This window comes from Dreissena polymorpha, chromosome 15 (assembly GCF_020536995.1).
Source record: "Dreissena polymorpha isolate Duluth1 chromosome 15, UMN_Dpol_1.0, whole genome shotgun sequence".
In the NCBI taxonomy this organism is placed as follows: Eukaryota; Metazoa; Mollusca; class Bivalvia; order Myida; family Dreissenidae; genus Dreissena; species Dreissena polymorpha.
Genome location: NC_068369.1, coordinates 19,806,898 through 19,878,986, shown reverse-complemented (window position 1 = coordinate 19,878,986; position 72,089 = coordinate 19,806,898). Strand labels below are relative to the sequence as shown.

The window sequence follows — 72,089 nt, the reverse complement described above, 5'->3', positions numbered from 1 at the left end:
TGTGCGTTCACCTTTTATTTTCAGAGAATTACCAGCGCAAAAGCGTTTAACTAAAGGCTATGTTGTCATATTTAGTACTTACTTGCATTGCATTTCAACCCGCGAGGTTTCGGGTCAATACGCGGTCATTTTGTGAAAGTCAGAGTTTATATACAGTTCATCACCGGAGTTCGCAAAAGGGGTTGCGATCATTGTGTCTTACTGACAATAACGTAGTGACTGTAATGCATTGCATTCCAATCCGCAAGGTATCAAGGTCAGTTTGCGGTCAGTTGCAGAAATCTTTATATAAACGCCGTCTCGTAAACTTTGTGCACTTGAAGTCTGTTTTGATCAGAAAGATACTAAATAAAGATATTCGGCGATATTATTGTGGTATGTCAATCATCGATTTTTAATATGGTTTCAAAATTTGCATGATAAGGACCAATTTTGATAAAATTAATTAGAAATATTTATTTATTTAGACCAGTTTATTAAGCATGACCACAATAATTCGCTATACTATAATTATGCAATTAAATAAGATTCGAGTATTGCCGGCTGACCTATATGCACTCGTTTATTTTCATGTTTCTTGTGTTTTTCTATTCTGTAAATATAGATATCTGAGTAATAATATCACATAAAGCAAAATAAGCCACGAAATCTGGCGCAACACCCCGTAATTGATTTGCTTATGATGTAGCTAACAACTGAGCAGAAAAAAGGCATCCGCTACTTTTTATCTCATAGAGATAACTTTTGATCGTTCATAAACATCGACCACAATCAACGCCGAATATCTTTTTTAAAGATATTTCTTGTTAAGTTATGCATCTGTAGTAAAAAAATGAAGCGGCCTGGTTGTCATTTGTTTTGCCGATATGCATATAGTGACAAAACTTCTCTGAAAACGCAAGGCCATGATGTTTGGTATTTGGCATGTAATGTTAAAATGGTGTTCCTCTACCAAGTGTTTTTAAGTCATGACCCTGGCGTAAAAAAATGTTCCGCCCTGCTAGATGCTGTTTACCTGATATGTCAATAGTAAATGCTTTAAACAAAATCGTCTACTGTATCGTCGCAGGTAGGTCGTCTACCAAATTTGTTCAAACAAATGCCATGGGTCTTAATTGGCTCCGTTAGGGAGTCGCTTGTATTCTTTATATTTATAGAGTGAACACTTTGAGAATACTGCGAGGCTTAGAGGTTTAAGCATTGCTGAAAAGTGTCGTATTTTGGCAATTTTGTTAAAATTATTCCCCTCAGTTCAAAATTTCACCCCACCTCCGCCTTGTTTTTTTTTTGTTTTCCTTATATGTTGATAGTATAAAAGTTATAAATATGTCTTAAACCACAAGGCACAGAGATCGTTTATTTGGCATGCAATGTCGTTTACCAAGTTTGTCCTAACATACTCTACCAAGTTTTAATGAAAAACAGTACCACTTCGGACCATGCATACATTTCAACATAACGTGAACAATTTTAAAGTCACAATTTGTTTAACATGCTTATACAATTTGATCTGATGGTATCTTAGCAGATTTTTTAAATATTTATAGAAACTACACGGCCGCACATAACGGTTCTATTCCTGTGAGTATCATGTGAGCTGCCTAATGCCTTAGGTCTTCATTGATAATAAAACAGTACCTTTAAATGTATGTCAGCGGTAATGGACACATGTAATTCTATGTGAGTGTGCGTTTTGTACGAAAGCGGGAGTACGCTAAGTAATTGTGCTGTTACGACCTTAATACAAGCTTATGATTGCGACATTGTTACCAGCTTGTGCATATTTTGGTTGTGGAGTGAAGGCATAGGTTAGTAAATGGTTGTTACATAACCTCTTGAAAATTCATATTACGACATCTACAGCATATATACTTTTAAGTCTCACGTTACCCCCTGTGCCTCTTCCGTCTCCGTAATGAGGACACGCTGAGTTTGATTGCGTATTTTTGCAGAAAAATGGTTTTATATTTAAACAGAACAATACATCAAACAACATAACCGTATCGTAAAATTTGGAAAATATGCATCACAAATCCAGAATGTGGTCAGAATACGTTTATTTCGATGCACTCGTAAAATCGAGTTATGTCTCTTTGTTCGCGGTTTTCAGCTGAACATTAAATAAATCTGCAGAAAAAAATAAGTCGTATAAAGCCTATAAAATAGGATCTGCCTTTATGTTTTGACCATTAAGCAATTCACGTGATTTGTATTTGTCATTTAACATTCTGACTTAATTTCACATAATCCGAAATAAACATTTTACACCGAATTTACGTTTACTGCGCTGCACGTGTTTTCTGAATGGACGATGCGGTACAGGTATTGTGGAAATTCTAATTAATAAACACCTTTGGACGGGATTTCCACGACATATCCATGATGTAAAATGAACATTTATAGTGATTTTAAAACGAAAAGTATGTTAAAAACTTTCGATTTCGTCATAAAGTTCTTTTTACCGCTCGACGCATCTGTCGGAAAGTATCTCTTTACGATCTCTAAACAGGAAATTAAACGGAAGAAAAATTTATGTTTTATTCAGTAAGGCGTGAAAAAAGGTGCTCAAATCCTATAAAATTCTTTCAAAATTACAAAAGCCTGTATCCAACTTTTGCCGTCAATATTCACGGTTGATCTACGAAATTCGATGACTAGTGCGCTTGATTTGTCGAACCAAAATCATAAAAGGTTGTTCTGATTGAAGAAGTCAAAGATGTACATCGAGCAAACCGGTTGAATGAGATTTGTTTAATCGAATTTTTTTTGTATCTTCCTTTGGTAAATGTTCTTCTTTGAAGATAAAGGATCTGATGGTGAACCGATGTTTTAACAATAAAATTGCAAATTGAATTTGAAAACGGGGATTTGAGTCAAGGAGCGCGGACTTAAAAATGATATGTTTTGTCGTGCTGTTTTATGCTTCACATGTTTTTGAAGTGTTTTGTGACTATGAATACGCTGAATACAGTTTGTACCTTTAATGCACATGGCTGGGTCTGAATCTGAAGCAAACGTTATGTTTGTGCATTTGAAAACTTCAAGCAGACGATTTTACTTGCCGATGATTCTGAAGCCAAATAAATAATACTGCCTGTCGGCGTTTCAATAACGATCCGTTGAACTTACAACCAAATAAATTCATTTTTTTTAAAATGTAATTCATTTTCAGTGCGTGTGTGTGCTATTCCACGTTTTATCCAAGATATAAAACTGCAGCCATATTCTTCCGAGCCATATTCATATGTATTCCACTATTCGAACACAGAGTCAGTCATATCGCGTATTTCAATTGCTTGAAATTGTGATTTGTGTAATAAATAATATTTCCAACCATCGCTATGACCTAGTTAACTCCTTATTTCGTTTTCGTTTTTCGTCAACACAAAATTTTCAAAGTTTATGTTGACACCATTTAAGCGAGATTTTACGATTTTATAAAGGTTAAATTGCAATATATTGATAGAAGTATGTTACAATAACACAAAATAGGCAAGAAAAAGTATACATTGAAGACGAATTTCATAAAATTCAGCAAAGACAAATTGTGCCGATTGTGACGAAGATATTTCGTACATATTTTCCTACAATAACCGAAGCATTCGTCTTTTTATTAGGATCGGAGTTAGTATTCGTGTGTCGTATCAATATCTATCGTTGCAGAAATTTAAAATAAACCGTTAAACTAAATTTAGATTCACATCGTACATGCATTATATACGAGTTGGCGAATTCGACTGTACAGCCTTTTTCGATTTCAAAATTAAATATCTGGCTTATTTCGCATTTTTCGACGCATGTTCTTCTTAACTTTTATTTTAATTTATATTGAAATATATGTATAATAAGTTTTTTACACATTTTATATAAATTCATATTTTTTTGACAAAATTGTATACTCTCGCTTTAAGGTAGGCAACGTAATAGTCGTAGACAAAAATGATAAGCGCAGCGCGTGTGCAATGGTTCGATAAACATGCAAGCCACGCTGCCGCCATCAGATGGAAAGACCTTGGTGTGAAAACTCACTAACTTAACTCCGTGCAGATATATCATCTGAGCTGACGAACCTAATAGTAAACTGAATATACTGATGTCTTTATGTCCACGAAAACTGGCTTAATAAATTGTTAAAACATATTTAAAAAGACGAACTGTTACATAATATTATGCATAGTTCTGAATGAGTATATCATCGACATATATTCCTTAACACTTTTTTTTCATATTCATATTCGTAATATATTATTCACATGTATCGTTGTATGTGGCGCTATTGTATAGTATTTGAAATATTCTGTTTTGGTGACTTATAGGCCAATAGGGTCGAGTGCAAAACACATTTGTATAATATATATTAATATGATGTTTTGTTATATTGCACATGTCACTTTAATAAACAATTAACTACTACCACTACCACTACTATCGAATCAGGGGTTTATACCTGACACCCCGGGTAGTCTCACAGATGATAGGAGCTTTAAATAGTTTGATAAAACAAATCATATTTAGGAATGAAAAACGCGTATTTCTTATAATGATATTGAGGACCATTATCTGAAGATCGTTCGAGGATTAGTGTTTCTTAAAAGAAATATTTTCCGGATTTATTTGAATTATTGTTTAAAGCGAGATTATACCATTTTTATATGTGTTGAATTGTAATATATTGATACAAATATGTTATAATAACACACAATATGCAAGAAAAATGATACTTTTAAGAATGTCATAAAATGCAGCAAATACAAATAAGCGCCCCGAGCCGATTGTGACGAAGATAATTCGAACATATTTTTCTACAATAACCGATGCATTCGGCTTTTTAGTTAGTGTTCGTGTGTCGTATGAATCGATATCGGTGCAGGAATTTCAAATGAACCGTTAAACTAAATTTAGATTCACATCGTACATGCATGATATACATGCTGGCGAATTCGGCTGTACAGCCTTTTTCGATTTCAGAATTAAATATCCGGCTTATTTATCATTTTTCGACACATGTTCTTCTTAACTTTTATTTGAGTTTATATTGAAATATATGTATAGTAAGTTTTTTACACATTTAATATTGATTAATAAATATTTGACAATATTTTTATCGTATATACACGCCGGGTATGCGAATACTTCGTTTACGGATGGCACTTCACTTACAGAGAACAACAAACGCCACGCGCGAGAGGTGAGTTCTTCAGCTTTTTTGTATTTATGTTCTGTTTATTTGGTTTTTAGACACAGAACATTGTTTGGGTGATTAATAGTATAGCACTTCGTATTGCGAAGAAAGAAATTCGCGGAAAAACGGTGAATTATTAAAAAAAAAACGATAAAATTTCATCGATAATCAGCATGAATTGAATGATCAGTACATATTTAAACAAAATAAACATACTTGGAAATAAATCAAGAACGTGCTTACTATTCGAAATAAAAGATCAATATATCCAGTAATGTTACAACATGTTACATTTTAGTTTACTAATGTATTTGAGAAAATTCAAATGTTTTAAGAGTCGCATGCCCATTTTTCATCTGCACTTCGTTTACCGATCATCTAAAAAACAGTGGCACTTCGTTTCCTGACATCTAGACACTTTTTTCCAGATATAACACACTCGTATTTTTGAATCAAAAATGCAGAATTCGCTGTGGAATACTGTTAAAGTAAGCAGGCAATAAATAAAAATGTATGTACTTAGTACGCAAATAAAAACGAATAACCGAAGCATGTTCTTATCCCTTTGAAATATGATTATGATTTGGTATAAATGTGAAAGATAAATGTTAAACAAATTGGATATGTCTAATGAGTAAAATCTATATGACCATATATTTTAAATTACGTTCTAAGCGGTTGATCTAAAGCATTTATCTTTATGTCCGAATGAAGGTACTAAGGCTATTTTCTTTTATATTAGATAGCATGTCATGAATACTCACTCTGCTTAAACTGCCTCTCAGAGATTAATATCAGCAGCGATGCAGGTTCGAAATTCTATTGGAACTTTTTGGCTCAATGCCAATAAACGAAAATAGCAATAAAAGAACGGGCGGGGTTGATTTAATCACACGATAGTGGTGTAAAAATTATGCATATCCGTCTTTTTTTTAATATAAACACAACACATGCTGCATATGAAGTTCTATCCAATATAGCACCCTTAACTTCGTTTGTGTGGGTATACTAAGTACTGACTCCATAATATGACATTTAAACATTTTATGTACGCATTCCTTTTTTTCCAGAATCAGTTGATTTTACGATTTAATTTTAACCGTGATTCTTAAAACTCAACCAATACAGTGATTTAGGGTGAGGTGAATCGCACTTCGAGCAATCGTTAGCGTTGCGTAAAGGGAAGTGCTCCCTATAAGCAGGGCTCAAAATACAGGGAGTTTTACCATTCTCTTTTTAATTTTGTTGCTACGCATAAGTATCGTCTTGATGATGCGATTCAAATAAGCACAACCGACATAGGATTTTATGAAGAACAAATGTGTATTTGCGTCATAAAGACCCCTTCACTACCGTTATCTAGAGCCCTGCTATAAGTAAAATTAAACACGATTGTGTTGATTCGCATTATCCGTACACATTTATTTAATAATAAATATTATCTTATTTGAAAATTGCAATTATAATAAACATAGTATAAATTAATAGTCATTGATTTTTGAAAAATATATTTAAAAAATGTTTCGTATGAATAGCCATAATATAAATAAATGCATTTGAGGTAGAAGATAAAACTCAGTTATTAGAGTGCCCGCTTTGTTGAAAGTCTCCGTAATCTGAAGTGCCCTTTATCGGTAAACAAAGTGGCTGCAACTTTATGTATGCCACCTATTACAAAATGTACTATCTTTGTTTATATTTCATTGAATGCTATCAAAATTTCAGTATTTGAAGCACAGTGATTACTCTACATGCTGGAATAGCAAACAATTTCTTGCAATAATTCTAAGTAGTTTTATTTTGTTAAAATGTTTACTGTTCATCCAGTTTATGCTGTTTTCCGATCAAATTTTCTATTTTTTGGGCAAAACTGTTCCATTCTTCCGTGAAATTGTGTATTCCCAATACAAAAGGATACACCATTTATCAACTCGACCATGTGTCTTGTCTTAAAAACTAATCTTTAGGATATAACTTTAAATAAAACAGAGGAACTTACCTCTAGCGCGTGGCGTTTGTTGTTCTCTGTTAGTGAAGTGCCATCCGTAAACGAAGTATTCGCATACCCGGCGTGATATACCCGCTTTAAAAATTATCGTAAATTTTACATGAAGAACGATATTGCAGGTGTGTATTGCATGTGCCTTTATTAGTATAACACTCGATACCGATACGCATACAAATTTACGTCCGGGCATTTATTGCATTGAACTTAATTGGAATTTGAAAGCACACTTTCTACCAGTGCTTGTTGTCTATTAAAAGGGGATTTAAGTCAATATCAAATATATGTGAATTAATATTTCTAGTTTATAAATTACTTATTCGTGCATACAGATTACATTTGTTGCATATGTAACTTAAGCATTCTTGCGTATATATTTTACTTGTATTTGCAATAACGAGATTTGTATGTAAACAACTGCTAATGGCACGTTGTGGCAATATCTAACTCTTAAGTTGACAATTAATTTAAGCATTTATTAAAGTTTCATTAATGTACATTGCAAATTACTCTGACCATTTTGGATCATATTACTGGCGACTAACATTTAAATTTTTGCAGCTACTTCGTGAATTAAATAAATTTACCAATCGTTTTTAACATGTAAGTACATGTATTTACGATCATACAAATACATGCTTGGAAATGTTTTTTAACGACTGCATATAACAATCGCAATTATAATCGTTTCAAATCAATTCTTATAAAGCCAAGTGCCAAATTATTGGGCAGATTCGTTTAATCGGCAATATTTATTTTGATTTTCTCCGTTTCACCGTTTTGAGCACAACTCGTAGATAACGGAGTGTTTTCGCCGTTTCGTTTTTTCGTTCAAAATTATCGATCGTATACATGAATTTGCGCGATACTGGCTCCTGCTTTTTAACTTGGTTTATGATAAATACTAATTGAGAAAACGCTTATTGACAATGCAGTTTTAGTTAATACGTATTGAATTAGTTGTGATCAATTGATTGCGTGTGAAAAAATACATTTGAAAAGGAAATAACTACATGTAATTAAATTATAGAATAAAACGTTTATGCAATAGCGACTTGCAATTGGAACTAAACAAATATACATTATACAATGAAATAAGTACATCAAATAGTCATTTACATGCATTGTTAAAAGATGTTCTTATTTAAATTTGTCATTATTAAGTCATGCATGCAGGAAATAAACGCAAAATACAGTCAAATACATGAAATGGACCTGTTAAAAGATGTTCTTATTTAAATTTGTCATTATTAAGTCATGCATGCAGGAAATAAACGCAAAATACAGTCAAATACATGAAATGGACCTGATATTTTGAACAGAGATGTTAGCAAGAATTAGTCATTTACTTGACTGTTATAATTATTCCTTTTCCATAGCCATGAGATGCTTTATTTTGCTGTGAAGCAACAAAAACATTCGTGCCATATGTCGACTCGCCCCTTTGCATTAGGTAACAAAGGACGCTTGGCATCACATCAGATGGTTTACGGACACAGCGCACTAAATGATTGACGCCTTTTACGCCGCAGTCCCTCCGATGCCAGCATCACCGGTATTGCACGCAATTATCGCTGCGATAGCATCAGCGTTACGAGATAGTTTCAATAATTGATTGACATCCGTCACGCTCTAGATACACAATTGTCGCCTGAACTAACCCAATATGATAATTTAAGATTTAAGATAGATATAAGCTTCTGAAAACAGAAAACCGTATCCGAAAAAAAAGTTACAGCATTCGTGCGTGTGTGCTTTAGACAGTGTGTGCTCTGACCCGTGTGTCGGTGGAATGATGTTAAAAACCTTCTTCCTCCGAGTCTGCATTATTTGAGCACATCCAACAAATGATGTTGTCTAATTTTGAATAGTCAAACAAATGTATGTTAGTATAACGTGATTATGTACTATGCGTTAGAGGAATATTGCAGTGCATGTGTGCAATCTATGGTCCCTGTGATTTGTTGCAATTCTAAACGTTTTTTTTTTCTCGATAGCGTGGTAACAAGGTCCATGCAGGATACATGGAACACCCCGATTGCAGTGGCGACCCTGGTTCATTTCAAATGCCCGTTGAATCAACGATAAACGGTGTCTGTGCCTTATGTCTCAGGAGAAGTACAATATTTTGTGTTAAATACATTCACGAAGTCGAATTGCATTCAATTATAAGGCCAACACAAATACATCGCGCATGCCTATTAGTTATATGAAGGAAACCGACTGTACGGTCATGATAAAACAATCAATCTCATGACAATACGGAAGGTATAGATGTGCGTCCACGATGATCTCCCTTGAAATAATATGCAGGTCACAATATACTACCGTAATTCGTATCATTGTGTGATTTAGGTTCAACCATAGCAAAAAACGATGTCAACATTTTTGCGCGTAGGGACCAACATAACCATACCTTTCATAAACAGCATTCTTAGCTAAATTGAATAAGCAATGATAAGGTATGTCATATGATAATAAAGAAATAACTCAACACGAATAAAAGTCTACTTTCTTTTCGACCGTTTTTACCGACTACTGTTTAGTGGACAGTTACTCGCGTCGGCGCTAGTTTCCTCGTATAGTCTTCTTCTTTCTTAAAACGTGTGTGCTTTTATGCTCCCCCCGCCCTCCGTCTGGGGGCCATATTGTTTTTGCCCTGTCTGTTGGATTGTTTGTTTGCGTCAAACTTTAACATAGGGCATATTTTTTGCAATATTGAAGATAGCAACTTGATATTTGGCATGCATGTGTATCTGATGGAGCTGCACTTTTTGAGTGGTGAAAGGTCAAGGTCTTTCTTCAAGGTCAAATGTCAAATATAGCGGTGGGGGACATAGTGTTTAACAAACACAGCTGGTTTTGTAAATATATTTACACGCACATACAAATGTTATTACGAGTGTAACTGAAACCAGGTCTTCAAGTTCATCATTATCATTTTTAGAGTTTTAGAGGCTCTATCATTGCTTGTCTTAACTAATTCGTTGTTGTTGTGTTTTGCAAGCTACACAACCGTTTTACTGTTTTATGTACAATTTCAAATCAATGCAATGTTATTAATGTGTCTTTCACTCTAAATAAATGGGTTTTCGATGTCACATGATGTGTTAAATTGTACACAACATTCAATCTCAGTTTGACATAATAACATTGTCACCGCGCTCTATACTGAATACAACATTCTATTTCGTCAATTAATTTGTGCGACGATTGTAGTTATATATACAAGGTGCAATATCACGTGTCTTTGATGGGTTCACAATATAACGTAAATAGATGGAAACACACCGGTAAGTGCAGCATTTTTGCAAATAAAGTTTTAAAACAATTTTTCTTTTAGAATGTCAACTAGTGCATAAAAGACAGCTTTTTATGCTGCGTATGGCAATCTGAAATAGCGTCTACGTCAGAATAACTTTATTTAATAAGCCTGTGTTCTTAGTAAAAATGTTGGTGTGTGTCGCATTTATATACACGGTTATGCTGCACGCAGCGTGAAATTTTGGCACCGATTTCAGACGTATTCTAGGATTTATTCTTACATCTTAAGATATCGGCACACACGGCAAGAAATACGGTCCTTTATGCACTTAAGATTTTTGCAAATGTATTCCAATAACTTGAGATATTTGCAAAGTGAAGTTCTTGACGGTGTGTTTACATTATATCCAGCCTGTGTTTAAACCACTGTAAACCCCGTTGATCCTGCACCATATATAGACAATTTGTGAAAACTGTGCATTACACGTAAAGGGCAACAATTCCTTGTCCGGTTCCGTCTGCGTTAAGGGCAACAACTCATTTTGCTTGGTTTGTCTTCCCGGATTACAGTTCTTGTGAGGAATTTGACATTACCACAGTTTATTGAACAAGGTCCAGCTGGCCAGTATGTTATACAAGGAATAAGTTGGGGGCAACATAACCTTCTGTTTGTAAGATAGCATGAATATTTGATATTTAATAATGCCGCTTTCAGACAAAATCAACATTTGTTTAAAGGCATAGCATTGTTTAACTGTGCGAATCCTAACACGTTCGTCAAACAAGATACTTGCGGGTTTTATGTTATGCATGCCAAGATCAAAGACGTTAAAACAATCTGATATACGGAGATAGAGAGACGTTTGAAAGAACAATCGTCCAAATATTCGATATGCAATATCTGGCTTTATAATTTTACAATACTAAACGGGTATAGATAATTGATATTGAATAGCTTCCATAACATAAATGTGTTGGAATTTAACGAATAAGTACTGACAACAATGCATGCGCAAACCGATAAGAAAATCAGCGTTCAAGTTATGGAACCCTATACCAATAAGTATGGCCTTCTTGTGCCCTTTTATAAACAGTCTGTTGGCCTGTGAAAAATATTCAAGCATACACAAAATTTGAAACTATCTTGTGGTATGTTTTTCGAGCGCACCTATGGAACTTGAAACGGTATCTCTTTAACACGTTTTTATAAAGGCCGTCTAGCCTGTTTGGTTGCCTGTCAATCAATCTTTTGTCCCTGCGTTATTCAAACCCGCATTTTGTAAGCGGATACGTACAGTCGAGGCACAAACTATAGTATTTGCTTAATAAAGCACAAATATTATCTCTGTGAAGTTTCAGTGAGATTTGCTTTACGAAGTCGGGATACAAATGTCGTGTGTATGCACATAAAGCACACGGCCATTCAACGCCGGCGAATTTTGTATTCAACTGGGGCCATATGTGATAATGCCTGATTTGCTACGCGACTCGAGCTGTAGATTGGGTTTGAACTAAAACAGATCATTAATACGGTTGAGAGCATCGGTCCATTTAGGTTTGGCACGTTCTTTCAATGCGAATTAGTATAAAATGTTGCAGACTTTGAACTTGGGAAGCCTTGCAAAATATCTAGATTTTGATGGTGTCAATAGAATTTTAACACTCAATTAGCGGTCTTTTCGATCCGGCTAATTAAATTATAAAGTAATATGTCAATCACGGTTGGAGGTTTAATTGATAGTTTTATGCAGTCCTTGTGAAGAGTAATAAATTTTAAATGACATCCAGTCGTTGTTACCCGTTATACGTGCTAAGTGTGTGACAAACAGTTTCGTTTGAAAGTCGAAACTCTAAGTGCTGCACCGTAAGGCCTTAGCACTGAACTCCAATAATGATTTTAAGCGCTAATATTGCATATATTAAATGATTTTCAAATATAATTCATATATAACAATATGTAAATGATTCTTTGATTTTAAGCTTCCGCATAAATCAGTGAAAGTATATAATTTGTATCCACTTTGAATGGATTATAACGCGTCGTTTTGACGTCCGAACCTTGTATCTCAATTACACATACATGTAGTTTGCTAAAATACCCGTCAAGGGTAAAGCATCAAATTATTGTATCTGCTTAAAGGGGCCGTCCAACAGATTTTGGCAAGTATTGAAGCTTGTCATTAAATGCTTTAAATGCTTAATATTGATAAATTTGAACATTTGAACTAAAAATCTCCTGTAAAAAAGCAAGAATACAATTTAAAAAAAGGAAAAAAGTAAACCACAACAGGGCTCGAACCACTGACCCCTGGATTCCTGGAGTTAAAAGCCTCCCGCCTAGACAACTCGACCATTCACGCTCATGTTTTTTGAGCGGATGTATTTTATAGCTTTATAAGCAATCCTCGTAGTTTCCCAAAATATCGTTTCGCGTCGATACGACGCTTTATCTGCGGCCCCTTTTAAATAAATATTTTAGATACGATAGTCACGCTTTTATGTTAATACAGCGAACATACTAGGAGGTAAGATCTCTTTAATTTCCTTCCATGAATCTTCATAAGTTACCTGCAGAGTGTGGTCATTTTCTTATGTCGTCCATTTGAAGTGGTAATTTCTTAGCAGAAGGTTAAATTGTCACTAATGCGAATCTAGCCACTGCGATTTATATTCACTGATGTTTTAACTTACATGTATATTTAGGATACAATGTCTAGAGTTGGTGGTGGTGGGGGGGGGGGTGGGTGGGTGGGGGGTCGATCTCTGTAATGTATTTTTGAATGCAACGGTGTATTCGATTGTCGTGTTTGACCCGGTTTCAAACATTGTTCAGCTGATTACAGTGTAATATGCCATCGGTAGCGGAAGGTTGAAATTAAAAGAAAGCTCAAACTTATGTACTATTTAGAGGCAAACAGGGGCAAGAACCCATTTGTGCCTAGTAGGCTCTCCTATCCTTCTAAATTGGATCAATTTATTTCCAAAGTTAGGGATGTCTAGTATATTTATTTCTATATTTAGAGTATTTCTTACAGAAATTCTTTTAAGCAAACAGCGCAGATCCAGATGAGACGCCGCATCATGCGGCGTCTCATCTGGGTCTACGCTGTTTGCCAAGGCCTTTTTTTCTAGACGCTAAGCATAAATGGGTTAAAGTGACCATTCGTGAGTGGTGTTAACAATGGGAATGCGCTGAAACACTAGTGAATATATTGTGGTATATTAGGAATTTCATAGACTCAAGCAAGTTTCAAGTAAATTATTAGAAATGTATGGAGAAAGAACAACCGCAATAATAATTGAACACGTATACGAGGTATGCAGAATTACACATACGTTAAAGTTTAAATGGAAAACACACACACACACACACACACACACACACACACACACACACACACACACACACACACACACACACACACACACACACACACACACACACACACACACACACACACACACACACACACACACACACACACACACACACACACACACACACACACACACACACACACACACACACACACACACACACACACACACACACACACACACACACACACACACACACACACACACACACACACACACACACACACACACACACACACACACACACACACACACTCAAATCACGATCATTTATTTACTATAAAAAGACTGTTAAAGAACATTTTCGCGATACTAATGAGCTAAAGGATATTGACAAGACACCATTAAAAAGTTCATCGTCAACAGTTACAGTGTATACTATCCAAAAACTGCAATTTATACTACAAAGATATAAATAGTGGAATAGCAAGTGAACAAAAGCGCTGAGTATAACACGGTGAATGACAAACTCTTCATAAAGGACTGCTTTAACAAACGACACTGACCTTTAATAATTAATTAAGTATAAATGCCCGTGCTGTAACCCCGTTTGTAACAAGATTTAAGTAACATTGTTTGATAACGTTTCATCCGAAGTGAATATTATGATTAAATATTCATGCTAATCGTAAAATGCATTTTAAAAAAGCTCAGACATTGACGTCACAAAATTAACATTATCAAATGATAGAATAGGAATATACCGGTACGCTTAATGGATAGAATTGGAACATGCGAGTAATATAGATTCATTGTCCGTTTTGAAACGGACGCATTGGATGCATCCCCTCGTGATCAGAACCAAAGGACAATCCACTTCATCTGCTTAATCACTCATTGGATCTTTTGGAATAGTACAGTATAAACCGATTTAAACTGCAATATCAATCTGCTCAAATGTTGCACGATACAAAACGGATCACGCGATGGTTTTCTTTAGTTTTCAACATTTATGCTTTATGTATGAAAGCTTGAGTATGTTTGTGAGCAGCAGAAAGCCTGATTTAGCAATCACTTGGAATCATCAGAGAAGACGGGAATCTGCTTCTGAGATTTCTCGGGCGTCTCTTGTCGAGGGAGAAGTAGATATATATATCACGGCGCGAAACTCGATAAAACGGGGGATTGTAAAAATGTCATGGGCTATGTTCCACATAATTGAGCGATATCTGTTACCGCGCGCCGCGGAAAGACGGTATCAAAGACGCCGGAAGCCGCATGCAAGAACGTGCATGCTGGGAAGTACGGTAATGATGAACTAGGGAAGCCGTAGAGACTTTTTTTCATATGTATTTGTATCAGATATTAGTTTAAAGTAACACTACACGGCAATTCGCAGCGCTGTTATATCGAAGGCTGGCGTAGCATGATCAAGTCAAAAGTGGGTTAAATATAAACTACATGTAAACTTCAATAAATCGCATGCTGAATATCTAACAGACACATACGCTGACCTCAGGGCTCGTTCAATAAATAAATTAAGTGGTTAAAAGTATATTACGTGTATCAGATCTACTTCATTTATGTCAATGGTAAAAAATAGAAAACAATTTGTATACGTCGTTTTAAAAGGACATGTCCATAATTTTTCGAGAAGAACTTTCTCAAAACAAATGTCATTATGTCAAAAAGAATGAATTTGTCATATTCAATCAAGCGAAACAACAATATTGACGAAGATAAACGTTAAAAATACCGTTTCATTAATTTCTGAACGTCAACCGAAGTAGATATAACACTAGTATATAGATCTAGTGGTAACACGTTTGATTTTGCTCCCAGAACTCCCCGCTGCGAATCATTGTAATTTATTATTTTATTTCACTGCTTTTATGGTGTGTTTTATATTATTTTAATTATACTCGTGTATATGAAATACATTAAATTGACTTAAAAACACACACCATAAAATCAGTGACATTGTCCCTTAATTGTATAAAACATAGAGTATTTTCCGGAATATTATTTGCGGAAGTTAAAACCAAGTATGAGTTTACTTGATTTGCTGACAAAAATTCAATTTATGGGATCATAAGCAACGTAACCCGTATGTTTACCTATACATATTTTTGGCAACGAGTTAATAATACTATTATGAGAACGCAAACTGTGCTCCACTTCTATAAATTACGTGTATAATTGAAATAACTGGAACCTATTTAATTCCACACAAATCCATCTTCCGTGTATCAATAGCGCCAGTAAATGTATCCGGTATCGCATTCCCAACGGGAGCTATTTTTATAAGTCTGTTAAATCCATCTGAATACCGCTTGAGAAATGGGGAAAATTTCTAAGCTTATTTACTTTGTTCCATTTCTATCTAGATTTTCATGTCAAAACACACATATCATTTGTTTTCCAGTTTTCCGTCAAAAGGTCTCAAGACAATTTACAAAATAGTGTACATGCAAAAAACTTTAAATACTTATATCCAGTGTTTTGTGATCAAAACATCAGTACACGTTACAATTAAAGGGAAGTAATCCAATAGAAAACACATGGTGAAAAATATAAAGCATCGTATGAGTTATTTCCCTTACATAAGGGGCGTCGAAGGTCGATATGCAGGCGCGTCTTAGTGTGATACCATCTTGTTTCACGTGATTCTAACAACATACATATAAAATGTTATTAACAGAAATAAGTTCAGTTATGTTTGTTTTTTCAAAAATAGATTCAAAACAAGAACTAACAAAGTACATTTCATTTCATAATCAATTTAGAACTGTGCAATCAATTAAGAATGGATTGATATGATTTCAGCATCTTCAATAAGTTATCTGCCGTGGATACATTGACGTATTTAAGAAACGACCCCACTTCCACACTCTTTATGCGCATAAGATCATACCCATATTCGTGGTGCAGTTGTTTAATTTGTGAAATGAAATCGTTTTGGATTAATTTGAAATTTGTATGCATTTTAATTAACTTATTTTAGCGTATATTAGCACCGTATCATGTCCAATAAAGTCCGGATGTAAACCAACGAGGGACCAGTTTCCGCGATTTATGTCCGTCGTAAATCATTTAAGGTCGAGTCTTGACAATTGTGTGGATGGATTCCGAAATAATGTTTGTCTACCGAGACAAGTTTTATTTCACAGATGAACCGCTTCGATTCGAACCGCAAAACTCTGCGGCTACGTCATTGCTTGAGGACATGCGTGTCTTGTTCTGAGAAAATTGGGCTTAATGCATGTGCGTAAAGTGTCGTCCCAGATTAGCCTGTGCAGTCCGCACAGGCTAATCAGGGACGACACTTTCCGCCTAAACTTCATTTTCGGTAAGGACGGACTTCCTTGAAACTAAAAATACCATTAAAGCGGAAAGTGTCGTCACAGATTAGCCTTTGCAGCACATGAATTAAGCCCAGTTTTCTCAGAACACGACACATGCATATCGTGATTTCGTTATCCAGTGTTGAAATGAAATACACATGCAGTTGAAAACTATACACTAACGTACACAAGTTTGAGTGGTAATATTAATATTTATTCGATTCTCTCCAATCCACTTATCTCCTTGTTTAATTCGTTATTCAGTCGCCCATCTACTCCATCCGTTCTTTTGTACTGTATTTATTTATGCATCCATCTATTTCGTCTATTAATGTATTCCTCTTTACAGACGTTCCATCAGACATGCTTCCCAGTCATCTTTCCTGAAGCACTCTAGTCTTTATTCCTTCAATTCCATTCGTTCTTTCTTCCTCCTCCGACCTTCTTCTTAAATATTTCTTCAAACAATCCCCTTCCTTCCGACCTCACTACCCGTCTGTTGTCCCTCAAACATTTAATTTACCCTCCTTCACCCATACTGTATTCTCTTAATATATCATTCCCTTTCTTTCCTTTCCCCTTAAACCACTGATGCCCGACCCTTTCTCCCTCCACACTTCCTTTCACTACCTTCTGTAGTTCTTCCGTCAGTCTTGTTCGTTCTCTTTCCTGAAGTCCATTCCTTACTTTCGTCTATCTGTCATTTCCATTCTTCCTCCTGTCTTTCGTTGCTCCTTCCTTTTCTTTCGTCATTATGTCGTCAATCCACCCCTTATTCCCAATCGCCGCTACAGCATCCATCCCATCTTTCCTTCATTCAGTGTCTTCCCTCCATCCTTCATTTTTTTTCAATCATATTACTCCACTAGTTATTTCATTTGTCCAGACATTTGTCTTTAATACCACTAAGTTGGACTGAAATTGTTAGTTTACTGAGACGAAAACCACACCAAAATGGAAAATACGTAAATGCACGACAGTACAAATATGTTTCCTTTAGTTGTTACAATTTACCATTATTTTGGATTCACAGCACTAGGCATTCGCGACATTGGGTATTCACAGCATTAGATTAACATATCATCGGCTGTTCACGGATCTGTCGCTCACCTGAGACTTCAGTTAACTGGATTGCTCTCAGCAACTTTTGAGATGTTTTTAAAACCATTTTCAAACTTGGCCAACATATCAACTAGAGAGTTAACACGGTTTTACTTTAGCCATACAAGAAAAAATGCCCAGCCTCCTGGCGGCCATGTTTTTTCAACGGACAGGAACTATTTTCGAGCTCATCCCAGAAACCATTAAAACAAATGTTCTGACCAAGTTGCATGACGATTGGACAGAAAATTGTTACTTGAAGTGTGTTAACAAGATTTTACTATTGTCATATAACAGAAGGGGTAATCACGTGATAGTCAAGATGGCGACGGCCATACCGAGACGGTTATTTTTCGCCGCTTTATACCCTTTATTACTTCTGTTTATTTTTTAAATGACGCTCACTTTCCAGCCATATCAGTAACAAGGTGATTAGCGTTTATTTCGTATTTAAATTCGCTTTATATATCGACGTTACTCCACGCACATTTTCTTAGTGGAGCCCTAATTAGGTCATCCCGCTAAGAAAGTTTGCACCGAATATTACTATGAAATAAAAGCCAGTAACCGTCTTCCGAATATGGCTGGAAAGTGAGCGGAGTAAAAAATAATAATACAAGTAATACAGGGTATAAAATGACAAAAAATACCTGCCTCGACATGGACATCGCCATCTTGTTTGTCACGTGATTACCCCCTCTGTATAAGGAAAAATGCCCCGCTCACTTGCGGTCATATTTTCGACGAACCATAACCATTTTCGAACTCAGCTGAGTTATCCTTAGAACAAATGTTCTGACAAAGTTTCATAAAGATTGTCCTACAGACCGGTATTATTTTCGAACACATTCAATATATCAATATTCCAACACGTCTGACCAGGTTTCATGAAAGATTTGGCAATAAATGTGACATTAAGAGTGTTCACACGATTTTACTATATCCATAAAATGAAAAATGCCCCGCCTCCTGTCGGCCATGTTTTTCAATAGACCGGAACCATTTTCGAACTCAACTAAGACATAAATAGACCAAGACTTGTGACTAAGTTTTAAGAAGATTGGACAATAAATGTGGCTTTTAGAGTGCGAACAAGGTTTTACCTAAGCCATATAAGGAAAAATACCCTGGCGGCCATGTTTTAACAGACCCGAACCCATTTTCGAACTTATCGAGGATATTATTAGAACTGGTCAAGTTTAATGAAAATTGGACAATATGTGTGACAATGTTTTATTATAGCCTTATGAGGAATAATGCCCCGTCCGTTTGCGGCCATGTTTTTCAAACACCCGTAAACATGTTCGAACTCATCCAATATGTCATAAGACCAAACCTTCTGACCAAGTTTCATGAATATTGGCCCATAAATGTGGCCTCTAGAGTGTTAACAAGGTTATACTATAGCCATATCACGAAAAGATGCCCAGCCCCATGGCGGCCATGTATTTAAAAAAAAACGGAACAGTTTTCAAACTCATATCATTGGTACAAATCTTATGTCTAAGTTTCATTAAGATCCGAACAAATGTGGCCTCTAAAGTGTTTACAAGCAAAATCTTCACGACGAACGACAGACGACGGACAAAGGGCGATCACAAAAGCTCACCATGAGCACTTAGTGCACAGGTGCTCTAAAAATAATGCATTTTTCCAATTTTTTTCGCGACTCGCGTTGTAAACACCCAGTAACTGTTTATGTGTGTACAAGATAATTCTCATGAAAATACGTTCGATTGAAACCCGTGGAAATCACACAGAGTTGTAAATTGAGTTGTATGTTTTCCCGATGCACACAAACTTAGCATTAGAGATTTGCCAACGCATACGTCTAACTGGCTCGTAATATGAGTCGCGTTCTGAGAAAACTGGGCATAATGCATGTGCGTAAAGTTTCGTCCAAGATTAGCCTGTGCAAACCGCACAGGCTAATCTGGGACGACACTTTCCGCTTTTATGGTATTTTTCTTTTGAATGAAGTCTCTGCTATACGAAAATCCAGTTAAGGCGGAAAGTGTCGTCCCTGATTAGCCTGTGCAGACTGCACAGGCTTACTCGGGACGAAACTTTACGCACATTCATTATGCCCAGTTTTCTCAAAACACGGCTCATATATACACTAATCTACATGTAAATTTAAATCAATAATAATGGACAATATTCTAGAGAAAAATGATAAACATTGTTGCAGTGTATGTCAAATGCTTTTTTAATACTGTAAACTGAAATTATATAATTGTACGTAATGATTGTTAAGCTTTCACAGTATGGTGCATACAACTGTACATATATATAGTATACCGGTTAACCGAAACTCGGTGAACATTTATTGTATGATAATGTAGCCAAAGAAAAGAAGCACAGGCTCATTTTGTCGAGTTATTTATTCAACAATTTTAGTATTCGTGAAAACACAGGGTTGATATCTATACAGAATATAGAAATCCTTTTAATGTTGACATACATAAATAACACAGATTTACCCAATAATTCCAATCTTTTACGCACATAGAAAAAAACACAAATACATAAATAACTGATATTTTACCAATAACAGTGTACAACATGCACAATTAGTCTATCACACTTGTTACGAACATCTGTTTCAAACAAAAAAATCGACCTCAGTGTGTTAATGTTAAAATGCTCAAAATAGATATAGTATTCCTTCTTTGCCAACTTAAATTTATTCAAACAATAAAAACATTAAAAACTGATGCTGATGTTAATATTTTGATATGTTGGTACGATATTTGTCTCATAGTTTGCTCGCATGCAACATTATTACACCGGAATTTAAAGGACTGCATTAAAAACAGATTTCTGATTTCTTTGAGCGAACAAGTTTTAAAATGAGTAAAATCAGGTATTTATTATGCGTAACTCAAAATTGTTAGTGTAGATAATGTTGGGTACAAGTTAAAATTCTGAAATCAGTAGCAATGAAGAAAGCTGTTCATGTTTCTGATAACACGAAACAATCCCCCACGAACTTTCCATTCGCAACCATGCCAAGGGGTAGGGAAAACCGGAAACAGGGGTCTTGTTAGACACGGGGCGATGCACGAGGGACTAGGCCTTATCGGTGGTAAGAGTTTTGACACTTCCACGCAGAAAAGGGGTGCTGGCAGTTTTATATTAAACTTAGGGTATGGTTCCTACATGCAGACCCCGGCGCGAATTTCACGGTTCGACTGTAAAGGCGGACATTGTAGAAGAAGTTGGCTTATCATGTTCGGTTAACTTTCAGTGCTTTAAATCGCATGTTCAATGGGCACGTGTTTTGCTAGAAGCAAAGTAAGAAACTTCTACTAAAGATAAAAATTGAGACAAAATATTTGGACATTGATAACCCCATGATTTGTCATTTACAACAAAAAACTATGCAGGTACAAGCATGTATTTTTCTACTATTAATCGATTAAAGGCATTAATCAGGTGTTTTAACCCATTTATGCCTAACGTCTAGAAAACAGGCCTAAATGGCCATCAGCGTAGACCCAGATGAGACGCCGCATAATGCGGCGTCTCATCAGAGTCTGCGCTGTTTGCTTAAAGAATTTCTGTAAGAAATATTCTAAGTATAAAAATAAATATACTAGACATCCCTAATTTTGGAAATAAATTGATCCAAGGATGGGAGAGTCCACTAGGCTTAAATGGGTTAATAATCACTAAACAATACAAATCTAAGATTTCGTACTTTTCTCGCTTTCATTTTGGATACACGTATCATACCATGCATGTCCATTGTTTTCCAATATCTGAGTAATTAGTGACCACGTGCGTCGCAGGTGCATCAACGCTACGTCTGGCAGACGTCGCGGGGGTGTAGGGCCAGGTGCCCGTGACGTGAAGTCATTCGTGTAAACCCCGTCTGGTTTCCGGATTTTTACACACACAAATCACGTGACCGTAACGTGTTCTTATCTGGTTTTATTTGCGAGGATATTTGTGGTTAAATGTATGTAAATTGTTTCTTGACTCAACAACAAACGAATCAGAAAGCTGTATCAATTATATTTCTCGTTGCTATGGCAATGAAACATTGCTTTAAATATTCATAAATGTGACAAGGAAACACACGATAAATAAGGAATAGTTTTTTATTCGGTTAAAATGGTAGAAAAATGTAAAGATAATAGAACCGTTTTAATTAAATCAGTTTAAATCAGATGCATTTTTAATTCAAATAAATTCACACCATTGTTAAGTTACAACAAAGTAATTGTTGTTTCTTAATTCCCCAACACATATTTGTAAACGTGTTAGTGGTCTTTAAAGCGGGTATATACGATTTTTATATGTGCTAAATTGTAAAATATTGATACAAATATGTTATAATAACACACAATTTGCAAGAAAAATGATACATTTAAGACGAATTTCATAACATACAGCAAATACAAATTAGCGCCCCGAGCCGATTGTGACGAAGATAATTCGTAATTATTTTCCTACAATAACCGATGCATTCGTCTTTTTTGTAAGTGTTCATGTGTCGTATGAATCGATATCGCTGCAGGAATTTCAAATGAACCGTTAAACTAAATTTAGATTCACATCGTACATGCATGATATACATGCTGGCGAATTCGGCTGTACAGCCTTTTTCGATTTGAGAATTAAATATCTGGCTTATTTAGCATTTTTCGACACATGTTCTTCTTAACTTTTATTTTAGTTTATATTGAAATATATGTATAATCAGTTTTTTACACATTTTATATTTATTACTAAATATTTGATAAGATCGTATATACCCGCTTTAAAATAGAAACATAGCACATACATATAAACCGGATAAAAAATTTCTCGTTATACAATATTCAGTCAACAATTTAAATAAAATATGACAAATGACATATTAAGTTGGCTTAACTCATACACTTCTAAGGGGAAACCATTTTATAGATGCGTTAATTTTGGAATATAGTCGTACGGTGCCTGGTGATAGCCGTTCATGCCCCCACCCACTCCGCAGGGTATCCCCGCGAGAGGCAGCACGTGATTTCCGGTCACGTGACCGGTCTCGTAGTCATCGTGACACGTGTTAATATCCTGGTACATTGAATAAGGGTTCATATACTGTTGACCGACACCCCCTCCCCCACCACCGCCGCCACCACCGCCGCCGCCGTTGAAATTGTTAAAGTTGTGTTGAGGCGGCATCTGTAAGTTATAGTGTTGCAACGACTGGTGGTTGGTGTACCTGCCCATGTGATCTATACCGTTCATAGAGGCCGCGTAGTTCATTGAGTTATGAGTCATGTTATTATGCTGTTGGTGCGTCACGGGTGAGCTAGACTGTTTCAGACACGAGGGACTCGACTGAGGCACGCCCACCGCCCCGTGACCCGGGTACATGTCCGGATTGTAAGGGTGGTGCGGCAGGGAGAGGCTGGGGTGAGATCTCTGACCGGGACTTGGGGTCTGGGGGTGTGGCGAGGTCATCGGACCCGAAGGTTGGGGCCGTCGTCCCGAGGGGTCGGGGCTTCCGCACCCTGCTTGAGATTTGCTTCCGCAGTCGCTGAGAGAGTCCTGACCCCCGGAGTACGACTCCTCGCTGTCACTGTCCCCGGACATGTTACCGTCCAGCTTTCCCATCCCCTTGTCCGCGTGTTTCTGACGCTGTTCCTTCTTGTACTTCATTCGACGGTTCTGAAACAACAGCAGAATTAAGGGATCACTATTTCCGAAATATATGTATACATGCCCGTTTATGACAATGTCTACTCGTTATTTGGCTGATTCTGAGCATAGCTGTATTGTATTGATGGGCATGGTACCTCTGCTATGCCTATATATGATACTCTTTCATGTTTTCGCGTTATAGGTACACTTTATTCGTATGAATGTCTTTGCCAACACTGAACATTAACGCGCGTTTTGAATGTGTATATTTACTATACTCATTTACCATTTAACTTAGCAGCAAATATGTTTTATGTTCCGAAAAATATCCATGACTTAAAGTGAATGATTTAGTTTATCGTTTGGGATAAACAAGCATACCAGACAATGTGTTTTTTAGATCTTCGAATTAGAAATGTGTAAGCATTGAAAGAAGAAGATCCAAATAGACATCGTTTCAACATTGGAACGGCGAAGCAGAGGTAGGCTCTAAAATATTATGATGTTTCTATCAAAGTACCGCATTCAAGACATGTTAACATTAACCCTTTCCCCATAAGTAGCAATTTGAAAATGACTTTTGCAAACAGCATAAAACCAGAACAGCCTGCGAGTAACTCACAGTCTGTTCAGGGTTTATGCTGTTTGCTGGTCATCAGTACCTAAATATTGGCATTGAAGCCAAAACAAAATTGAATCTATTAAGAAAGGTCATAATAAAATATAACTTTATTAGGGAATACAAATCCGTCAAAATACGTATCTTTAGTGGTAATGGGTTAAAGGGCCGTAATAAGAATTGTACTAAACGCAATAACGGAAATGAATATACCGGTACACGTAATTATATCTGATGTATCCTAAGTGTGGAATTTCATAATTTTACAAATTTAAACTTATCTTAAAAATCTATTTAAACTTTCATAAACAGCAGAAACATATTTCTCGGACAGGCTGAATAACATTCAAAATGGAAGAGTTGAAAAAGCTGGCCGAGTTTGAAGATTTAAATTTCAATAGCATAAACCCAGTCGGTACTAGAAAGGGCTTTTTGTATAACTGAATGTATTATGCTTTATTATATGAGTTGAAAATGTGTTAGATATAATATGAATCTAAGAAACATGTTATTTTTCGAAAAGCCCATTTTGTAAATTGCTAATTAACCCTTTACCACTTAGATACGTATTTTGACGCATGTGTAGTTCCTCATAAAGCTGAATTGCTAAATTAATTAAAGACATTTCTTACTTAATTCTAGTTTTAAAGGCTCCATTTCCAACCCGTAGATACTGATGAGCGGCAAACAGCATAAAACCTGAACCGACTCCGAGTTACTCACAGGCTGTTCTGGTTTAATGCGGTTTGCACATAGTCATTTTCACTTTGCTTCTTGGAAAGGGTTAAAGCATCATATTTCCGTTTTAGCTGCATATACACTATAGGACATATACATTTGCTTAACTACATCGCTAATTATCAATATTTGATTATGACACTTCGGCCATTTGATGCAACGGATGTGGGCCGACATGATGGATGGTAATTAAATCAATGATACGGAGAAAAGCAATACAACATAAACGATTGTCCGATTCCAAAGGCGGTTCAAACGAGTGTACGGTTTTTTAGAGATGGATCAAACGATTGTCCGATTCCAGATACGGATAAAACGATTGTCCGATTTCAGAGATGGATCAAACGATTGTCCGATTCCAGAGACGGATTAAACGATTGTCCGATTCCAGAGACGGCACAAAAGATTGTCCGATCCAAGAGACGGAACAAACGATTGTCCGAGTCAAGAGACGGAACAAACGATTGTCCTATTCCAGAGACGGATCAAACGATTGTCCGATTCCAGAGACGGATCAAACGATTGTCCGATCCCAGAGACGGATTAAACGATTGTCCGATTCCAGAGTGGGATCGGTAGACGGATATTTTATACGTAGTTTTGAATTATGTATTATTTTATTTATTTTATAAGCGTTGTATACTGCGAACATTTGTCTAAATACTCTGTCTGCTACCGCCATCATTGCCCACCTATCGCCCACGTCATTAAATACGTTCCACTATTTTGGGGAACAATTTGATCAGGTCATGTTTAAGTTTGAACTACAATTGTCTCTACCTGTGTACACGTATTAAAGCGGGTATATACGATTTTTATATGTGCTAAATTGTAAAATATTGATACAAATATGTTATAATAACACACAATTTGCAAGAAAAATGATACATTTAAGACGAATTTCATAACATACAGCAAATACAAATTAGCGCCCCGAGCCGATTGTGACGAAGATAATTCGTAATTATTTTCCTACAATAACCGATGCATTCGTCTTTTTTGTAAGTGTTCATGTGTCGTATGAATCGATATCGCTGCAGGAATTTCAAATGAACCGTTAAACTAAATTTAGATTCACATCGTACATGCATGATATACATGCTGGCGAATTCGGCTGTACAGCCTTTTTCGATTTGAGAATTAAATATCTGGCTTATTTAGCATTTTTCGACACATGTTCTTCTTAACTTTTATTTTAGTTTATATTGAAATATATGTATAATCAGTTTTTTACACATTTTATATTTATTACTAAATATTTGATAAGATCGTATATACCCGCTTTAAGTCAGTGGGCAAATGTTTTGAGGGTTGTATAACCTAGAAAACAAACACAACAACAACAGTATTCATATATGTTGAAATTAAAGTACCAACATGAAGTCAATAAAAGCATATTTAACCTTAGAGTGACGTTGAAGAAGAAAGACGTATGAAAGCTGCGACAAAATGTCTGAAACTGGAACTTAACTGCACAACAACGTGTAAAATGATTTGTATTTGTATGTTTTTCTTTTGTTTTAATGTAATAGACTCTCCTTCTATGAATATAGTGCGGATTTACGCTTCACTTTTTTAAATGTAAATACGTATTTAACCCTTTCAGTGCGGGAACCGAATTTTAAAGGCCTTTGCAAACAGTTTGGATCCAGATGAGACGCCACAGAACGTGGCGTCTCATCAGGATCCAAACTGTTTGCTATTCTGATAGTATTCTTTGAAAAAAAATCGAAGAAAATGCTAATTTTAGAAATTCAGCAGACGACATTTTTGCAGACGACAAATTTCCCAGCATGCAAAGGGTTAAACATGCATATGTACATCAATTATCTTTCTACATGTGTTAAAATGTATACCTTTTGACTTGTTAGTTGTTACAAAAAACGAATTTCGGTTAACGACTGAACCAGTTGTAAAAACTGCAAGAAAGTCATCAATTTGAACCAACGTGAAAGGAATCTGCTTTCATCGAAATGATTCAATGAATTATAACAATTAAAACATTCCTTTTTTATTTTTCTGTCGTCATACAATTATAAATGCGAATAAATTTACTGAGTTTATTTAATATTATGTTAATTGCTGTCACAGTTTTAACAAGTCACCTTTAAGGTTATGTTAATTTTTTGTTTAATTTGTTTTATTTTTTTACTTTAATATGATGTTATGCTACACAAATGGATTCCAATATATATTCGTACATGTCAATAATTGGTAATTTGGTATATATATGTCGAAAAAGTTTTTGGGTAAAAAAGAAAATATCATTTTAATTAATGAGCTAAAGTAAACAGATTTTAGGGTAACAGAATACAAGATTGGTCTTTATACCTCATTGGGAAAATTGGCATTTAAGTTGAGTTTAAGTTTTACTTACTGTAAATTAACGTATAAATAGTGAAGATTCAGGCCTGAACGAACAATGTGTTTCAAATCATAATAACAAAACTAAATTAATACAGAAAAAATAGTATATCTTCTTGAAAAGTTTTAATATTCAGTTACCCAATAATGTGACCAACAGCCACTTTTTTAACACAACACGAACCCTTTATTAATATAAGTAACTAATTATAAAAGGTTTGAATATTTCAGAATTAACGATTAGAGAGTGATAATTACAATAATAATTATTATAATAAAAAAAATAATACCAATAATTTTACTACTACTTCTACTTCAACTACTACTACTACTACTACTACTACTACTACTACTACTACTACTACTACTACTACTACTACTACTACTTCTACTACTACTACTACTACTACTACTACTGCTACTACTACTACTACTACTACTACTACTACTACTACCACTTCTACTACTACTACTACTACTACTACTACTACTACTACTACTACTACTACTACTACTACTACTACTATTATTATTACTACTACTACTACTACTACTACTACTACTACTACTACTACTACTACTACTACTACTACTACTACTACTACTACTACTACTACTACTACTTCTACTACTACTACTACTACTAATAATACTAGTACTACTACTATTACTACTACTACTACTACTACTACTACTACTACTACTACTACTACTACTAATAATAATATTAATATTAATATTAATATTAATATTAATATTAATATTAATATTAATAAAAGTAATAATAATAATAATAATAATAATAATAATAATAATAATAATAATAATAATAATAATAATAATAATAATAATATTATTATTATTATTATTATTATTATTATTATTATTATTATTATTTATTTTACTTATTTTATGTTTTATTCTTTTTTGTTACGTTTCACTCATTAAATTTAATGTAATTAAAACTCATATGAATTTTAAAAATAAGCAAAACTTCAAAATTTATAATTTTTACTGTTTTGTCCTTTATTTATATTTTATTTACAATATGTGTTATTGCTAGAAAGTAATGAACGATGATTGACATGGCTATAAGCATGAATATCACAATTGAAAACATATCGAGTCAAGTTAAAGCGAAACACTGTTTTAAATTTAAAGTTGTCTTAGTTATTTAAAACTGATACGTGACCATATAAATTATTACTAGATAGTCGATACATTAGTCTATACGTGTGGGCAGATAAATAAAGTCATCGCGATTGACCTATCAGTCAAGAGTTTCTAACGAAAGGTGTAATTAAACTCGACCTATAATGATTCAAACCGTCAGTATTTTATGATATGTTTCTCGTCGACATCTTCACATACTATCATAGCTAATAAATAAACAGTTATTTAGTTTTTTAGAGTAAATATAATAATGATACCGACAGCTAAATAATGGTAATTAGGGTTAAATTAATGTACTAAAACTAAACATAAGATCACAAGAGTTTTCTAACCTGGAACCATATTTTGATCTGCCTCTCTGTAAGATTGAGCAATGCCGCCATCTCGATCCGTCGGGGTCGGCACAGGTAGCGGTTAAAATGGAACTCCTTCTCAAGCTCTACCAACTGAGCACTCGTGTAGGCCGTCCGAGCGCGCTTCGTCGGCTCTGAAAATAGAACGACGGCCTTTGGTTAAATATTGAAATCAATTGCTCATAAATACTAGTATGCAGCTAGTTACACGCAATTGGTCATTGTCGGCTTAGGTACTACTTAAAAGTATCCCGGGTACACTTAAGTATACTTTAATATTCTCCGGGTACGGACAGTACGCTTGAAGGCACACGAATGGCCATGTGTATATTGTATTATATTTTCCGTACACCGGATTATTTTTTATATATTTTTCTTACCCCGAGTACTTGTAAGTATACTTAAGAGTACACGGGGTACCGGAGCCGACAATGACCAGTCGAGTCTAAGTTACCTACTCGTATAATGAAAGAAACCAACGTCCATGCGTGCGTTGTGCATGCGTTTCATCGGTTGTGAAAAAAGAAACGCCGACAGCATTTAGAGAATGGATCAAACTAATAAATTATAAATATATCAGTGACTTTGTGTTCGTATTTTTTGTAATACCTCAGTCAGTGAGCTACTTCAGCTCTGTTCCTAGAAACGTGCTAGGTTCTGGAAACTTTCCAATTATGAGAGTAAATATGCACTGCTTGTGAGATAGAATTATGTAAATGGGCCGAAGTAGGGGTTTAATGCATGTGCGTTAAGTGTAGTCCGAGATTAGCCTGTGCGAACTGCACAGGCTAATCAGGGACGACACTTTCCGCTTTATGATATTTTTCGTTTCAAGAAAGTCTCTTCCAAGCAAAAATCCAGTTTAGGCAGAAAGTGTCGTCCCTGATTAGCCTGTGCGGATTGCACATGATATTCTGAGCGAAACTTTACGCTCGTGAATGAAACCCTTTTCACAGATTGCGGCCCATCAGGCCTGTATTGCTCAGGTTATTGTTTCCACACAACAATATTAATGTATTTCATGTAGTAAATAAAGAATATTAGCCGGGAATGTAGGTGTTTTACTAACCATTCAATTGCCTAATTAGGCTGTTAATAGAACAGTTATTGTTTATTAGGAAATTTATGGTTTAATGTTCGTATAATAGTTATGTTTTGTATGGGTGTAAAGTTGTGCAAATTAAAACTATATATTTATATACTACAGATTATCAGTAAAAGTTGTATGGAATGAAAGTACAAAGCGAATAATCACCGTGACTGTTGCAAGATTAAGGTTTAGACCGGTTGATATGGCTATATTCTATATTTTAATTGGTTTGCCATTATGAATATTAATTAATTTATGTACATTTTTTGCTGAACGTTCTCTTAGAAATCGCCCAAAGCAGCATTTTTGAAAAGGCTCTGAAACAAGTGGCTCGTATTGTTTGACTGTTGTACGTTTTAGGGGAACTTGGCATTGTTCAGTAAGTTTTATCTGTATTTTTGTGTCTGTTTTGTTTTCAGTATTTAATAGAGCTTATTTTACAAATTACTCACACTGTATTTTTTTGTGGATTATTGGTCAATTTTTTAATCTTCTAGAAGTGTATTCATATTTATAATTAAACCTTATTTTTTATGAATGGAAGTTTATTTTCAGAATGCGTAATTGATTTTAATTGTTAATGTACATCTGTCAAGATCAAGCACGATATGTGTTTTTTTTTCCTTTTGTTATTTCTCTATAATATTGTTTATTTCAGATAACCGCAATCGCAATCGTAATCACAATCGCTAACGCAAACGTTGTATGAACTTGCATGTGGGAACTTTTTGAAAGCAAGTCGAGGCCGTGACTTTTCACAGTAAGTGTGACACCGTGACGTTGCGCCAATTAGTTGCAATTAAACAGAAGTAACATTCCACTATGACGTACCATATGGGAATCAAAACGCATTACAAGCTGTCATCGATCAATGCGAAGAATCAACGCGGGCATATGCTATGATGCAACAAATGCTCTCTGGAACCGTGGATACAGGTCGATGCCACTGACCAACACTAATTCCAGAACCGTATACAGCTGGTATTTACACCTCGATTATGATTGAAGTGATGCAAAGATGCAAGAATAAAGGCTTTCAAACGATATCGCCCCAGTGTCTATGATCGTTCCGCGCCACTGTTTGAAGATATCGTTCAGCGAATAATAAATATCGAAGAAATCTAACAAAATTAATTTTAGCTATCAACGAATATCTTCTACCTTTTCAACATTAGATTGGTGTTGTGTAACTATTAACGCGTGTACAATATATTAGTCCTTACTCTTCCTAGAAATTGTTGAATGTTTCGCGTACTCGCGCTGACGGATGCAACACATGATACGGGTAATGGTTTAAACCACGGGAGTTCGGTATATTCCAAGACGGGTTAGTTTACAAAGTATATTTTAGATATATCGTATTGAAAGTCGTGTGCGTGTTTATTTGCTGGGAAGAATCATTCCATGTTTAACGAGATATAACTCGGCGTGGATCGAATCCAAAACCTCCGAGTCGTAAGACGGACACCACATGCACCTCACCATTGTGACCACGAGTTGTGGTAAATATGAGTCTATGTGTTAACTTGAGTAATACATGATTGGTAAATTGGTTGACAATCTTGACCGAAAACATTCCATTGAGCAATGATAACAAAATAGCATTTAGACTTAACATTATGACCACATTGAAATGTATAATCGTGATTCAATTACTGACGCTTTTTTGTTATTTTCAATGTCAGAAATTGACGAATTTAAGTGCTGAAGATGAAGTCATTTTTTAAATGACGAAATTTCGTGCTGGCGAAAATAAATGGTTTCACAACTTATACAATCATGACTATATACGTTTAGATACCAGAAAGTTGACACACACACAAAGACCACATACATTGCATCATGGTAGACTGGCTGCATACAATGAGGCATAAAATGACCACCTACGTAAATTCGTGCGTTGGTGCAAATGTTAAGGACACGGGCAATTCAGGCACACACGAGTGATTCAGAACACTTCTAAGAAATGCCTGTAGACATGAATGATAGATTCGCTTTTTTGTAATGTTTAACAGTTACTATCTATAAACGTTGTTTAAATCAACATTAAGTCTAATCAATAACGGTTCTGAACTTCATATGTTCTTATAAACTGGCTGTTTCATATATGACTTGACTAATAATGTATTAGGTGTTCAATGTTTCTTTGAACCAACCGCAATGTTTCACGTGTCTATGTAAAGATTTTAAACCATAATCGAGCTGGTTTTGTTTCATCAATCCATTAAAATTCATTACGCCAACATAAATGTCACTGGTTTTGTTTTTGCCACTTTGTAATTATGCTAATTTATTATTCGTAAACTTTTGAGGTCTTAATTTGGACATCAAACGCATCCATCTTTTAAATCACTGCGCGACTCCACATCCGCATTAAAAGCTCTAGGTCACACAAGGTGGATCGAGCTTCAAGCGAATATCGACGGTTAATACAGGTAAATTAAATTCGATACCTATGGACAAAACAAATGATTTTCATAAACAGTCTGTTATAAGCTTCAAAGTTGATTATTTTATAATTGTAAATAGTTGTGACATGACACAGGTTTCAATTTTATTGAATGGCATATCAGTGTATGGTTCTCAAAATATTTGTTTATCCTTAATTTTTCTTATTTTTCTTTTTCCTCAATATGACACAAATTAACGTTTCAAATATGCTAACATCAGATGTGTACCGTTTTCTTCGAAGATTCGTACACAATTTAATAACAACGACAATCAAGTCAGGGTTTATGGCCTGTAGTGTAACGAATCCCTGTGGAATTTCACTGTATAAAGCGCTCGGATGCTACAGTTGCATCTGGTATAACGTTCTTCTGGAAAAGATTTCATTTGATTGTTCTTGACAGGGAAAACAGATTTTAGAAAAACAACGACCCTTTCATCTGCCGCCACTCCGCGATACGCCCCATAGATTTTGCGTTTAATAATATACGCAAAATGGAATACACATAATCGGCGGGCTCCCTTAATTATATTTGTGAAACTCTCGAATAAATAACTTAACTATTATGTTTATGTTAGCAACCAATGCCGTATTTTGAATGCGTTTTTGTGCATGCAGCGAAAATGAAGTGCTTGCTTTAGGTGTCTACTTTATTTCACATAATGGACAGAGTCGTTAGCATAAGAGAAAAAGCAGCAATGATATAAATTTGAGGCAATTAGTTCTCCTCCAAATATATATAACAGTTGATAATATCGTATTTATTATTAACCCATTTACACAGCGGAAGCGCGTTTAGAGTTTAGAAAATAAGTTAAACTGTCCCCAAGACAGGACTGAAAGCTGTTTATAATATATACACGCGGTATTCGCTAGTTTATATTCTAAATTATACAGTTTTAGCTCGAATCCCTTAGGCTGTAAAGAAGACATCGATGTATTCTTATATATAAATAAATATTCAACATGTTAAAATGAGCATACGCGGCATTTGTTGTTTATACTATAAAACAACAAGACCAGGTTCGAATTACAAAGAGGTGGGACACAGGACATCACGATATTCATAGACTTATAAAAGGGTTGAAATTTTATCACAATTTCAGCTGGTTTGTGTTAAAAGAGGGGTTAACACGTGGTAGTCAAGATGACGATGTCCATGCCGAGAAAGTTATTTTGTCGCCGTTTTTACCCTATATTACATGTATTTAATTTTTAAATGAAGCTCATTTTCAATCCATATCAGTTTAAAGGTGATTTCGTAATAAATCGTTTTATATCTCGACTTTACTCCCCGCAACTTTTCATAGTTGAGCTGTGATTAGGTCATCCCGCTTAGACATTTAGCCTCTAGTGTGTTATCAAGGTACATGTTGACGCCGCACGACGGACAAAAGGCGATCGCAAAAGCTCACCAAAAGTACATTGTACATTGTCATCTAAAAAATCAACTGAACAACTAATCGAATTCGTGAAAAATTACCCGGTAGTATACAACCAGCGCAGTTCTGCATATCGGGACTCTGATTTCACTTCAAATGTTTGGAAAAGCATAGCCAAGACACTAAAAGAAGATGTTTTAGGTATTTACCATTTGTATTCTTTTACAGGCAGAATAATGATTTGTACCTTATATCTACTTAAATTCACGCTTGTCCTTCATAATAAGTATCTCAATTATAATTTACAGTTTCTGCATACATGTTTTCAGTTCAGATTTTTTGCCCCCAAAAAAGACACGTTCGACGTATGCGGTAAAATGGAATATAGCGTCCGTATTATGATTTTGCGGATACGGATGCGGATAGATGGAATACTAGCCTACGGCAAAAATTACCTGCGAGACATGGATGTCGCCATCACGTGATTACCCTCGCCAAGAACATTTCTTACGTTATCAGTCATTGTTTGCAGAAGTTTCAAATCAACAACGTGTTTAATCCTCTTTCATAAAATAATAAACCTGGTTATTTTTTGTCAAATACCATAATGAAACAATCCTTTTAAATATATTTTTTATGATACCATTAAAGGGATCTTTTCACGGTTTGGTAAATTGACAAAATTGAAAAAAGTTGTTTCAGATTCGCAAATTTTCGATTTAGTTATGATATTTGTGAGGAAACACTATTACTGAACATTTACCATAGTCCAATATAGCCATTATATGTATCTTTTGACGATTTGAAAACCTAAAAAAAATATAAAGCGTTGCAACGCGAAACGATTGAATAATTTGAAGAGTTCTGTTGTTGTCGCTTAAATTTACGAAACTACGAAGATTGCTTATATAAGGTATAAAATACTTATATTGTGAATACCCGGCGGAATAGCCGCAAGGGCTAATGTGTTTTTACTTCAGACTAATTCCAGAACTCCGGGGGTCACTGGTTCGAGCCCTGGTACCGGCTACTTTTTTTTCCTTTTTTTAATTTTATTCTTGATTGTTTATACTGGAGCTTTTAAGATCCAATGTTTACATTTATCAATATAAAGCATTTAATGACAAACTTCAAAATATGCCAAAATCTGTGAAAAGGCCCCTTTAAGCAAATGTATGGAACGCACTATAAATGTATTTCTTCTTGCGCGGCTTTTTTTTCCCAAACATTTTTACCATTCTTTCAAATATATTTTCAATAAATATCATAACAAATTGAATCAAGAAGTACTTGCGCGTCATATAAATAAATAAATATAAATATATATATACAAGTATGTATTTATTATGTATCTAGCTTTATAAAATGTTATTGCATAACGTACTTTATGTAAAAAAAAACTACCCATATGCGTATCTATTATTAGGGGAATAATTACTGCTATGAATATCAGTCACCTCGTTATTCTTTATAAATAATTTCTACCAGTTATTTATCATGTCTGACTTTTCCAATTAAATACCTGATACACGCCAGTGGTTACCATCCTTTAACTTATGAGTGTTTCGGTGTAGAAATGGTGGAGGAGATCGCATGCTTTTGTTTTAAATGTAAGCTGCTTGAATGTTGTATTTTATTAAACATTTGATAAATCTGGCTGTTTGTTTTCAGTTAGGTTTTTTTCAAGGATCGTAATGTCGAACAATGTGCAAAAATTATTAAAGTAACATTAATACTCAATATCAATCAATATTTCGTACAATATTAGATTTAACGAGATACAAAATGCCCGTTTTTAATTTTTTTGTGGCACACTATATTCCATTTTAATTTCCTGCAACAATATCTATTAATACGACACACGAACACTAACTTAGTACATGAACATGTGTTGAATATATTGTCCCGGAAAAAAACAAAAACAAAAAAAGATCATTTTGTATCTTGTTACTCCTATGTTACCAGACCACATCTAGCGTTGAAATTTTTGCTATTGCTATAAGGAACATTCATTTTGTTATGTGGTAACTTTATATTTTCGAAATATTGTACGAAATTGTTGTTGATTTTGAGGTTTATGTGCTTTTAAGTTGATATATAATTTGATCAAATTCATTGCTTTAAAGGGATCTTTTCACGCTTTGGTAAATTGACAAAATTGAAAAAATTTGTTTCAGATTCGCAAATTTTCTTTTTAGTTATGATATTTGTGAGGAAACAGTAATACTGAACATTTACCATGGTCTAATATAGCCATTTTATGCATCTTTTGACGATTTTAAAACCTAAAAATTATAAAGCGTTGCAACGCGAAACGATTGAATAATTTGGAGAGTTCTGTTTTTGTCGTTAAATTTTGTGAAACTACGAAGATTGCTTATATTAGGTATAAAATACTTAACGTATGTGTACTCGGCGGAATAGCTCAGTAGGCTAAAGCGTTTTTACTTCAGGACTCTGGCAGGACTCCAGGGGTCACTGGTTCGAAACCTGGTCCGGGCAATGTTCTTTTCCTTTTTTTAATTTTATTCTTGATTTTTTACTGGAGCTTTTACGATCCAATGTTTACATTTATCGATATAAAGCATTTAATGAATAAGTTAAAAAATGCCAAAATCTGTGAAAAGGCCCCTTTAATTACAATTATCATTTATTCAATACCACTTTATTGTTAAACCGTTTCTTATAATGCTTGTAAAAAGTATTTTCTCCGTTTTTGTGAAAACGTACCCGGAGAAAAAGCATTGAAACTGTCATTTCTGAATCACTAATTGAGGTCGAAATCTGAATAAATATTCTTGCTTTTGGCTTAGGGATAAAAATAGAAATTTCACTACACCTATTCTAAGTATCATTTATTTGCCTAAACTAAAGGACATGCGAATGCAACATGTAAATAATGTTTTCAGTTCTAATAACGTCTCAGATTTTTCATTATACTCATTTTACATAGTACATGCACAAATTCATTGAAATTTCGTTTGTCTAGAACACAAGTCAAGGTGTAAAACCACATCCGCTTATCGCCCCCTGAGATCACATTTTGATAGCGATTTTGTATGTGTTTTTTCTTCGTCCCTCTCTCGCAACTTCTTAACTCATCAAAGTCGTTCGTCTTTCATGTATTTTTACTATGTTTTCAGATTTATAAAACCTTTTGATACGGAAAGGCAAACATGCGAGAGATATACGATTATAAATGATAATTTCTCTTCTAAACGCAGCGGGTAGACCCGTATTCAAAGGACTCAAAGTGGGTTCCGTTTTGTGCAGTTTAGTTCAAATGAAAACCTAATATTAAACAGTTTAACACGCGTTTCTGAATCGTAGCGTAAGTTAAACTTTTTCGTTGCACTTTAACAAATACTAGTACGCAAAAAGAATGTGGTTCCGTAAAGAAGAAATAAGATTCTTATAGGAATAATGTTTAAAAATATACGTTATTTAAGTGTATGTTGTTATAAATTTGTGTTATAAAGGTGCTTGATGCTTTTGATTACATGTTAAAATACATGATTTAAAAATGTGGCTTCAACTTGGCGTAAATCTTTTCTTACATATGTGTTACTTAAATGAACTTAAAGTACATAATTTTGCAAACTGAAGATCGCGTGATATTATGATATACAAAATGTGTATATGTTAATTCAAATATATGTGTTTTTACAATATCAAAAACTGTATGTCGGCGCCTTAGATGGTTAAGAAATCTAAAAATGTGGGAACAGTATACATACATAACAATTACAAAATTAGTTAAAGTATATAATTTACATGACAATTGAAGACCAAAGTAGCAGGCGTACATGTTTACAAGTGAAGAACTCCTTAATGCGTATTTGTTATTAAATTAATACTAACTCATTATGTTTTTGTATTGTTTTTCTTGCATTTTTTTTCAGAATGATTAAACATGTGAACAAAAAACGTGCATTTAATAACAAATAAGTGTTAAATTTAATCACGGATAAAATGTGAAAATATTAAAATGCACATAAATATATACATCATTTTAAATGCGCTCTGCTTTTGTTCGAATAATTTATAACGTTGCGCTGCTGAAATTCCAAACCATAACATTCAATACCATTGAAAACAAATGCTTTTATGCATGTATTAAAACAATATTTGCTTGTAGCTACAAAAGCTTTTGACAATGTGACAAATCCCAAAACGGTTTCCCACTCTCAAACCGTCGCTACCTATAAATCTATACATCTTAAATTATCGTTGTATACTTTATCTGACTTTTATTGTTGGCAGCCGTGTGAAGGTGATTTATAACGTTGACTCGAATTACTCTTGAATTGATAGATCAATTTACGAGAGGACCGTAGATTCCTGTCGCCAACGAGGTATACATCTTTCGTAGCCATTTCTGATAACTGAATATCTTTTTTTATCTTCAACGAGACAGTTTTGACAGACGTCAGAATCAGTTTCAACGTGTCACCCCGGCATCAGTTTGATACCTTTTATTTAACTGGCTTGTGGCTACATGACACTGACTTTTGGTCTCATTTAACTCTTTAACATCTTTACGCACAGTGCCCTAGCGAAATCCGGTTATATATTTCAATCACTTAACAAAACATTTGCGTAATTCATTCAAGCCATTGTTGATTCACCTCTGAAATATTTTTGATTTCGGAAGTAACGCCTTGCGTCCGTTTAAATGAATATCGCCTACATGTTATGAAATACGAATATGCGGTTAACATCTGAAATATTTTCCCATTTATTGAGTGAAATCATTTTCGCCGTTTGCTGTCGAGCTGGAGATATCTGAATAATTTTCACATAAATTGTCCCGCCTGGGTTCGATATTTGTTAGAAGAGACGAAAGATTTATACATACTTTGTTAGATGCCAGACACTGATTCTAATAAGCGTTTTAGCGATCGCGTCATGGCTGAAAAGGCGCTTTATTCAAACGGAGCCAGTCGAATTTTTCCGATGTAGAAAATATCAAATTGACAAGCTGAAATTTACGATTTGCAGCCTGAATGAGATCGCCTTTTTATGTGTTTTGAGTCGGGTATTTTTTCCTAACAAAGGTGTATTGATAACTCCGAATTGATTATCAACAAATCCAGGGGTATACTAGGTGCACGATCTGTTGTAAATAAAAATACATTTTTTTAACCCTTTGCATGCTGGGAAATTTGTCGCCTGCTACAATGTCGTCTGCTGAATTTCTAAAATTAGCATTTTCTTCGATTTTTTACAAAGAATACTATCAGAATAGCAAACAGTTTGGATCCAGATGAGACGCCACGTTCTGTGGCGTCTCATCTGGATCCAAACTGTTTGCAAAGGCCTTCAAAATTCGGTTCCCGCACTGAAAGAGTTAAATTCCTTACATTAACTAAGATGCATACTTATTAGAACTCTAAACTAATAAACAAAGAAACGCCTTACATTATATATTCAATTAAATGTACAAAGATATTATTTTAAACAACGCATTAATTGCACGGTTTACTGTTTATCTTTGTATACACAGTAAACATACTTACAAGCATAATATAAATAATAGCTATGGTAAATCTATGGCAATATCATTTCATAAACATGCAAATTAAAGTGAGTGTTACAATAACTCTAAAGCTATCGATACGATGCAGCTAGCCTCTATAGGCTACTTCCCCGACGATAGATAGTCAATGGCTATCGGTATTAGCAAATCACGTCTTTTGTTCACATTATTGCAAATCAACACACCATTTGAACTACTTACAGACAACGATATCTCGAGGCTAATTGGGGTGTTGATGAAGTATATGATTATAATGCGTTGTCCTGAATAATTAAGAGAGTGTGGCCATAAACAGAGAAGACAGACACAGGTCATATCATTTTTATTGAAAATATCAATTTTAGCTTAATATCAAGCGAAATTCAGTGCGCCTTTCGTCTCCAAAAGACAAGGTACATGTCAACACGCAAATGTCGGTGGCATACGTGATAAACATAGCAGAGAGTGCATGGCATTACATACCATTAATAGGGAAGTTACATATTATTTTAGAGTTCATAATACATGTCTATATAAACACAGTGACTTCAACTATCGAAATTATTATATACCGCAGTCTGATAACTTTCGACTCAACCCGTTTTCACATTAGTAACTTAATTATATCATGCTACTTTTTGTTCCCAAATATCATGGTAATAAAGGTACATTTACCCTAGTTTAAGCAATTTAATAATAATGTGTTGTATGGATTATCCGGTGTTGTATTGGTAATCAATCACGAGCTATAAATAAATGACTAACACGTGATTTCTGACAATGTTTCTGGGTTTAAATTATTCATAAATTATGTTTGTAATGTTTGTGTCATGTGATGTGTTGTGCTGTATTGTGTCGATGAATTTCTTGCCATGAGTAAAGAACTGTTTCCTTCTCCACCCCGCGCAAGTGGGGTTTCACATTGCTATGATGCGTATAAAGTATCAAACAATGATTTTCGTAGGTTACCTAAGCAAATAAGTACATTCAGACCAAACGTTGACGTCCGTTTTGCGCCTTTAAATATTTGTTTGGTATGTTTTTGCTTTTTTAATGTTTTTTTTGTCTTTTTTCCTGGTGTTTCGTAGAATTTAAATTAAATGTACATATATGATTTCTTAAAACACGAAGTGAACAAAGAGCTTGCATACGCAATACTCTAACGGTGGCACGGTGTAAATTCCCGTGGTACAAAGCAACAGCTTGTCATAAATTTTAAATAGCATATTAAAACGTCAGTTAATCGCGGAGGTTATCGTGCTTAATATTCAAGTTCTTTTATGCCTGTCAATTTTAAACCATTATTTGAGATATTTCATGGAAGAAAACTTGTATGCACACATGAAGGAAATATGTTTATATCTTTTTCGGAACAAAAAATAGTGCAGTAGCGTTAGAGAACAAAATACTGTTATCAGATAATACTTATTTATGAGAAATCGTGTATATTTATGGTCCAAACGTTACCATTCTGATCACAAGAATTCGCGGCAAAGCGAATGTAAATGTAAACATGAGATATGTATTTGCTTAAATTTTAGTTAAAACAATCCTTATTTCGTAAGTTGCTCTGAAAACACTGGGCATATATATTAAAAGCTACATTTAATTTAATTTCACCATTTCATTTTGTGAACACCCTGGTAATAAATATTTCATGGCAATACGTTTTGGACAGAATTTATTGTAACTATTGTAATCACTTTCTTTTTTCATTGAAAAACAAAAATTTACATTATTTCACAATTCCAGATTTTCTCAAATATTTTTAAAGCATTGAACTTAAAGCTTAGTAATTTCCCTTTCAATGTCTGGGTTTTATGCCAACAATGATAAATAAAACATGTGAATATTGGTGGAAAAAGTTTGACAAATTTTGATGAAAGAAAATGTTAACGCTTCCAACATTATCAAAACAGAAAAATGCAAATACATGGATAAATAAAGTTTGAAAAATAAACAACAATGTGTGTATGTATGTGTTAGATTTAACCCCAAAACTTTTCCATTTAGAAGACGGTGATAAGTGTACACGTCTAGAAAAGCTATTTTACTTATAAGCACAATTTTTAATGTATCTTGATTTCAAATAATGACATGCGTACCCGTTGTTGATGCTCATATAACAAATTTCAAGTATGATGCGTTCAAAAAGACCCTTGGTGGTTCATTGTTGAATGAAGATGCATTGTAACTTACTTTGATCCTTGCTTTATGCGAGCTTTATAGATTGTAACATCAGCTTTTGTTTCAAGCGCAAAATAGTATTTTTTAAAGTACTGCTTACACAGTAATATAGTCTACGATTAAATACTTCTTTGAATAATTAAACTCCTTATATGCTGTGTAATGATATGAACTGATCTTCTTCATTAATAATCTCTTTTAAAGTAATGGTTTGTTTATTGTGTGACTATAAAACATAACATGACGTATATATTTATCTTCAAAAACAACATAATTGATTTTATATCTCTGTACATAAGAATGTGAGTTAATGTATCTGAATTGCCTATTATAATAAATCCATTGTTAATATCATGTTTAGATTGTTGCATATGTGAAATAACAGTTTATCAATTTCGATAAAAAATTTCCATCTTTAATTTTATACATGTATGTCTTTGTATACGAAGTGTGTGGAAACGCCTTTTTTACAACTAGCGGATAAATCCCCAATCCAAAAGTAATAACATTAAAAATATTTACACAAATAACCCTTATTCAAATGCTAAAACAAACTGTACTTATCTTTTCAATAACCATTTTAACAACCAATAAAATATTGGGAGGTTTAACAGCAAAACGACACAAAAACAGCCTCCTGATATGTGAAAACATCAAGCAACTGTTTAACGAAATATAAAACAAGCCGCATGTATTGTATACATGCATGTTTTATGCTTCTATATTTCTGTATACGTTGAATATTTTTTATTTTAATTAATTTGAGAGTGTTTTTAAACGCGGTGTCGATCTGATTAAATTTAATAGCATATGTTTACGCTTCATAAACATTGTCTTTCTACATTATATCATGGATTGGTAAAAAAAGACATAACAAGTAGTGAACTGTATTACGCAAACATGGATTAACATATATTTCTAGTTTAGTTGATACAGTTAACGGTAATAAAACTTGACGTAGGCGATGAATACTCATTCTTATGTTTATTTATGGCATAATTCGAAACTTTTAACACTTAACTTCACAAAAGTATGAGTAAAACTACTTTCACAAACTAAAATAAAATAAAAAACACATTCTGGAAAAATAAAGTTGAATTTTGTTTTCATTTTAAAACAAATAATTAAGCAGTTAAATACACAGTTCGAATTCGCCGAAATGAAAAGAAATAATAATACTAATACTAATAATAATAATACTACTACTAATAATAATAATAATAATGAAAATAATGTCATTGTTAAAACTATTATCAATTGTATTTTTGTTCCTATTATTGTAACTGTTATTATTATTGCTATTTTTATATTATTATAATAATAATAATAATAATAATAATAATAATAATAATAATAATAATAATAATTATTATTATTATTATTATTATTATTATTATTATTATTATTATTATTATTATTATTATTATTTTATTTTATTTTTAATTATATAATAATTTTATAAGCATTGTTATAATTACATTATTATTTTTAATTATAAATTGATCTGATATTGTTTAATAAATACATGCATGATAAATGAACGTATTTGTAAATTCTAGTACATGGATATGTTTGCGGTTTATAACAAGTATTGCGTTCGTACTTTTTTTCAATGAAAGTACAAAAATGCCATAAAGTTCGAATGTAGCAACACGAGCTGAGTCCGTTCTTGACAAGAACAGTTACAATATTGCTGTAAATTTTATTTACTCAATTATAGTATCAATTTTACACAGTATCAATTTCCCGCGTACCATGTGAAACCGACACTGTTTTCAAACGTATACAAATAATCGCTCCGAGTGAAAATCGCGTCTACAACCAAAAACACCAAATAAGTGACTTTAAACTATAAATTTTCCGCATGCGCCTCGACAGACAGTAATGGCCGTAAAGCAGCGTAAAAAGGTGATATATCTGTGTTGGTAATAAAGCCACAAGCGAGACTTCAAGACGACGATTTATGGCCAAAACAATACGAATTACGAAATTTGATACATACCACCAAGATTCTGGGTTGCGCTTGATGGCTGATTTGATAATGCTGAAGACACCTGTTGTTGCTGTTGTTGCTGCTGTTGTTGAGAGTTCGTTTGATTTTGAGGCGGCGGTGGTTGCTGTTGTTGCTGCTGTTGTTGTTGCTGCTGAGGATTCTGACGCTTGTTGTTCTGTCTCGTTTCTTTCATCCAAGGGTATATTTCCTTTTTCATGCCTCCCGTTCCCCCGGGGCTCGGCGCCCCTAACCCGGGCCCGCCGAGCGCCATACCCTGTAAACACGGCGATGAAAACTGATCATCGTAATGGTTCGGACTCAAATCTCCGTTCACCAACGTCGGATTCGGACCCGCTATCCCCGCTATCATTCCACACTGTTGACCCTGGGGATAAAAATCCGCACCCGGGGGCGATGGGCTCGGATCACCGTAACTCCCGCCGTTATTGTGCACACCATCGTAACAATATCCGCTCTCTCCAGGATAGTAAGAATTAAACGGTTGTTGATTATAGTAATATGTTTTCTGCATCTCGAAACGACTAAAATTTATTTCATTCTGTTCCACTACTGACATATTATCCTTCAATTCATTGCTCCAGCTCTTTTCGTTTTCCTATCAATCACGTGCTTAATAACTATCCAATCAGCGACGAGGAGAGCCACTCGCTATTTGCCGATCGCTGTAAAATGGAAAACACGGCGTTTTATACACTGAACAAAACGAGTAGCGATGAAATTCGCATCAGCACTCGAGCCGCTCGTCTTTTTCTCATAAATATAGAGAGAGACTTTGACAATTTAACAAATCTCTTAAGTAGTAACGCATAACCCGAATTTTCGTTTACTTTTGAACGAAAACACGCTGACGCAAAGTGCTCTAATAGATCGCTGAAGAGCAAGATTTCTAAAGACAGTCTTCAAGAGGCAAGGAGAATGCGTCTAGATTCGCCAGGTTTCAGATATAATTTACCATTTCCTCGCTAAATTAGTTTACAGATTAACATCTTGAAAAGGGAACCCGCGTAAAGCTATGTAATAGTTTTGCCGGGGTTTCATGCGGAACACTTCGGGAGTTTTTGTTTTATTCATTTCCGACCACTGGGTACCTATTGTGGTCGAATCGTCCGGTAAGTGTGTCTAATTGGAAACATATGCGACTCTGGGAAAATTACTCGGCCGTTACGGTTGCAATGAGCGTAGCTGATAATTGGTAGACAAGTTTTTTCATAGTTTGTGGTTTTTCATTAGGAAACGCAGTCTTACGAAATATTTCGAATAGACGAAGTTTTTTGACTTCAGCTTCAGTTTATGAACGGCGAAATGTGTTCTTGGTATGCGGGTTTTGTAGAACCTTACACTGTCACATATATAATCGCTTTTCATATGGGCACATTTTCTAATTTCATGTGGAGATAGTGTGTTTAGTTAGAGTGAAAATATGAGTTACATCGTAATACATTTTTGTAATCTTATGCTTATTATAGGAGCTACATGTTTTAATTTATTTTATACTAAATCAACTGCTTAACATATTTTGTTTGAAAACTATTTGAAATAAAGCATATGTAAATTATATCGACAAAAGATAAACATGAATTAAACAGCAAAATAATATATTAAGCCTTAAAATCGTTTTCTATCTATAGTTAAACTTGCAAATTTCTTAAGGAATTGCGTGACACTACCTGCCATATAGGCAAATATGATTCTCCTATTAAGGTGTCGATATAATTATACATAACAAGGTTCACTCGTTCACTCTTTCACTTATATTTCACCTAAATAGGCTTTTTCAAAGTTTGTTTTTACAAATTGGCTACATTATATTTTCGTTACTCAGTTAAAAAATTGACGTCAATATAATAATTATAACTTAAAGTGTTATGTCCTTAAAATTTAAATGTGTTATTGTAATGCTTTATTGCCTTATTTATATTATACATTTACCCCAAAAAAGTCTTATTTAATTTATTATTACATATATAATTACATTATAGCGTAAACTACTATTTTAAGTATTATAAACTGTTATTTCCCTGTAAATAATCACAAGATGTATTAATATTGCTGTTTTATTATTTTATACCGGTACTTAATCCATTTATACCTAGCGTCTAGAAAAAAAGGCCTAGGCAAACAGCGTAGACCCAGATGAGACGCCGAATGATGCGGCGTCTCATCAGGGTCTGCGCTGTTTGCTTAAAGGAATTTCTGTACGAAATATTCTTAATATAGAAATAAATATATTAGACATCCCTCATTTTGGAAATAAATTGATCCAACATAGAAGGATGGGAGAGTCCACAAGGCATAAATGTGTTTATTAAATTGAATCTGAATGCTCTAAAAAACGTGAAGGACGTAACTATTGTATGACTTTAAATTTATATTATAAGTACCCTCAAATAACGCTTATTACGGTAATATATACATGTATATAAAAACAAACTAGCGTGAACTACTATCTTTAGCAATGTAAGCTATTATTTCAGTGTGAACTACTATATTTAGCAATGTAAGCTATTATTTCAGTGTCAATAATCATAAGATGTATCACTTTTGTTTTTTTATTATTTTGTACTTGTACAAAAATCAACGCTGCATTTTCCAAAAACGTTAAAGACGTTACTATTGAATGACTCTAAATTGACACCAAACATGTTGTCGTATTTAAATAAATGAAATGAAAATTATACACATTAATACATTAACGTGTTATAAAGTCCGATTTAAATATGAAAAGTTCCATTCAGTAGTTAACATATATACGACGTGTTATAAACATCTTTTTATTGAAAGCGGATACGACTTGATGCTCGAGCCATGGCACGTCATTTCAGAGTCGCCATCGCCATTGTAAATGCAAGCCTCGATGATCCTTTTCAACAAGCTTAAACTCAACATATTCGCACGTGTGTTTCAGGACTGTGGCACTTACTTGCCAAATTCTAGTAAAGATAAGTCATGAGCTATGCTATGTGAAAAGAAGTTTAATGGATGTGCGTAAAGTGTCGTCCCAGATTAGCCTGTGCAGTCCGCACAGGTTAATCAGGGACGAAACTTTCCGCTTTAATGATATATTCTGTAAAAAGAAAGTTTCTCCTTGCAAAAATCTAGTTTAGGTGGACAGTGTCGTCCCTGGTAAGCCTGTGCGGACTGCACAGGCTAATCTTGGACGACACTTTACGCACATGCATTTAACCTCTTTATCAAAGAACACGGCTCAAATATTATTACTACTTAAAATTATGAATGTTGAAATGAAACTTCATTCCTCAATCAAATCAAAAACTATACATACATCAAAGTGGTTTTAAATGTAAAGCTTAATATAAAACTATGTTTTTTTAAATTTATGGAGTTAGTTTTCTTCTGAGTTATATTATGGATAGATCAAATGGTGCAAGCGTTTTTTGGTACGCTTCTAAAAAAGTCAATTGTATTCAACAAAACATCCTTGCTATATATCCCTTTAGTGCGTATTTTACTATAAACCACAAAGTATCCATGACTTTTACCTCTCGTTTAACACTCTCCTACATCATATGGTATTCATGTATGATCCCAACATCCATGTTAATACACATAACTAACTATCATTAAAACTTCATTCCTCAATCAAACTTTTTTCTGACAGTTTGCATTAACAATTTACTGAAGTTTTTTCACCAATTTCATCAACAGAACAGTCGTTCGCTTATCTCACAAAATCAACATTTTCAAATATCTCCTGTTTCATTTAAGGCAACAGTTTCTTTCATACATTCACTAACAATTCGCGGCGTAAATTGCAAGCGCTGATTTTCAATTTATGCTTTCAAGCTAGCGTTTATCAACCAGAAAGATTATGTCTCTGATAAAATGTCACCTTGTAAGAATCGCGATTTGTTGTATTTATTCATAAACACACTTATTTTTGTTGTATGTTAGTTTTGTAATGTACTCGTAAATCGAGAAAAAGTATATGTTAACCTATATTCCAGTTTTAAACCCTAGCAATTACAACAACAACAAAGAAACGTCATCAACAGCAAAACAACATCAAAAATCGCAACAACAACAAAAAGAGCAGCTTGCATCTATTAGTGTACGGTTTAGCTTAAGGGTATATATACTATATACTTTATGATGGTTTAAGCAACTTCTCTCGGACAATATTAATGCTATGTGTTTATGTAAGTCCTTAGAATGCAAACGAAATGCATGATATAACACACACCACTTGATTAACACTCATCATAAAAAGAAATATACACACATTGCGCTTTCCAAGGTGAAAAAAATAGTATTTGTTATCTTATAATTTTATTTCTTAAATACACTTAATCCGTTGAAATACCGCAAAGTATAAAGTGTCATGTAATCATTTATTCTACAAAGTGTTGACAAATAAATCAATACATTTATATTGTTGTACACGCCCTATGACATTAATGTTTCAAAGGTAAGTGCTCGCTAATTTGGACGATAATTTTTATGCGTTTTACAGTCTACCGATTTCGTTGTTTATGACTTAAAGGGTATTGCCCTGTTTTGCTTAGAACTGCATACCACCGGGAAAGAAAAAGATTGATTGCGTTTGTTAAAAATGTTTAAATTCGTTATGGCCAAAGCGTTTATAGAATAAAACTGTCAAACACCGTCAGGTTTATTGGTGTAGTTCTAGGGCAATCACACCGGTTGGTCTTCACCCATTTATGCCTAGCGTCTAGAAAAAAAGGCCTAGGAAAACAGCGTAGACCCAGATGAGACGCCGCATGATACGGCGTTTCATCAGGGTCTGCGCTGTTTGCTTAAAGGAATTTCTGTAAGAAATATTCTTAATATAGAAATGTATATAATAGACATCTCTTATTTTGGAAATAAATGTATCCAATTTAGAAGAATGGGAGAGTCCACTAGGCATAAATGGGTTAATAAACAATCTCTTGGGACAACGTTCTAACACGAGTATTACCGAATTATTAATAAAGGACAAGAATCCATTTTAATATGCAACGTTGAACAATGGTTTCAGGCATATAGGAAACATCCTATAAAACTACGAACTTATACGTAAAGTGGCGACTATTGTCGGTCTAGGGAACGCTCAAGATGTGAATTGTACGTATAGAAAAGCGAATCGAAGCTCTGATATTACGTATTCCAATCTAAATCCCAACTCAGTTTTATATCCAGTAGGGATAAAGATATACATATTTCATAGTAAAAACACTCTTTTATTAATATTTCGCCCAAACGGGCTTTATCAAAGTTTACAAACACAAATTCACTACATAGTTATAACTGTCGTATACATTTCCTGTCATATTTGACGTTATAAAACATTTACTTTATTGGTGTATACGACAGTTATAACTATGTAGTGAATTTGTGTTTGTAAACTTTGATAAAGCCCGTTTGGGCGAAATATTAATAAAAGAGTGTTTTTACTATGAAATATGTAAATCCCAACTGTCACTTAAATCTAATTCAATATCGGAAATGTATGGCTGTGGCTTTCAACTACATCTGACTATGGTGTGACAACTATAAGAACTTTTACCTGTTTCGAGGCAACCAAATAACCACTGCATAAATTATTCACTTACCAATACCCATGGGCAAACCATGCATCAGGAAACCCCTTTGAAATATTCATTGTTTATCGCTGCTTAACACCGTTTGTGCCCATTCATAACATGTTCTCGATTTGTGCTCATTGAATTTATTTGCATACCTCTAAACGAGTGAATATATTCTACCATTGAATGTTCACACACAAAAGATTTGAGCTATACATTAACTTTAAGTATTGTAATTATTTGATACACATGCTACTTTCCACGTTGTTTCGGGAAAAAAACATTTTGAACACATTAAACTTACTGAGCATCACTGGAACTTAAAGCGAGATAATACGATGTTGTCAAATATTTATGAATTTATATAAAATGTGTAAAAAAAATTAGAATACACATATTTTAATATAAATTAAAATAAAAGTTAAGAAGAACATGTGACGAAAAATGCGAATTAAGCCAGAAAATTAATTCTGAAATCGAAAATGTCTGTACAGTCGAATTCGCCAGCATGTATATCATGCATGTACGATGTGAATCTAAATTTAGTTGTACGGTTAATTTAAAATTCCTGCAACGATATCTATTCATACGACACACGAACACTAATTAAAAAGACGAATGCTTCCGTTATTGTAGGAAAATATGTACGAAATATCTTCGTCACAATCGGCTCGGGCCCTTGCCTATTTTGTGTTATTGTAACATATTTTTATCAATATATTACAATTTAACACACAAAAAAGTCGTATAGTCTCGCTTTAAAGTAAACTTGGTATCTAAATAAGCAATTTATAATCTTACATACATGACAAGGAGGAAAAACCAAGCCCTTTAAATACTAACATTTTTTATAACTCATTTCATCACAAAAATGAAATCTGATATTTTCTTCTTAAATTGCAAACTGTAAATTAAGTCAATTACGCAACTCGATGGTATCATGCTAAACAGCTAAATATATCGCGTTTCGCGTTAAAAATCCAACATGTCAGTTTCCTATCACCTCTGTCACCTTTATCCGTCAGAGTTTTGCTAGATGAGTGACATATCTGTCAAACCTTTTTGAAATAGGGCAATTTGCTGTTGTGATCTTCATAGCGGAACGAAAATTTGAAAGCCCGTTCTTTATCGCTCTTTTCCTGATGGATCAACTGTTAGTTAGTTAATTGTATTTTGAAAAAAATGCAACTATTTTTGGTGAATTCTACTTATAAATATTCACCACTGCCCCCACCCACCATCGAAATAGTAGGCGTATATTTCTATGTTTGTAGACCATTCGTCTCCGAGCGATATCTAGAGATCGCTTTAACTTACAATTGTGCACATTGGGATGAAAGTTACCTGGAAAGAAATGAATACGCCAATTGAGTTTTACGTCAACAGGTCAAACTATACGATCATTGGGCTTTGAGCAGTATTTTGTTTTCGAAAGATATGTTGAGTTTGCGTTTAACTTCTTATGAAAATGTATGAAGTGGTTTCTTCTGAGAAAGGGAAAACGCCTTTGACTTTGAGGTTACTAAGTTAGAAGGTCCTGGTCACATGATTTTTCAAAAAAGAAATTTGTATCGTCACCACTTTTTGAGATCGCTCTGACCTGCTATAGCAAAAATTGGTATATTGGTTACAGAAAAAAGAAAAGAAGACGCGTTTTGATTTGACATTGGGGTTAAAGGTCGAGGTCACATGAGCTTGTAAAACGAAATTTGTTTTCACGATAACTCGCGAACGCTTCGACCTACGATATATCAAATTTGTGTTTTTGTTACTTACGTTAAAAGTAAGACGCTTATACATATTCCGGTAATCAGATGAACATATTCCGGTAATCAGACGAACCTATTCCGGTAATCAGATGAACATATTCCGGTAATCAGATGAAATGCCAAGGTGTCAGGGTCTTGTATAATTGTTTTTCCGGACAATATGTTTACTACTCTGGAGAATTATTAGGATACTATAAAATAGTATGCTTGTAAATCGTGACGAAGGATGACCAATACAGATGTTTAGATCAAAACATTTCTTGCAAGTCAGGGGAAGGCATACCTGTTTTACAAAATATGTTGCTGTAGTTAAATTCGAATATCAAGTGTATTAAAATAATACGAATACAAACTAGGTCAATAATGTTTAGCCCCATTGTAGTTCTTTTTATGATGTGTCAAGTAAAGCTTGAGGGATCCTGTGATAATGATTGTAAAAAGAAAACGGAGAAAAGGGACAAGAAAAAAGAACCTTCAATACAAACAAAAAGTTTGCACGTTTGGCGCAGATACGACAAAGCTGGAATGTCATGCGAATTTTACAAATGCGTCGAAATCACCACTGTACGATAGCGCGAAAGAGGTGCACGTTCCTAAAGATTGCGCATGCGCTTCGAGCATCCCAGAAATGCAGCTACAAGTTCTAGATTTACTTAGCTATTTGGTAGTTAATCATCTGTCACTAGCGAAATTCCCTGTTTTCAGATGTCTGTAAGAACATCAGAGCGAAATGTTAAGTGTTTTTCTTCGTTGAATGCCGCATCAAGACAGGCACCGTGTATATTGAGATTATGAGAGTGTTTGTGTTTTTTTTGAAAATTATTATTGCTTCATTTTCATTGATAAATAACCCTATTTTTGTATAAAGATTATTAAATATATGGGTTAAAAATATAGTAAAAATATAGTAAAAGCATAGCACAATAAAGATAATATAAATCGGACAGTAAAACATAATAAAGATGCATTGCGTATTTTGCACAATCCGGAAATACTATTGAGGTTCAAATGTTTTATCAGATAATACCAACATTACAGGTAGCTCTTTTTTTACAGGTAGCTCTTTTTTAAAACCAAGGAAAACACATACAAATTATATATTCATTTAAATAACGGAACAGAACAGAATATAATTTTATTACACATACACTTTACAGTTTCTAGTGTTAAACAAAAAATAACAATACAAAATAAGCAAAAATAACGAAAATAACTTTATAATAACATTTATAAATTTAAGTGTGCACACTTACATTAAATGTTCTTGTATGTTGTTCTCTCACAAGACATATTATCGATGTGCAACCGTTATATAGAAAATAAAAACATAAAGCATGACCTTCGTATTTCTTTTACTCGTCAGTTGTTGTCAAGTCGATGCCGACAAAAATATGACCTTTGCATTTGTGTATTCATATATAGCAGCGTTATGACGGTCAAATAGGCATCGATACTGAAGTCCTTAGGTACGTTCATTTGTAACATTCGTCAAAGGCTTCACAGTAAAATTAACTGACGATAACATCTTAGAATACGTACACGATCACCCCTCTTTAACTCGTCATCAACATTCATGGGCCATGATAAACACAATCTTACCACTGTGGCTTCGATTTGCCCCAATTGCTTTAATAGCAAAAAGTCATTACCGAGTACTTACTGCACTCGCAACCGACTGGGTCGATCGTCAATTATGTCAGACCATGATTAATGAGCAATGGACGGTGCCACTTTTGTTGATGTTCTTATCATCCGAACATTGCGCCTTTCCGCTAGTTTTGAAACCAGTCCTGCCGGATTAAGACGGTATTGTTTCCTTACACGTCTACTTGTATTGTTAAAAGTGTTTCTGACAAAGCTTCTATCAGCTCAGCACGTGGTATTAGCGGGTTTAATGTTTGTTCTGGCACTATTGACACGGCATGCCAGGTTGAACTAACGCTCAGTTTTGATTGGTTAATGGAGTGTGACGTAATGTAATACGATAACCCTACTTACTCCGAGTAAGATAGCGGTTTGCCGTTTTCTCTTCTGGTTTTCATAACATTTGTCAATAAAATATTTTTAAAATATGAAAACAATATATTTTGCTTGTATAATCAATTTATTAATTTGAAATGTGTTTGGTAGTTAAAGCACTAACACTTGCAACAACATTTGTTTGCAATAGTTGTGCGTTTTACAGAAATTCACACAATGTGAAGATGGACAAAACACAATGGTCGTAAAAACATAATATTTACATGTTGCTTCATATAGTTTTGTGAGGAAAGTGCAGTCTTGGATAACAAGGTCACGTTATATTCTTTGAAGCAAAAAGTGTACTATTTTAAGACGATGCCAAGTTAATTTTTCTGAATTAATTGATATGCATATACATGTGCATGATTTGAGATAATGTGGTGAGGATTGGATAAGAATGAAGAAATCATGCATGTCACCGTACAGCGCGAAGCATTTCAGCGCTAACACGAGCATTGCCGAGTATTGTAAACCTGCCGTGCGCCCAATGTTTATTGCTGAGCATGATAAACCTTACTTTTATCCAAAGTTCACTTTATTTTTATGTATTATATAATTCTAACAGCATGACTCGTGTCAAAGACGAATGGGTATGTACAAAAATAGAAAATAGAAAAATAACTTTCATAGTTAAATGCAGTATTTTTGCTTATTATATTTGGCATTTTGTATTGAAATTGAATTGAATGATTGAATTAACGAATGCTTACAGCAGATATAGTTTAAAGAATCAGTTGTTGTTCGATGGATTTGACTGAAGTACTATAAAAATTCAATGCATGAAAAAACAAATCAACGGACAGTGTTTCAGCGCATGACATTTATTGCTTTACAACGGTAATCGTATAACTTTTATATGAGATGTTTTAAATAATGCAATCTTTTAATACGGATCGAACAGGTTTCAAGACGGTTACGATGGAATAACGGCAAGTATGACCCGAACTGCCACAAGCGCAACTTCCCGTCAATGGAATGATACTTACAGCTTATAAGGCAAATGTATTTGTCTTAAAGGGACTGTCAACCACGACGACGAAGAAAAGAAAAGTTGTAAAATACCGTATTTTTTTTACAATAATTAGTTTATATTGATTAAAATATCACAACTGGTATATAACATTACTTGAAAAAAGTTGTTAAGTTTTCATATTTTCTGCATATTTGGTAATACACTTTACTGGGTATGTCTACCAGGTAACTACCAGTTAACTATAAATAACGCCAGTAGATTGATCATCATCGACACGCGGTAAACCCAGAAATGCAAATTGTGCATGCGTAGTGAATTGTATATATTTTATAAATAAAATGATTAATCTACTTGCGTTATTTTTACTGTGTAAATCGTTATGTCACCTGTTTTCGCGATGTACTTTCGATTTCACATCGCAAAATTTTATTACCGAATATACTGAAAATATTAACTGTTTTCAAGTAATGTAATAAACCAGTCGTGATTTTTTTAATCAATATAAACTAATAGTTGTAAAAAAAAATGCAGTATTTAAGAACTTTTATTTTTTCGTCATTCGTGGTTGAAAATATTCTTTGAAAATGCGAAAGAAATCAAAATAACCCATTCATACCTGCATTATGGGAACTGTTTCGCGATGAGAACTTTTCCAGAAAGAGACGCCGCCAAGCGTTCCGGATGCCAATGCACGGTGCCACCTGGCGGGTCTGTTTGGCGCAGCTTCTGACGCTACATGGGGCTGGCGAAACTCCCTTTGCAGTGACCTCGAAACTCCAGGCTTGAATCTGTCCGCATGAGGTGCGGTTATTACTAACTTCAGTGTAGACTCAGTGCGCATGTGCAATTGATACTACAAAGGCTAAATAAATCAGTTTTACATAAATGGTTTACCATTGTTGAAAGCGTAAATAAGCACTTTAAACTGTATATTTCACATATTAAAACAAATCCATCGTCATATGTTAGGTTGTATTATATTGATATAATATAATATTACAAAATATGATAACATATAATATAATATGATTGCATTTAATAAAAAATAATATTATATACTAAAATATAATATAATGATAATACACCATTAACTCATATACGTTATTCTTATGGTATGAATGCCACAATAGTTGAAATAAGCCCCATGACATAAACTAAGCTTTATTTTAGCATTGCCGGGATATGGTGTCACGCGTAGGTAAATGACGTCATATTTTTTATTTCACTATGTGTTTTGATGTTACACAGTCATTTTCTTGTTCCACATTTTCTTAGCGAAGGTTTATTTAGTTTAACCGTGTTCAACACTAACCGTGCGATCTCAATAAATGTATACATGTCGTAGGCTCCGTATGGCGTGTCAAACGTTGCAAAATTCAATGTTTCCATATATATGTGGTATATTTGTATATATATGTTGTATATTTCCATTTGTGTGTGGTATAATTGCATATATATGTTGTATAAATTGATATATATATATATATATATATATATGGTAAAATATATATGTTGTATAAATTGATATATATATATATTCCGCACCATACTTTATAAATAATATGCACTAAATTGGAACATTTTATTTACGACCTGTCACTTCAGTGTATTGTATTTATCAGTGAAATGAACAGCTAATATAAACACCAATGCATGGTATTTTTGTCATTCCTTAAATACGTTTTCTCGTTTTTTCGTTTATATTTTACCTCCGCAAAAAGCTCTTTGGTAGCAGCGACAAAACAAGAGCGTATTGGAGATTCGATCAAGCAAATTCTATTAATAAAAAGCGAAACTGAAAACGCAAACAGGCAATTAAGGCCACTACCGAACCCAAGTTGACGGAAATTTCAGTTTCTTGATAGAATATCGCCGAACGCGACCTGTTATGTAAACGATCACGGGGTCAGCGCATATGAGACCATCAGAACATGGTCACGAAAGAATATCCACGTACAGGCATGCACATAACGCAAAAACGCTCAAAACGACGCGCGCACTCGGAACCGATGTCATGGCGCCTGTCAGACGAAGCTCTTCAAGCACGCGTTATTGGAGGCTGAAAATGCTGCTGTCAGAAAGAGTTGCGCAAATGTGATTTATTGCTTATTGTCATTCCACAGCAATAGCGCGCCTTGAGATCAAAGCTCTATGGCTACATGACTAGTGTACTCCAGTGCGCCATGTGTCCATTAGAACTGGCGACAAACTAATCGAGTTTTCCCCGCACCGTCACGACATGTGTCGGCCCTAAATTGAATCCCATGTTACTTCTGAGAACCCAACGTTGGAATGGAAATTGTCCATTTTTTACACAACATGGCCGTAATAGGTGATACTTGTTATTTCCGCAACTACGTGTCAATTCGTTTTTGATGTTCCTTTTCGTTCTTATGAGAGTCCGCTGATGTCATTTTGTGATTTCAAATTTTACCGCTCACGCCATCAGCGACTGTGCTTTATATTGTGGATTTTAAAAGCAATCATGTTTTATTCGAAGTTGGATAATATATTTGGATTTGTATCTCATGACACTAGCCTTAAGAATCGTCCGAATTTTCGACAAACTTAACAAAATATATCTGAAATTATTCAAATACGTATGGTCATTGTCTTACACAGTTAAAACGGAAAATCGAGTGGCACGGGTAAGCTCTATTTTAGTGCGGATTTAGTCGTAGGTACACCCGTCTGACAATCAAGTCAACGCCATGCCCCGAACGTCTATGCCCTCAACAATTTCAGTTCACCACTTTTTTCTTTTCTTTTCGTTTCGTTTATTTTAAACTGCCTATTTTCACAATATGTGAATATAATGAGCAAATACAGTTTATATAACATAATAACAGAGTCACATCATTTATAGGAAACAACGGTTAATTACAACGTTCAGGAGGACAAGGTGAAAACATTAACAATGCATTAGTATAAAGTGACAAAACTTTGTTATTTGTAATAGTTCTTTTGGTCCAAATTTACGATTAATAAGGCGTTTACTTGCAAGAGCTCAAAATTTATTTCAACGATGGTTACTGAGTTCTTTGACAACCTAGTATAACGTAACCCGTTTTTCATCGATTCACCACTGTAGTGTATTTATGTCAAACCCATTCTGGTAAAGATGTAAATAAACACATCGTCAGTACACTGTGACTTAATTAAACAGAATCAGCTGTTGTCAAAGCCGTTATCCGAACAATATGAACATATTCTTAGCAATATGAACCCTTTTGCTATGTTCGCCGCAAGTAAAATGAGCACAAACATCTCTGAAATTACCTTTAGCATTTAAAGTACAGTTTCACAGATTACAAAATGTTTGCAACTAATTTGATCGCTGAAATATTTCTTTCTACACAAACTGTCCAAGTTAATTCAGAACTTTAGGTGAATTTTAACAACAAAGTTTAAGGCCGTCATCCATCATGCGCTTGACAGAATTATCACCCGGCGTGTCGCATTGATGGCACTGCTATGAATTATTCATTCGAATTAAATGAAACAACAAGAGGGTGCGTGGTGGGCCGGGCGCTGTGATTGCCAGGTCAATTTAAAAGAACCTTTTTCGATAATAAGGCTCGTTAATTCCTTGTCCTTGTTGATGGCACTTCTAATATGTAAGTATTTTGTGGTTGTTCGCATGCGAAAACAGGCGAAAGTAAGAACTGGTGGCGTACATGTATGACGGTATTTTTACGTCTCCAGCAACTATAGTGGGGGACATATTGTTTTTGCCCTGTCTGTTGGTTTGTTGCTTTGGTTGTTTGCTTAAACTTTAAAAATTGCCATACCCTTTGCAATATTTAAGATAGCAACTTCATATTTTGCATGCATGTGTATTTCATGGAGCTGCAGATTTTTAGTGGTGAAAAGTCAATGTCAAGGTCATCCTTCAAGGGCAAAGGTCAAATATATGGGTCAAAATCGCTCATTTAATGTACACTTTTGCAATATTTAAGATAGCAACTAGATATTTGGCATTTTGAGTGGTCAAGGTCATCCTTCAAGGTCAAAGGTCAAATATAAAGGATAGTGTTTCACAAATACATCTTGTTTCTAAGACTTTTAATGTAATCTCGAAAAACTTAAATATGTTTATTTGTGAATGTTTAGTTTTTACACATTTTTAAAACTGTATTGTATGTAACGGACTTTTTATAAATTAATAAATACTTTTTTACCAACCATATCTTCAATGCTACATATTAACAATAAAACATGCTAGTATCTATTTAACACTAACTAGACGTGTATATTTACTTGAAATACAACTATATTGTTATTTGTACTTAAAAACATTTGTCAAAAACCTTGTCGTTAATCATCTTCGAATAGAATATAATTTAAGCGCTTCATTAAAAATTTGGATTAACATGGCTTTGCAAGTATTGCAATCAAATCAGGGTTCTATTCCCGTTAAAACCCAGGTTAAGAAAAGAGTGCATATGCTACATACCGCACTTTATCTGATCCACTTGTCATATTCCATAATCAAAGCCTTCGTATATTTGGAACAGCAGTATTTTAGACATGCGCTTGACCTTTAGGGAACACGGTTGCCCGTAAATGCTCCATTGCTATACATATGTGTACGAAGTTTTATGATTACATTGTGTATAATTTTCGAGTTAATACAGCCTTTATTTTATTTTGAGTAAAAGGTTTTGTAATTCTGTATTTAGCAACAGTCGCCGGACACTAAGCATCCAGAAAAATAACGATAGGGAGATAATAAATACATCAAATATAATGGCGATATGCATAACAACATGCATCTCTGGCATGGCGCTTTTATTTATTTCAATGACCAACTGTTCGTTTCCATTACTCATTCTGCACCTTGACAACACAATGACGCCGTCTCAAATTGGCTTACAAGCATTGCAAAACGCTTGGCATCATTTTACCTATTCCGAACATGCGTTCCATTGACTCGGATCAATTGATCGCGTAATCGGAGACGCTAGTGGTGTCAGGAAAGGTCGTAAATCATATTTGAAATAAAATCAATGCTGCAAACCGAATTCAACGAACATGGTGCGACTTTCGACGCCAAACACTATGCAAGTCCACCTCTTTCAATGTTTGCTTGGTGAATTGGTTTTCTCATATTTCAAGCACAATCTTGGACCAGAGTACTTCCATACATTGAATACAAAAAGAAACGCAAAAGTAAACATCTAAAAACACGTTCTTGTTCAAACTTGCCAGGTCAAAATGTATTGTCATCATTCAGTACATTATATCTTTAAATTCATCGTACAGGTTTAGGTGTGTAATAGAAATAGAAACCCCAATGAGGACCCTTTGCCATACTCGTTACAAGCCATGCATTCCAAAATTGTTTATAAACCGCAACCAAAAGTAGGTTTTTTATGAATTATTAGACCGCCCATTTTCATTCTGTGAATCAAGCAGTATTTAATCACAGCCAAAACAAAAAAGACATTGACAATAAGTAGTTAACTCAACAAGAAAGACCCAATTCAACACATATTCACAATTTGAAATATGTTTTATGTCAAATTAAAGTTGTTAAATATAGGTTCAAAACGGATTATTAACAAACATGGTTTTAATTATATGCAATAACAAATATCAACGGCGAAAGACATAAAAACAGTGTTATAGCAGACGTGTATAGGAAGCTCCCGATGGAAAGTTCTAAACAGGTCGAACGAACACTGCATGTACCTCTTTAACTACCCGCGTCGAGCAGACCCCCGTCTCTTTTAACAAGATCCTAGAGCAGAAGCGGATGAAAAAAAGGCAACGGTGGACGAGGCAGTGTGCATACTGAAGGAAGAGAAATCTCCGGGACAGGACAACATCCCCTCTGAGCTGATCAAGCACAGAAGAAAGGAAACGACTACAGAAACGACGGCCTTATGCCATCAGATCTGGGATGAGAAGTGACCCAAGGGGTGGACCCAATATCTGGCATCCCCATACCGAAAAAGGAAGTCATCAAGCTGTGCCAGAACTTCCGCACTATCAGCCTCATCAACCATCCCAGCAAAGTCATGTAACGCATTATCCATAACCAACTTAATATTAGGCCAAGGGACTGCTGACGGAGTAGCAGGTTTGATTCAAAGCTGGTGGTCGGAGCACATTGGAGCATATCTGCAGAATCATAATTGAGAAACATCTGCATCAGGAACGAAAGCTGTCCCACACATCGATATTAAGAAATATAACGACCGCATGTGGCATGTTGGCCAATTGTGACGTAGTCTTTGATACACTATAAACGTTAACAAAGTCCATTTAAGATTTCTTTGCATTTTATTTCTGCTTATTAAACTCAACACAACGTTTTCAAATGTTTGTTAAATTCAAGATAAAAGCGAAAACCCCAACGGGCCCCACCCGCGACAGCAAGAAATTATGACCTCCTCTATCCGGCTGTTTGCGTGAAACTCTGTCTTTACTAAAGTCAACATACAATTAATCAAAGCGCTGAAGGCACTGAAGTTGTTCGCTATTGCATAATCTTAGACGCAACTCAGTTTTCAAAATTATGTTATAGCTTTTTATATCGCAAGTTTGAAATGAACACAAACCATTGAAATTTATAAAGAGTGTGTCTTGAAGCACAGGTCGAGATGTGTGTGCACTGTTTATCCTCATATTTATGTTATAGAAATAACTTAGACAAAATAACAACAATGTCTCTTTTTTCACAATCGGTTGCTGCACTGGCAACCTTCTTAAGAATTTTGGTTGCCTTGCTTAAGAATAACAAGCCTATAATCATGTCCATGTTGTGTTATGTGTATCTAATACTTTATTAATTTTCTTTAAATTATTGAGCTACAATTTTGCCAACATGACAGACTTTTAATGCAACATTAAGCCCCGTTTTCCATGAAAGCAGCCCATATGTAATATTTCAATGATAAACAGGCCAATTTCGTCGCACAAGCTAAACACTAGACTGGCCAATATCGTCGCACTAGCTCTTAAACCTATTGTTTACATACGTCTGCTGCAGTGTACCAGTGGTGAATTATAAACAGGCAGTGAATATCGTTCCTAGCGTCGATAACAGCAGACTGACTTGCAGCTATCGTTCCTGGCATAGCTTACAGCAGACTGACTTGCAAAACTGCCTCTACATTAGTTGTGAGCGTAAACATGAAACCATCGATAGTAACGTGTGCAATTTCTGACGGGCCGTGTGCAAAGTCACATGCCTAACAACTGCAACGCAAATATGACGTATGCAACGGAACATAACGAATACATACGGAATTGACCGATATTTTTACAAACAAGGTAAACAAATACTCATGTACTAATTGACATTTGAAAACTCCGAGGCAATGAAATGTTGATCTATGCGTGACTACCTATTGAAGATTGCATGAAATTTGGTTTATTGCGTTGATACAAATTTCGATTATTATATAAATTCAATAATGCCCAAATGTTTGGTACGTTACACAATGATAGTTCTCAGAGGACTCAACAATGAAGAAGGACTGGCTAAAGTCATTTAAGAACTCTACGGTAACGCATGCAGCGCTGTACTTTTCAATGAAAGATATATGACTTCATCAGGACAGCAGCTCTCGCTTGTTTACCATTTTCTTTGAGAAGATCAGGATACCTTCCAAGACAACCGCATCTTCATCTCTATCGGTGACAGACCTATTTCTAACCCTCGATTCGCTGATCACATTGCGCTTATGGGTGGCACTCTACTACGCCACCTGAAAGAGCAGGGAGGGGCATACGGCATTGAGGTAAGATCGGAGAAGTGGAAGACTTGTGAACGGTACGAACAAACCGAGCGCTTACATCACCATGATCAGCAAGACGCTGAACGAAGTAACCAGCTTACCATGGCTCACTGTTCTTACTCTCGTCGAGGATCTCGCTGTAGTCGTCCCTTCTCCACATGGGCAAGACCGGTCATGGAAATGATGATGATAATCATGACGATGACGTTATCGAACTCGATGTTCCATGCACCTATGTATGTTGTCATGCTTTATTTATTATGTTTTAGTAACGATTTTAAATGTGCTGGTATGATACACATATTTAAGAAAAATATGAATCTATGTACTCTTTAAAAAAACAAGTTTTGCTCGTATTTTTTATTTTATTTTATTTCAGTATCATCCATTTACATGTACAACATAGTATATAAGATATAAAAACACATGTATAAAAACATATGTAAATGGCCATTCAAATTTGAATTATAAGAGACTATACAAAATAGTCTATATAACACAGAGAACACATTTATGGTAAAATGTATTACATGTATTCCGTGAGTGAGTGAGTGTGATTGTGTGGATAAGAGTTGTATGAATGGGGTTTAGGTAGGTGATATGAATACCAGTGAATGAGTGAGTGAGCGAGCGAGATAGATAGTGTTGTGAGTGTAGGTCGATGTGTGGCTGTTGAGTATAAGTTAGTAATGGCAGTAGAGGGATTATTGAGCTATAATGAATCACTGTTCAAAGCCGGTGGTTGACCACTTAAGTTGAGAATGAGTGTGTTGATTCACTTGTCTTGTTGGTAACCTAGTGTATTGGTAGATCAACTACCATTTAACCTATGTATGCAATATCAATGTTTTCATATTGATATATGTAAATGTATCTGACATTTAAACATGATTACTGAACTACTGAAGAGAGTATATACACAATGCATTCAAAATGCAACAACTGCACAGTTAACTAAAAACCATATCAGAAGTGGTAATCTTAATTTTCATTTATAAGATTAAAAACTGTCTTAAAAACAAGAATTTTAAGATACTGAAAAGAGATATTGTGACTTTTGCCAAAATTGTAAAATGTAGATAAAATACAAATCACATCAGGCCATGCCTGCAGTAAACTAATTAGCACCACTGATATGTACTTTATCATATTCTTAGGAAAATCATAAGGTTTCCTTGTACGCTATGTAAAACCGTAAAATCAAGTAGGACTAAAAGAATGAATAATCTAAACATCTGATAGTATAATCAAGAAGTACGGTAATCCATGGCATGTACACTGGTGGTCATCATAGGGGTTGCAATACAGACCAAGACCAAGACATTGCCAGTGTACAAACAACAGACCACCCCTACTGTCCAACTACACTATCTATACAAATAGTTATTTCTAGATTGAAGTATTTTGTAACAGGTTTTGGCAGTCTCATACATAACACTTTCATTGGAAAAAAGAAATAAAAATTTATCCTGGTCTGACATATTAATAAAGTTGTTGTCTATTTCTGTGGCCTTACGTAATAAGACATTTCTATCGTCAACATACGCAGAACATTTAAGTATTACATGAATCTCATTTTTGAACGATAAATTGCTAATTGGACATAACCGTAAATGTTCAGGCAAATTCTCATATCTTCCTGTTTCTAGTCGAATAGGTGCCACCCCACACCGGAATTTAGCAAAAGCAGATCTATATTTTATGGGCATTTTAGATTTCACATAACTTTCTGTATCAAAATCATGCTTAAAAATACGATATGTTCTAAGTTTGTTTCTACCAGTACGGGATGGTACTTGTTCGCTCTGTATTGAATCTTTCCACTGTTCTATGTATTTATTCATGGTTACATATTCTACAAATTACATAATTGCTTTGAGGTAATTGTTGCACATTCATCAAGATAATTCAACATATTAATACTTCTGAAATAATATTTAACATAAAATTGCCAATTTCTGCAGTTATTATTACTTCTATGACAGCATATTGAGAACACTTTACTATTACTTCTATTGTCATCCATACGTTTCAATCTATACCATTGCTGTACAACATATCTCCATTTTTCACATGTGGTGGTTGCCATGATAATTCACCATAGAGAGCACTGTTAGTTGTATATTTGCCCAAACCCAAGAAAAAGCGCATAGTTCGACTCTGGACTGCATTTATTCAAAAGAATGATCTTACACCCCACACTGAGGCCCCATAGGATATGACTGGCCAAACAGTGCTATCATATAGTTTCTTAAAAACAATATATGGCACGCCGCCTAAAGATTTACATTTGACAATGAGTAACCCAAGGGCTATGCATTCACTGAGAGACACTTTTAGCAGTAAGATCAAAATCAAGGAACTCATTTAATAACAGCCCCAAGTAAGTATACCTGTCGACCACTCTCAACTCATGGGGTCCACATGTGAAATAATATGAAGTTCGGTTGACATATTGTGATCTGAAGTGGATAATATTACTCTTTTCAGGATTAACATTCATATGATTCTCAGTACACCATTGATATAAATTATCAAGCATAAATTGCAAATCTTCTTCCTTTTCTGCTAATATAACAATATCATCTGCATATTATAAAATACATATTTTACTACTATCAAGAGTAACACATTTTTCTAGGTCTTTAATACGTACAGCTAAATCATTTATGTGCAGATTGAATAAAAGGGGATATAACGAGCACCCCTGCTTCAAGCCACATTCAACATTAAACCAATCTGTACACAAACCATTTATTCTAACACATGATGTAACATTACTATATAGAGAATTTAAAGCATCTAAAATCTTTCCTCCTATACCAATATCTGGCTGAGATAGTTTAGTCCATAAAATATTTATATCCATAAAATCGTACGCCTTTTGGAAATCAATAAAAGCACAAAGCGCTGATAACTTTAACTTCTTTCGTGTCTAAATAATATAAGTAAGGGTTAAAACCTGATCAATTGTGCTTTTCTTTTTACGAAAACCATTTTGTTCATCATATATAATATTTTTATTTTTATGTCAACGATTTGTATGAATACACCCATGCATATACAATTGCCAGAACCATTTGATGCATCAAGTAAGTCTTAAAATGCATGTCATAAACATTTTAATACTACGTCATGTAAGCAATATGTGTAGTCTACATTTGTTTTACTTATATTTGAAGTAAATGTGTTTATAAAGTACATTTTCATTGAATAAATGATTATTATGCATTTACCCTTTTTCAATTTATGTGAAGATGATTACAACGATTCATTATATGCTTTGTAGTTAAGATATAACGAAGAAAGAATGTTTGGATGTGAGTTAAAACCTTTGTATGAATACATTTATCAAATGAATTATTTCCAAGTTTTTTTTCGAAGCCGTACCAAGCAATTCTCTGCAAAACACAACTGAAGATACATTGCATACTAAACATGGTAAAATAATATATTTGAGGTGTCTGTACATGAAAAAATAGACTCATGCAGTCCTTAAGATACAAAAATGAATAAATTCATCATAATTATATTACTATGCATTACTTTTCTTTGTCATTTATCACCCCATGTACAGTCTTGCCATTATGAGCTTCCTCACGACAGTAACTGACAATAACCTAAAATGAAAATTGTAAATTCAGTATAACTTGTCGAACTTTATAGTGTCTCCAGGCAGTACATGGTGCAAGATCAGGTGACTTTGTTGGGTTCACAATAAAACGTTAATTGATGAACACACCGGAAGGTGGTGCTTTTTTCCAAAAAAAACAACAACAACAGTTTAAACCCAATTTTATTGAGAATTTCTACTAGTGCATACAAGGCAGATTGTTATGCTGCTTATGGGAATGTGAAATACATAAGAATTACTTTATTTAATAAGCGTGTGTTCTTGTTAAATGATTGGATTAATACTACACGGTTATGCTTCACGCAACGTGGAATTTTGTCACCGATTTCAGACGTATTTAAGGATTTATTCTTCTACATTAAGATATCAACACAAACTGCAAGAAAAACTGTATTTTATGCACTAAAAGTTTATGCAAATGTATTTCAATAACTATAGATATTTGCAAAAATAAAGTTCTTAACGGTGTGTTACATTCTGACAAGCCCGTGTGTAAACCCCTGAAAACCCCGTTGATACTGCAGCACCCAGGTATCTCCACAACTGTAGAATTGCATTTTCAGGGACTAAAATTTGTTCATCGAAAACGGTTAAACGGTCATGTTTGTCGGCAAAACAGAAAAAAAATCATAGCAAGAAACAACATCAATAAAATAATGGGACATTCTACGCTACGGCAAAATAACGGCATAAATCAGATCGCGCTAATATACGGAGACGTATTAGAGCAATAATCTGTCCGGGAAGCAGTAAACTGATCCGAAGGCAAGTGAGCGTAAATTTGCGGGACATAAAACTTTCGATAGCGTTTGATTTATCGAAGATGCCGAAAAATACAATACATGATTTATTGACTGGCAAACGAACTGGCAAAGATGCCTACCATAAAGTATTCCAATATGCATTGTTGTGTCTTGCTCATATTTTGCGGGAAAAAAATTGGTACTTTTTTTCCATTTGCGAGGATGTCGTATATAAACCAATTAGAACTTTTTAATTTTAATATCATGTGGACAAAAATGCAGGACATGTTTGGTAGATTAGTTTCATTATTATTTCCGTTTTGGTTTGAATATATTGTCTATACATAAAATGATACTAATAGTTGTTTATTTGAGTTGAACATTCCATTTGATGATTCAGCTGATTCGTCATCGTCAACAAATTTGTACAAAATGCACATTGTTTTTTAATTAATTTAATTAAAAACAAAAAACTAACATCAGTTTTCAACTTCGTCACCTCTTTATGTTTTTTTTTTCTATTGAATGGCGGTGTGTTATTTTCATATTTACGTATAAGTGGATGATCTTTATGATGTCCGTGGTATACCAACACAAATACTGTATTGATGTCAACACAACAAAATTAATTTTATAAAAAACAAACATTTTCATGTTTTATAGCAGCGGCAAAAAATAGTTCAAAAGCAGTAGCGGTAGAAGTAGTAGTAGTAGTAGTAGTAGTAGTAGTAGTAGTAGTAGTAGTAGTAGTAGTAGTAGCAGTAGCAGTAGCAGTAGCAGTAGCAGCAGCAGCAGTAGCAGTAGTAGTAGTAGTGGTAGCAGCAGTAGCAGCGGCAGCAGCAGCAGCAGTAGCAGTAATTTTTTCGTTAAGTATTTCGTAAAATAACGTTAACACCTAAACTATCAGTGTTCCTTATAGCAATATCTACAATTTCAACGCTAGATGTGGTATGATTACATAGATTTTATGTAGATACAAAATGCTCGTTTTCATTTGTTTGTGACACAATTAATTCCATTTTAATTTCCCGCGAATATATTTATTCATACGACACACGAACACTAAAATAGTACCATGTTAATATTCATGTATCGTATGAATAGATATCGTTGCGGGAAATTAAAATGGAATAAAATATGCAAAACAATAATAAAAAGCGAGCATTTTTTATCTACAAACATATATTTTACCAGACCACATCTGGCGTTGAAATTTCGGCAATTGCCATAAGGTACACTGATGTTTAATTCTTTAACTTTATTTTATGAAATTGTGTACGATATTTTCGATGATTTTGAGTAGTAATGGGGCTCTAGCATATGATTTACATAAAAACGAAGACGCACATAAAAAGCATACATTTGGCGCTGCATGTATTTGCGAATTTTCAGCACATGTATTGTCAGCATCACAGAAAACAGTTCTTTCGATGATTAATGGCACTGATTTTCCTGAAAACTATTTGCATAAGGTAAACAATATCCGTGCCGAGATCCATACACAAAATGCTAATGGCCACAGCTTTGCTTGTTAGCGAAATTAGAAATTAATGACCGCGTCTTTAGTTTGCTAATAATTTTCTTTAAATGCGCAGGTCGTTAGCTGCGGTGGCAATGGGTTTTATAGTAGAATTCTACTGGGTTGATTTCTCTCCATTTTCCGAAATCTCCGCGGCTCGCCATCTTTCAGATGAGGAAACAATCTATGATAAATTGCTGTATTGTTGGTTAGGGGGATAAAGGCTATTAATAAAAATAACCGACGCCTATTAAATGTACGTTTTGCAGTCAAAGAAACTTAGTTTAAGTTGTGGGTTTGTCCGGAAAGGTTGTTACTGTGTTGCACACAATCAAAGTGATTTTGGAAATACCAGCATATAGTTTCCGTTAGTGTCTCCTGCCTATATTTATTTCGATGTGTTTTGTACTGTATGTTAATGGCAATCGATGGATTTTGCTTCAATAATGGTGCACTGTAAATTTGAGTAAAGTTTGTGTGTGTTAAAACTAGGTTTTGACTTTGAACATTCTGGACTTCGACGGTGGATATTTACTTAGCCTTCGACATTTAATGGTTTATGCGTTTTTATTATGTGTATTGCCACATATTAAATTACTGATCCTGTACAAAAGAACGTCGTTTAACATGATCTATTGTTTTCTCTATAGTACCAGTATAGAAAAGCGTCGTCAATATTTTTTTTAAAAATGCCAGAAATTAACAATAACAAACAGCGGTCATTTATTAGAATATACCGATTCGATCGGGTTTTATAGACGGAATTGTGTGGATATATTTTTAAGAACGCAAATACGATAGGATAATAATAAAATATAAATAATTTTAATACAATTTTGCAAAAATATATGTTTGAAACATAGTGGTGAGTTTCCAATAGAAATAGTTATCAATCGCGCATTTGACATTAGGGCAGCAAACTTGTATTTTCGAATTGATCACAGCTTTCTAGCTTCATATTTATAATTTAGGGCGCACAAATTCAAGAAGGATGAAAATGCACCGATTGGGCTGCGTTCTTCAAAATTTCAATTTTCATTGGTCATTAAAGTTTGGCGCATCACAAAGGTTTTATTAAGACGTGTACTACAGACACACAGAAAACGTAAAAAAAAACAATTATTAGTAATTTCATTTATTTCAAAAATGACTATTAAGTATTGTACTAACATGTCTAAGTGTAAGATACTCCGTAAAACAGTTATAAAAAAAACCTCACAAAATCTTCTCTATACAGTATTATACATGACTGTGTTGAGTGTATTCAGTATCATTATATGCAATAAAATAATCAACCGAAAAGTCTAGAAAATTGTCGTTGATCTTAAAATATTAATCAAAATAATGTTTCAAAACTTTACCATAACTTGTAGTTATAACATGTACATGTACGTGTCTTTTCATCGGATCAAAACGTTAAAATTATACGTGGTAATAACGGATATTGACATAATAATTTAACATTCAATATTACAAAAAATATTGATGGTGACTTGCTTTATTCATGTAATATCGAATGTTTAATTAGAAAACTTAGTAATGGTGTGATATTTTATAAATAAATAAAATCGTCAGACTATTTAAAGGGGCCTTTTCACGTTTTGGTAAATTGACAAAATTCAAAAATGTTGTTTCAGATTCGCAAAATTTCGTTTTAGTTATGATATTTGTGAGAATAGTAATACTTAACATTTACCATGCTGTAAAATATCCATTATATGCATCTTTGACGATTTGAAAACCTGAAAATTATAAAGCGTTGCAACGCGAAATGATTGGATAATTAGGAAAGTTCTGTTGTTGTCGTTATATTTTGTGAAACTAAGAGGATTGCTTATATAAAGTATAAAATACTTCCGTCATTGTATCCGGAAGGATGGCCGAGTGGTCTAAGAAGAAGACTTTTTACTCCTGGGTTCCAGGGGTCAGTGGTTTGAGCCCTGCTGAGGGTTGCCGTTTTTCTTTTTTAATTGTATTATTGTTTGTTGTTGTTTTTTTGCTGGAGATGTTAGGTCCCATGTTTAAATTTATCAATATAAAGCATTTAATGACAAGCTTCAATACATTCACAAATCTGTGAAAAGGCCCCTTTAAAGATGGCCGCAACGTTATACAAAAGACTTTCATACGATATTTTGCTGAAACCAAACAATATAAAGAACAGCTTTAACAAAAGCATCGTATTTATATCGAAATATAAATTTGAAATTGAAATTATAAACATGTAAACGTGATAAAGCTTCTTTGCCGGGTTCAAACGGGAAAAGCAGGGGGATTTATACTTAAAATATAATATAAATAACACATACATGTTAAATGAAGCCTATTGAAAACCAATAATTATTTTAAAACATGATAAATGAATAACTTCCATAATAATAATAATAATAATAATAATAATAATAATAATATTAATAATAATAATAATAATAATGATAATAATAGTAATAATAATAATAATAATAATAATAACTTGCATAATAATAATAACTTGCATCGTCATAATAATAACAATACTTATACTAATAATAATAATAATACAATGATAATTATAATGATGATGATAACGATCATGATAATGATCATTGGTGGAAAATAATTTTATTTAATTACATATGAATATAAATATAAATTGATAATTCATTATCATTCAATTGCTGTTTAACGAACATACATGTATTTAAAAGGCACATTTCTTAGCATAAATGAATTGTATTGAAATTAAACATAACTAAAGCCATGTAAAGCAAAATGTGATAAAAATATGAAATAACGTCAGTATTTTACCAATGTCAATGGTGTTGCTTTGTTGATTTTAATCGGTGATGTGTCCATTAGAAACATAGTATGCAAACATAAATGTTGAACATATATTGAACTGATTTAATCTTTATATTATATCATTATATAGTATATGAAACTATGCCATTAATACTAGTTCTGCAAAAGCCCGAATCGTGTCGATATACCGAAAGAATCATCCGATATAACAAAAGGGTGAATTAAAACACAAAAGGACATCATCTCAATGTATTGGTTATTTTAATTAAAGTTTAATGTTTGGTGGGTTTTTAGGTCCATATTGAAAAAGAACATGCTCTCTAAAGGTTTAATATGACTATACCATTTTATGTTACCCAGTCGTGAATTTCAAATTACATACACTGTGTACGCTCGTGTAAGTAATACAACCGAAGCCTTTATTAATTCAATAACACACGCTTGTTTTATTTGGATTTTGACTGAAGCAGCGGTTGTTTTTAAGCATTTTAAATATGGAGGGTTTCTTAACGCAACCGGAAACAGTTAAGCATTGGCATCTTTGCTAGTCCGACGAATACAAATTGTCAACGTCTTTCGTTTCTTTTTTCAAAATTCTATTCCCAGCTTTATGTCACGTAGTTGAATGGCAGCACTTGTCAAAATGTTTGTCTTTTTGTAACATGTCAGCTTCGCCAGTAACAAGTTCCGTCATGTCAATAGAAAAGCTAAAATCACCATCACCATCGAAATGTCAAAATTTGGCAAGAACATTTAAAAAAAGCCCCGCTAAATCTTATAGTCAGACATCACGCCCAATTTGTGAGAAAAACTGTAACCTAGAGTGTAAATAGAGGGAAAGAAAGACGCGATTAGAATAAATTACCTCACCCGCGAAGGTTACACTACACCATTGTGTTTGGTAACAGTCCGCTCGTGGCTAATATATGCAAATACTTGGTTTCAATTGTCGTCTGCTCTCGAAGTGTCTCAATCAAAGTCTCGTTTTGAACAAGAGTCAAAATAGTTGTTATTTTTTAAACGGTGACTCAAAAGTCGCCAAGGATGTAAAATGTAAATGTTGCTATTTCACCTGTAATGACATTTGACAGGTCAAGTGCGGTGGTATTTTAATCGCCCGGGGGACGAGACAGACAGCCGCTTGTTCGTATTCGCAAACTACACCCAGTTCATAGGCGATGTAAAGTTGTGTTACCGAAGCAGAGTAAAATGAACATCCAGAATATACTAGTATTCGATGGGTACTCGTCGCTACAAGCTTCATTCGAAGCCGATAGGGAAAGAAAATCGACTTCCACTGAAGTTTCCAACAAGCATTAACAAGAAGCTGCTGTAACTTATTTTTCAAACTTGTGCCATGCCGTTTTTAAAAATACCCCGCATGCGGTTAGCAAAAAAAGAAATTTGGTCCAAACCAGTGCTGACGCCGGTGAAGGAATCACTACATGTATATTGATGTAGGAACTGAAGATAATATTTGCTTATATTTGGTTTGTATTATGGTTGTCTGTTTTCTGTTACAATAGCAGTGCCCTTGGTGGCGCCAAGATCACAGTGTCCCTCAGCGTCCTCGATGTTCTTTGAGGTAGAGATGGCGAGTGATTTACAATACGGGAAAC

General features: G+C 34.3%; 1 protein-coding gene across 1 annotated transcript; it reads right to left on the bottom strand.

The window, feature by feature from the left end:
• Positions 1-22,988: 22,988 nt before the first annotated feature.
• LOC127860527 (homeobox protein Hox-B3a-like) lies at positions 22,989-44,291 on the bottom strand. The gene is made up of 3 exons (XM_052398640.1): positions 43,724-44,291; positions 29,075-29,229; positions 22,989-23,875 (listed from the first exon to the last, which is right to left on the bottom strand). The coding sequence occupies exons 1-3, from the start codon at positions 44,289-44,291 to the stop codon at positions 23,123-23,125; spliced, it is 1,476 nt and encodes a 491-aa protein (XP_052254600.1). The 3' UTR covers positions 22,989-23,122.
• Positions 44,292-72,089: the final 27,798 nt, after the last annotated feature.

What these genes read in the sequence shown, in the direction of transcription:
- LOC127860527 (XM_052398640.1), bottom strand. Translation starts at nt 44,291, where the DNA reads ATGTCAGTAGTGGAACAGAATGAAATAAATTTTAGTCGTTTCGAGATG. An exon ending in CGCAACCCAGAATCTTGGTG is followed by an intron (nt 29,230 to 43,723) that starts GTATGTATCAAA and finishes TTCTATTTTCAG; the next exon opens with AGCCGACGAAGCGCGCTCGG. An exon ending in AGATCAAAATATGGTTCCAG is followed by an intron (nt 23,876 to 29,074) that starts GTTAGAAAACTC and finishes CTGTTGTTTCAG; the next exon opens with AACCGTCGAATGAAGTACAA.